Genomic DNA, 72,089 nt, shown 5'->3' on the forward strand with positions numbered 1-72,089 from the left:
AAATAAAGCAACAACAACAACAATCATATAGACGCAGTTTAAATTCCACGTTCAATTCAGAATAAGAAATATTAAACAAAAATGAATAAAACACAACCTCTTGCATGGTTTTGTGCTGTATAGCCTCTCCGATGTGTTTTCGGGTTGTACCTGTGGTACAAGTTGGGTGGGGGAAACATCTCTGAAATATTAAATTAGTCATGGATATAAAAACAGGAGAGATTGAAATTGTAAAACGGTGTTGGTTTTCGCCTCTTGTGGGAGCAGGTGACCCAGGAGGAGGGGCCGAGGTTTCGACAGAGCAGGGGGGGGGGGCTGGTGTAGGATGAAAAGGTGTGGGAGAGCTCGTGTCAAGGCGAAATCGCTTGAAAATCAGTTGCGCCCCCCGCGTTGCTAAAACAGCCAATTACTGCAGGGGCAGCTGGCGGGAACAGCGGGTCTCCTTTGTAAGCGTCCCCCAAACGGGGCTCTTATCTCAGGCGGGGCATTAGTGCGGCATTCGCGTGGAAATTGTGTCGCTAATGACTGCAATCGGTAAAAACGCATCTCTATGCGCCCCTACGGGGCACCAAATATGATGACACGGGACGTGAGCCTCGGGGGGGGGGGGGGGGGAGTTTTGTGGGAACGGCGGGCCTGAGTTGGACACGTGGTGACGAAGTTCTGTGGGGGTGGGCGGTAGTGGGGGGTCAGATGCTACGTGACGTAAACTAATGGCATTTATCACAACGTCGATATTTAATGGGTTGCCATTAAGACGTATGAGCAATGTCAAATGATTGAAAACAAATGATGGCGGTGTTGTTATTAATCCTGTAAGTTGAGTCCCTTACTTATTGCCCAATTAAAATTGATCAACTTTTTACGGCCACTACCGGGGTCGTGTGCTGTGATTGTTTTCCCAGTGTGAGCCATCCGACTGCGATGAGGTTGAATTTGCCATGTGAGGCTTATTTCGAATCAAAACGCATGAGCGTTCATCTGACTTGATTAGGCGCTTTCGTGACTGCAGGAATTACTCTTTGGTTTTTTTACTGTGCTTCTCCATCTCTCTTTGTCTCCCCTACATGCTAAGGCCTCGGCACAGAGACCCTGTCTCTCTGTGTCCCATACGTGTGTCTCTCTTTGTGTCTCTGTGTTAACTCCCTCCACTTAGGTGTCTATATATATGTCTGCGGTTCTGTGTTTCCTCTCTCTCTCTTAAATTTAGCTCTTCTGTGCCTGATGATGATTGCTTGCGTTGCAATCGAAACGTCGTATGCTATTATGTCATTTTAATTATTTGTTATTTCTACGTGACATTACCGGAAAAAAAACAAAGAGCATTCATCTGGTTTACTTTCTACAAACAAACACACATACACTTGTGTTATTTTGACGAGGAGGACACCCTTTTGGAAAGACGTATACATATTTATTCAGTCTATCAATGACACAAACTCCGGTCAATCAAATAAACGGCAATTATTCGACACTAAATCGTTAACAATACATCCGGTCGTTTTAGCATTTGCTAAGAGTTAACGAGTCGCGCGAGCTAGACAGAGACTCGTCATTGTGAAGAGTTTTAACTCACGTGGCCATGGCTCGTACGACACGAAGTCGCGGGATACATCCAGCCTGCGGGCCATACTTTTTTTGCAGCAATTATGTTTTGCATTCCGCTTGTTTAACCATGAAAGCCTCAGCGAGTCAAGACTCTTTTTCAAGAGAGTCCTGCCAAGAATCAGCAGTAGCGGCACAACGATTGATCGCTATAATCCCAAAGGAGTGATATTGCAGACAATTCTCCAAAATTTGGCCCATGTCGCTGGCACGCAAATAGTCTACTCTTGTGAATGACATCACGCGATCTTCAAAGTGCAAATGATGTGCACGGGATTTTATTAACGGCTAATGTGAAGCGAACGGCAAAAAAAAAGCATTATCAGTCATTCATGGAGAATGGTGACGCATTGAATAATGTCAAGTTCAATACAAGTAGGGCGCAGAGCAGGAATTTAATTCACTGTGTAGGCAGCTGGAGAACATCCTGTGACTTACAAAATGCATTTACCGTCATTTGGAGCCATCATCTGTAAAACGCGTAAACACTTGTATATCTTGTAAACATAGACCCCCTTTCTTTTTACAACTCTAGACATCTTGATTTAAAGCTTTCGTGACTGCAGGGATTCATATTCTTGGTTCTTTCAGTAAAGTCACGGAGAAGGGAAACAATAAAAGAATATATATTTTTTTTAACAATAAAACAATATCTTTTTTATTATATTCTTGGTACTTTCGGTAAAGTCACGTAGAAGGGAAACAATAATAAAATAATACAAAATAATAAAAATATATTATTTTATTGTTTCCCTTCTACGTGACTTTACTGAAAGAACCAATAATATGAACTGTAGACATAGTTAATCTGGATTTGAAGCTTTCGTGACTGCAGGAATCCACACTCTTTGGTTCTTTCGGTAAAGTCACGTAGGGAGAAAATAATAGATCACGACGTTTCGATCGCAACACAAGCAACCGTCATCAGGTGAGATTAACACAGCAAGGGAACTGCTGCTAATAGGATCGTTTAAAATGAAATCCAATAACTGTAGTGGTTTTGGTTTGTAAAATAAATGGTGCACCTGGGATTCATGTCTGCTTGTTTGTGGTATCAATCATGACAATTGTAAAATTGCATCGCTGGTAAACTAGAAAAATAAAATTACATAACGCCGACTATTACTTTATACAAACACAAGTTCCTGGCTGGTTGTGTGCCTGCCTAGAACTGACCTCGTTTTAAGATGGATCATTTAGTGAGGGTAAGTGCTGGCAGCATCAGAAATTAAAACTGGCCAAAGGGCATGAGATGCATGAGGGGAGGAGGGCCAAGCGGTTTGGGAATGCAGCAGATTCGCCAACCAAAACCCAGGCCTGCCACGAATTCCGACCACCAAGTCAAAGCAGCAATTGTTATTTATCATACCCTTAATCCTACCCAACACGATCTTTTTTACGAGCCCTTCCACTGACCTTAACCAACTCGCCAAGAAGAACCTATTAGTGTTCCTGCTGACCATTGCCTTAACCCCACATCCTGTGCTTCTCCAGGTCACACTTTCACTGTTTATTCGATGTCATATTTGTACTGCTCACAGGGGGCCTCGTCCATCCAATTCCAAACTGTCGTCCCTCCTCCTCGTCGTCCCCGAGCGCTTCCACCAAACCTTCGTTTTGCGCCTTCCCAGCCGCAGACTTAATCAATCTTTGACTTGCAATAAACACCATTAATCGTGATATAATTAATCATAATAATATCATCATGAATTATAATATCGTCAAGATGATTACAGCATCGTCCTCTCCCATCCCAGGTGACTTCTCCCCCCCCCTCCCCCCCTGGTTCTCTCATTGTCGGAATTGAACTCCCAACAATCTCACACTCCCCAGCCATCGCAATGATACAAATGCTTTTCAAACACCTTTTATATAAAGAAACTATATTCGCGCATGAGAGTCTGTCGCTGTTAACAAATGCCCGTAGGCAGGATAATGCAGGCAAAAGCGGGTGAGTATTGCGTGTTTTTTTATTATAATCATAGATACTAATTACATTAATAGCGTAGTTTATAATTTAAAGTGATTTGTCAAACCCCATGCCGTGCTGACCATACTTTCCTGAATTTGAACCGTGAACCTCTGCAACAAGCGGCGAACGTGCTACTGCTGGGCCGCGTCACCGCTGCGTGTTCACGGTGGCTATCGCGTGTGCAGGCGGTGCAACTGCACGGGGGCCCAGAGGCCAGAGGGGCCCAGGCGCCAGACCACGAACAGGAGGTGAACATTGGACAGTGGCTCCCATTTAATTCCTTGCACGAGGGGGCCATGCCTACCATGCGACGCCACTTTGTGTGTGCAACGTGCCTTTGTCGACTAAGCCTCCAATGAGTACCTGGTACGGTGTGTTAACGTCGCCACTAAGGAGATAAAGGAGGCCGGGCGTGGTGCTGGCCACCGACCCCCTTCGTGTGCCGTGCCGGCCTTCATAGCCGCTCGCTAACAGCACTTGCTCCTATAATATGTTAAGGCTACACGGGGGGTCTATGCCTTTGTGTGAGAGTGTGTGTGTGCGTGTGTGTGTGAGAGTGTCTTTGTATTTAGACGTGTGTGCGTGAGGGTGAGTGCTGCAATAATTGTTAGATGAAGTATAGACCACGAGCGCTGCGCATGGGAACGCATTTTCTTGAGTAAGTAGTAATTGGAGGCTTGATCCCAGGATATCAGACATGCTGACTTGGAATTCTCAGCTTCAATATCCTGTATTTAAAGTAGGTGTTAATGGACGTCAGTTGCGCCGAGAGACATGCTGAATTATCAATATCGAACACACTGATCATCTTTATCACCAACATTCTTATTATTATGTTATTTTCTAAAGTGAACCTTAGCTAGCTGAAGCGATCCACCTACTCCAAACCATTGGCTTGTTCCCTCTTTAAATTTTATATTTCGTTAGTGCAGTATTAATTATATTCTTTCGATATTATCGCATTACGTAATGGACCGCGCCTTAAACGTTCCTCGCGTGCGTTATTAATGGGAATGCTTAATGCATTCTGCAATCCGGCTGTGATGAATCAATGTAATGCATTTTTTTCGCCAGGATATAGCGGAGCCTACTGCACAACGGGCCGACGCTTGGTCAATACTAAGCATAAATGCGTAAAATGCCATTAACCAGCATCAGCAATCCACAGGCCATAAGGTCTGGAAACATATGCATATATGCGCACACTCGTCATTGGTGGTGGGCTGAGCAGCCCCGAAGCGTCAGGAGGAGGGGGGGTAGCTAACCTCCTCCCCCCTCTGACCCCCCCCCCCCCCCACCTCCCGATGAAGGTTCAGCCACCCTTTCTCAATTCTTATTGGCAAGTAAAAAATGTTGATACAATATTTACATTTTCTCTGTGCCCTCTGATATCACAGCGTGCTCGGTACACTGTCACATCACAGTGTTCTGCATTGTGACACCATTTCACGCTCTGTGCATGGTTATATCACATGCTCGCTGCACTGTGACATCTCAGCTTGTTTTGTGACATCACATTAGCCCGATAGCATCGGGGGATGGGGGGGGGCTGGAGATGGCTACCCCACCTCCCACTCCCCACTTAAGGCTCAGTCCCAATCTAAATGTTTACGTCAGAATAAAATAAATCTTGGTACGGCCTTTCCTCGTGTACACATAACTATATTTCTCAGATTTTTTTAATCACATAATCAAAATTCCTCTGTCCTCATGGTGCCTCTAACAACGAGACTGACAGTAGCGGTAGCAGAGAAGCCAGCAGTAGACGGATCATAATAGAGTGGCTGTGATTAGAACCTCTCTTAACATAATGAAAAAAAAATTAGCACCTTTTGAACGTAATCCTGCGATAATAACCCTGTCGCTTTTTGACAATGCGTGTCCTTCAGGTGACTCATGTGTACTACCCATCACAGGTACGCTTTATGACGCCTCCATACAATTGGACAATAATTATGAGGTATTCTGTATAATCTGCATAAATTTCCGGCGTCCTTCGCAGCTTTGCCGCCTGGGCAGTTGCCGTGAGGTCGCCCACACATAAAGCTTGGGCCTGAGACCAATGATCTGTAATGTTGACTGCTATGTTGAGAGTTAAACACGTGGGTGCGAATGAGGGATTTCAATCGCAAGTTCAGGAGGAAATTATTTTGATCAGAGGAATCCATAAAATGCTAAATACATGGATTGGGAAAAGTCTCCTCGGTCATAGCTTATTGAAGGAAGTTCTGGAAATAAGGACGTTGGGAAAGAGACCCCAGAGGCAGAGCAAGAGAGATTCCGTTTGACGCTTTAAAGGAAGCTGGAGGCAAAAGATGAATAGGAGAATAAAGTTCAAGATACGGTTTTTGATATTCGTTTCTAGCCTCCGCGCACTTATCTGAATGTCTCGACAGAGGAGCAATAGCAACACTGTACGGATTCTCTTCTGAAGCCCTCTCCGTGGCTATCAGACCACGACATTGGCATTTACCTCCTGAACCCACTGCCGCCAGGCGCAAGAATAGACCAGAATGTGCGATACATTTCAGGACGCGTGCGAATTTTGTGTTCACACACGGAGGGGGACAGAGCCAAGGAAGGGTCTGTCATTGGGGCTAGAGGACTAAAGAAGAGAACGGGCAGCGCTGCATCTGGTTTCACTCGCGTTAGTGTACGGACGCCGAGTTCATCCAAGCAACACCGCTGTTGGCAGCATCGCGGATTGCCTTCGTGCCCTTCAGAGCACGAGTGCCGCGCACAACTCGCAGTGGCACTGCTTCGTAATCCGGCGCCACACAACGAGGGGATTGCGCGTTATTAAAATTACACAAGAGCAATTACACAAAGCAGCGTGTAACGTAATCGCTAATTGCTAAAATAAACAGAGCGCCGCACGCGAGCGACTCGCGCTGCTGAAATGCGGGTTAACGTATCTCTCGGAAAGTCTCATAGTAGCGGGGGCATGAAATATTAATCGACGGGGCGGATTGAGTTGTCTAACGGAGTGATTGGGTTCGGCAGCGGCTGGTGAGTGCTCTCTTACACCAAGCAGTGGCCGGGGTGGAATTGATCGCATCGTTCACTCTCGTCCATTGCAAACGCACATATAAAGGGGCAGCCCCTGCAATTGCTCGCGCACACGGCGCTGCTGCATGGCAAGAAGGGCCGTCACGTGGAGGGAGCTCTTCAAAGTTATTTGGACCCAATCTTTCACGCTGTTGGGCCAACGTTGGGCCAACGTGGTTTACTGGGCATGCACAAACATGTTGTCACAGGGCTTTTTGGGTCACGTTGTGGACAGCCGAGGGCAGTGCGGTAAAATTAAAATGTTGTACTGCACAGTACTTCTGTAATCTGACGTCTTTGCTCCTCAGCTTCACCAACGTGCAGTGCCCAGCGTTGGTGAAGTATGGTGAAATAACATTCACGACCCTATAAACAGGCACGGAGAGGAGCTTATCCAGCGGTCGATTGAAAAAAGAGCGAAACAAGTTGTATATTAAAACTTGATTTGAAGCTTTCGTGACTGCAGGAATTACTCGTTGGTTCTTTAGGTAAAGTCACGTAGAAAGAAAATAAATTCAATAATAGAATACGACGTTTCGATTGCAACACAAGCAGTCGTCATCAGGTTTGAACTAAATTTGAGAGAGACAAAATGCAGACACGGAGACACACAGACACACAAGCAGACAGAGACAACACAGAGACACACAGACACACAACATGTCTCTGTGTGTCTCCGTGTCTGTGTTTTGTCTCTCTCTCTCAAATGTAGTTCTACCTGATGACGACTGCCTGTGTTGCAATCGAAACGTCGTATTCTATTATTTAATTTATTTTCATTCTACGTGATTTTACCGAAAGAACCAAAGTGTAAGTTGTATATTCTTTGGTTCTTTCGGTAAAGTCACGTAGAATGAGAATAAAATAAAACAATAAAATTCTCACGACGTTTCGGCCACAACACAAGTGGCCTTTCTTCGGGTGAAAGGAACAGACCTGTCGGGACGACAGAGCTACCATGAACGTTGTTAAGATTCGCAGCGTCTTTTAAGCTGGTTGAGAGAAGTGAGGCACCTTGACAAAGGGGTTTACATATCAAACAGGAGAATTTAGCATTGAAACTGATTTATTTTATTATTTTATTATTTTATTCTCATTCTACGTGACTTTACCGAAAGAACCAAAGAAGATGAATCCTCGCAGTCACGAAAGCTTTAAATCGAAAAAGTTGTACATTACACGTAATGCTCCACCACCACAGAGCCCATACCTATCTGTGTGTTATACACTGCATGTCGATGGTAGCTGTGTCGGTATTTGGGAGTATGTAAGAGGTGAGTAACCATCCTAGGATATCACTCAGATCCGGAAGAACGCTGGCGAACGGTGGGACAACGCGGGAGTGCAGAATTAAACACCTCGTTCGAGACCCAAACATCATCATCATCGGGCCCGCTCGCTTTGAAATGTCTCCTAATGGGCACTGGGAGTCGTGTAGCCAGCACTCGCATCGGAACATCTTAAAATCCTTAACTTGAAACGAAGACGAGCCACGTGCATGCCATTGTGGCCATGCCAACCCAAACTATACGGACCGTATCGTAAACCCTGAGCTACGCATATAGACTCATACACATGCACAGAGATGCATTGAAGGCGAGCCACATTCGCGCGATCGTGGCCATGCCAACCCAAACCAGACTGTAATCAACGGAGGCTGCCGAGTAAAATTCCACCATCTCCTGAAAGCAATCTCTCGCCGTGGCTAGCAGACCTTGGCATTTGGCATCGAGCTCCTGAAACATATCGCCACGAGCAAGAATATAATCGTGGCAGAGATTGTCGCTGTGTCCTCGGGAAACTGTGGCCAAATGAACGCGGATCTCCTCCCACGGGCAACGCAGTCGAGGGGGCCGTGTCGAGTCCGCCCTTCTCCCGGTCTCGGCTGCCCCCTGCCGGAGAAGACTTCCACCATCAGCCATCGACATCAGAGAGAGGCTTGGCTTGGCTTGCTGCTGCTGCCCCCGAGGCCGGCGTGATGACAACCTCTGACCCGGACGGGTTCACTTCACTTGGACACCCCCTCTACGGCTCGCCGCTCCTTTCCTAATGAGGATAAAAGGAGAGGGAGGAATAGCTTGCGTTTAATCAACCACCATCACCACCACCCACCATCACCACTCTCGATCGTTAACGCCGCGCGTCTCAGCCGCCCCTCTGGGGGTCCACCATGCGACACGAGAGCGCCTCGGTATGGTCGACGTCGGACGACGCGTCGTGCGCACCCCTGCCGCAGTTGCTCGCCCGTGCCACGTGGTGGACTGTTGATCAACTCCGTTGCGACCGTCAGCAGCGTCGTCAGCAGTTTGGTCGCGATCGTCGGCACGTCTCTTCTTTTTCTATCGTCACCAAAGAAGCCCCGGCGCAAACAAAGTGTCCCAAAGCAAAGAGAAGGGCGAGAGACCATGTGAGCCAGCCCAAGTGAGCGGACCGCCGATAATGATGAAGCCAACCAATGTTAACCCCACGTGGGGGGGGGGGGAGAGGGGGGTTCCACTCGTAGTGACGATGCCGACCGGAGGTCGCGCGGTTTTTCAATGAAGAATCGAGTCTCGTTTTTAATCGTCCCCGCGTTTTGCATTGTTTCGTTCTCGCCATTCGTCAAAGTCTCGCAGCGCGCGTTAATGTTAAATGTACACGTTTCCAAACTTCGCAGAAGTCGCCAGATCAGAAGACAGAACAACTCTGGGCTGCGTGTCGGTCGTCCGCGCGCAGAGGGCAGTGTCGCGAATGCCACTGTTGTGCTGAACTTCTCCTGCTCCTGACATCTTGACTCGAGCCTGACGCCTCGTCCTAGCCCACACAGGCGGCACCATCATTCCCGTGCCGTCCCACAATACGTGCACGCGGATTAGCTGCGGCGACGGTCGGTGATAAGCTGCGGCTAAAGTATGGCCCAAACCAATGCCAGCGATGAACGATACGGCGTGGCGAGACTTACATCCGGCAGTGGATTTGCAAACGGCTGAAATTTAATGAATGGGTGACTAAAATCGTGCATTTGCATTGCAAACTGTTGTTGATGTTGAGTCGTCCCCCCCCCCCCACAATAACCACGCAAACCCAATTGTTCTTACATTGCAAGTTAAGTGAAGAGGACTTGAGGCTCTAAATGGTGATGACTAGCATGCCAATCTTCCTTTGAAGCCGGTTGATTGACATTGGGCTGACAAGGGCAAAGCGCAGCAGTGTTAATTTCTCAACTCCATCCGGGTGTGACTGCGCTCGCATCATGTGTGACTTCACCACCAGCTGTGAAGCAAGCGCTTTGCGGTGGTAAAGTCCCCGGCGTGCCCGCGGTATTTTGGGAATTTAATTTATTTTAAAGGAAAGAACCTCACAGCAGGCGAGGACGGACGAACTCTCCGTGCCATTCAGTGGCCGATCTATCCCCCCCCACTCATCCCCCCCCGCCCCCCCCAAAAACATATCCCACCCTCCCCATTAAATTGGTCGTGCCGCGTGCGGGACGGCAGAAGACAGCTGTCAGCCCACCACCCCGTCACCCACCCACCCACCAACCCGTCACCCACCCACCAACCCGTCACCCACCCACCAACCCGTCACCCACCCACCAACCCGTCACCACCCCGTCACCCACCCACCCACCAACCCGTCACACACCAACCCACCAACCCGTCACCCACCCACCAACCCGTCACCCACCCACCACCCCGTCACCCACCCACCAACCCGTCACCCACCCACCAACCCGGGCCCACAGTGACGTTTCGATCCGGTGTGCCGCAGAGATCGAGCGAGCTCGAGACTGCGTGCCGTGGAGTGAAACCTGTTGAGAAGCACTGCGGGCGTGAGACCACAAAGGCAGACGACGAGTTGGGAGCGCGAATGCGGCACGGTGGTGAATTTCACGACTACCAGTGGGTGCAGACGTAATTGGTCACCGATTGCGATGGTACAATCCGCTTGCTAGAGAACTTAGGTCGGTGCCTTATGCAGTGGCAGCAGCAACAATTACGCTGCTAACACGAGCGGCAGCTTGTGAAACAGAGCAGAGTCCTGGATTGTGCAGCAGCAGTAAGCAATCTGCTTCGTGATTCAAACGTGAGTCAGTCATCCATGCAGAGCGCCGGTGTTGTTCGCACTACGACGCCACTCGGCGGCGATGCCGGTCTCTCCGCAGGCGCGAGTGCAAGGGACCAATGACAGCAGCATCCTCAGCAAGGTGTCCATGGCGACAGCCGGATACGTGCAGGACCAGCTCCTCGCACACTTCATCTGCGAAGCCCAGCGGCAGCGGCGGCGATCCCCTCTCATCAATAGGTGGGGGTCCCCATTCGCCCAGCCAGCCCCGCTCACCTTGCCAGCTCCGCTCACCTTGCCAGCCCCGCTCACCTTGCCAGTGCTGCTCACCTAAGAAGGGCCCTGCTGTCCGTACATTGCCTCTGCCTCCTGTGCCTTGCGTGTTGATGATGGCGTCATCACGTGTGTGTGCGCACGTGTGTGCACGTGTGTGGGAGTGCAACGGTTAGCGCGCTGCACTATGAACCCGGCGACTTGAGTTCGATTCGCGCTCACGTCCAACACCGGTGACGATTATCTGAATCGGTTCTGGGCCTCCACTAGGTCGACTCAGCCTCAAATGAGTACCTGGTGCGATGTGTGAATGAGCACCTGGTGCGGTGTGTGAATGTGCACCTGGTGCGATGTGTGAATGAGCACCTGGTGCGATGTGTGAATGAGCACCTGGTGCGATGTGTGAATGAGCGCCTGGTGCGATGTGTAAACATCGCCACTGGGGAGACATGCTCGGCCAGGCATGGTGCTGGCCACCCACCCCTTCGCGCTCTGTGCCGGCCTTCATAGGTGCTCGCTAACAGCGCTTTCCCCAACGGTCTCTTCAAGACTATACGGGGGATCTTTGTCCGTGTGTGTGCACGCAGGGGTTATTACATCAGAGCCAAAGCTGTGGATTACGTCCTGACTTGCTTCCTGGAGCGGACACGAGCGGAGCCGAGGACACAGGTGCTCGCTTCTTTGCGACGATTTGGTCGTGCATTGAAAACGTTTGGACACGGGCACCGTGTGCGGCTATGTTCATAGTTTCATAGTTTCATTTATTTTGGTATAGCCCTGTGAGCCATTCGGCTCTTGAATCGGGTGCAACCGCAACAAACAAAAAAACATGAACAAGAAAACATGACCTCTACACACTGTTTACAAGGCAAGTTTCATCTGGGCGCTTTCGGTTGCTTCTCTCGCAGTATACGTACGTGATTTGCAGCAGAGGGTAGTGCAGAAAAACAGTCCATTGTTGTACCGTGTTGCTCTACGCTTCCGCCGGCCCTTAGCAATCCGCAGTGACCGGCGTGGTGAAGTACGATAAAACGACCGCCACAATCCACGTGGCATGTGGTGGCTCCTCCGCCAGCATTGGACTGACAAAGGGCCTGTGTACGTGTACAAGTATACAGGGTGAACTATTTATAGGTACCCCACTAAAATCAATGGGGGGGGGGGGTTGAGGGTCAATTAGAGAAAAGAGAACATTTAATTTCAAAGCCTCTGCGCGTCTTCCATCGGCGTATTAATGCTTTCAACGACTCTCTGCCGTTGGGCATTAAGCCATTGCTCCCGCAACATTTAATTGCCTGTCACGAAAGAAGTGCGAGGGGCATCGTTTTAAATCGGTGGGGTATTTACAAATGGATCACCCTGCATCTCTGCAACACAACTTCGGTCTCGGGGGCCCGGCTCTGCGCTCGCCGTGACCTCTCCCCGGCCGGCGTCGGGGCGAGCAGATGGTGTCGCTGGGCGCCGGCTTCGACACTGCTTATTTCCGACTCAAGTCGGAGGCTCGGCTGGGCCGGGCCGTGGTGTTTGAGGTGGATTTCCCGGCCGTCGCGCGGAGGAAGGCGACGCTCATCCGCCAGAGCCCCGAGCTGCTCGCGCTGCTCTCCCCGGGCCGGGTGCGGTTTAATGAAGCCGAGTCCGGCGATGAAACTCCTAAGCCTGGCGACCCTTCTCTGCCAAAAGGTGACTTGGGGCCGCATCGGAGAAAAATCCACGCGATCATGAGAGAGTGCGTGCAAGCTCCAAATATACGGGCGTCAGGGTTCGGGATCGAACGCACGACCAACCTGCATCCTAGGGGAGGTAGATTCTATGAACGCAGCCTCCCACCACAGCAGTCCAACTTTCCCAAGTGCTTCCCACTACGTTCAAAACCATTATGTTATCATAATTCGTAAGTACATTGGAAATTTGTGCCGTTCTTAATTGGCTAACACTTGAGTCGGTGGTATTGGCTAATGGGTGGAGCAGTGGCACAGTGGTTAGCGTGCTGCTGTCGAAAAACCCGGCTACCTGATTTCTATTCCTAGCTACGTGCACCATCGGTGGCAAGTAATATCTGAAATGGTCCTACACTCTTCCCCCTTCAACGCCCTGTACTGGCCAGCAATGGTGAAATATGGTAAAACAACCCCAACGGCCAACATGCCATGGAGAGGCCTTCATTCAGCAGTGTATTGCCAAAGAGCTGTACATACCATGAGTGGTAATAGTCGTGACATGGCCAGTAGTGACAAGGAGACACATAGCAATTGAGCAATTATATGGATTCTTTGCCTCACGATACTCGCAATCAATCACATTTATGAGTAACAGTAATATACCGTTTATGCAAATAATTAGCAAATTATATGAAACTAGCGGGAAGTAGCTTGTGTTGCCCTGGCGAAAAAGACACACGCACACATCGACTTACACACAGACATCGACCCACACATACAAACACATCGACTTACACACACACACGTGGATTCACACACACACACATGGACTCACACACACACACATGGACTCACACACACACACATCGACTTACACACACACATCAACTCACACACATACATACAACAACAACCGACATTTGCCACTAAGTGGCGGTGACGTCACCGAGACGCTTGTGCCAGGCCATGTGCACCTTGAGGCCACGTGAAGTGTCGAACGCCCGCTGGCAGGAGGTCACGGGGCAGACCCAGGTGCCACAGGTCTACTGACTGAGATGACCGAGACGACTGGCTGATGCACCACCTGTGCCCCCTACTGTGCCAATTTGCTGTGCTTTAGCCACCCGGCGCTCTGCTCGTTGTTGTGAGCGTCGCTCCTCCGCCCTCTGTTATTGTTGGAGGGCGACTGCCTCCAACTGCCCAGTAGCGTCCTTCACGAGCCTCCTCCACAGAGGCTGATCTTGACACCACTGGTACCAGTCATCGGCAAGTCCACTCAGCTCCACATCCTCCTGTACCACGTCACTCCATCTCTTCTCTAGCCTGTGCCGCGCCCGTTTAGCCCCCTCGATCCGGCCGAACAAAAGCTGTTTGGGCATGCGGTGATTGGGCATGCGGGCTACATGGCCCAGCCAACGCAGCCTTGCCTGCCGGAGGTGCTCACCGATGGGACTTTGTCCAGATTTTTCGAGGATTTGTGAGCTCCTCACAATCCAGCCTGGTTAAGGCCAGGATTGATCGTAGGCAGGCCAGCCTAAATGTTTCTAACCAGCGAAGATGTTCCATTAGGGGGGTTCACGTTTCGCAAGCGTAGAGAAGGGACGGAATGACTGGCCGAGAAGACCCAAAGCTTCGTGCGGAGCGACAGACCAGGTTGCTTCCACACAGCGTTATGCAACTGATGAAAATATAATGCCGCTCGATTGATTCGGAGTGAGACCTCTGCTGTTAAACTGGAGCAAGTCATGAGCACACTGCCCAGGTATGGGAAACTCCACTCTCTCCACAACTGCCCCATCACCGATTGGGAGTTGTGGGGGTGGAGTGCCCGATGGTACAAAATACCCAGGCAGGTGCTTCGTTTTGGTGGAGCTGATGGTAAGCTCCCATCTCTTAGTGGCACACTCCAGTTTTAGCAGCAGCGCCTCTAACTCCTCCTCTGAGTGAGCTGCAATTACCAGGTCGTCGGCATACATACAGTAACGTGGTTGACCAATAGGGAGCCATCCCTTGACCGCACCCGGGCATTGATCAGCCTCCCATTGTATCTGTACCAGATGGAAATTCCTCTGGTACAGCCATCAAAGGCTTCATGGACTACGTGGTCGAAAAAGATGTTAAATAATGTGGGAGCCAGAGGACATCTCTGTCGCACCCCAAGGTGAACAGGGAATGACTCCGACTCCCGACCACGTAGTTTTACCCGGGCCCGCTCACCATCATGAAGGTCCTTAATGACCATGAGCAGAGGGTCAGGGACTCCGAAAGCACGAAGAGCAACCCAGAGCCCAGGCCTACTGATGGTATCATTGGCCTTGACCAGGTCAATAAAGCAGAAATGTAGGTCTTGTTGGAATTCGCTGCACCTCTGCTGTAGCAGACGGACAGAAAATATGGCATCTGTGCAGGACCGCCCTTTTCTGAAACCGCATTGAGGCTCTGCAAGCCTCTCCTCAGCGTGCCTAGCAAGGCGATGTTGAGTAATCCTTGCGAGGACCTTTCCTGGCACACTGAGGAGTGAGATGCCCCTGTAGTTGTTACAGTCTGTGCGGTCCCCCTTTTAAAGAGGGGGACCACCAGGGCATCCTTCCAATCTTGCAGAACCCATCCAGTGGTCCAGACTATTGTTATGATGTTATGTAGGGCAGTCTGTGCACAAACGCCACCCTCCCTCAGCATTTCGCTTGGAAGATCATCTCTGCCCGGTGCATTTCCTGGTCACAGACTCTGGATCGCCTTCAGTACTTCCTCAACAGATGGCACCTCAGCCAGCCACTCACAGGGGGTGACTTCCTCCTCCAATATTTGAGGCACCGCAGCCTCAGCAGGGTCATCCCCACTTTGTCCCACGTTTTCCTGGCTGAGGGATTTCCCCTCCCCCAGGACCTCACAGAAATGCAAGATGTCTTTGAAGAGGTGGGAATACCCACACTCTACCCCACCATGGGTGGTAAAATGGCCCTAGCTATAGCACTTTTGCCGCTTGTTGCAGAGGTTCACGGTTCGAATCCATCGCCCACCCTGATTAATACTGTGGGTGTATTAATACTGTGGGTGTATAAATACTGTGGGTGTATTAATACCATGGTGTATTAATACCATGGTGTATTAACCATGATAATACTACACACCGTCTACTTCACTGTGGACGTTAAAGATCGGGCTATGTCATTCGCAAGAGTAGGCCATTATGTGCGGGCGTCGGGGCCGAAATTTGAAAATTACACAATAAATAACTCGGGATGATACATAGCAATCATTGCCCCTTACTGGCCCAGGTCATTTTTTGAGATGACACTGTCCTCGTCTCTTGAGTTGACACCTGGTTAACAAAACAAACTTAAACCTTGCCAATCGACTAACTGTGCTGTGCCCATTTATACTGCTGGGTGGACTGAAACTTGCCCGTCGTTTCAACTGGCACACCGCAAGACGGAACCAGCGACCTCTGGATTCCAAGTCGAGTGTGCTCGGCCGTTACACCGCGGTGGTATCGAGGGTTTAATGTGTCCCCCCCCCGGGTCTGGCGAGGCCTGTGCGTGAGCAGCGCCGACTACTGTCTGCTTGGCGTGGACGTGACGCAGCTGCGAGAGCTGGAGGAGTCGCTGGTGGGCACCGGCTTCGACCCTGCCGCCCCCACTCTGCTGCTGTCCGAGTGTGTGCTCACCTACGTCGACGCAAACAGGTGCGGCCACAGATCCGGGATCGACGCTCACACACGCGCAGATCCAGAATCCGCGCTGTCACATGCAAATCCAGAATCTATGCTCGCGTACAGATCCAGAATCCATGTTCACATGCACACAGTTTGAGCCACCGTTAACTGATCTAGAATCCACGCTCAGGCAAGATCCAGAATCCAGGCTCACACACAGATCCAGAATCCACGCTCGTGCACAGATCCAGAATCCACGCTCGTGCACAGATCCAGAACCACACTCGTACACACAAGAGTGAGCAATCATTCACAGATAGTAAAATCCACACTCACACATGGATCCAAAATCCATACACACACACACACACTTACACAGAGCTAGAACCGCACTAACCAACTACTATCCAGGTAAAGCCTGTGGACAGCTTCTGAGATGTGACACGGTTGGGTGCATTCTGGGTGATATGGCCATAGGCTTGGTACATTTTGATAAAGAACTAAAACCACCAGCATTGGCTCTCCAACGCAAAGTGCGATTTTTGCGATCGTAGGCATCTCCGGCGCCTGCCGTCATTCCCGCCCACTGTGCGCAGAGCCTCGGCCCTCATCGGCTGGGCGGCAGAGCGGCTGGTGGCGGCCACGTTTGTCGCGTACGAGCAGGCCCACCCGGGCGACGGCTTCGGCTCCGTCATGATGAACCACTTCAGTCGACTCGGGTCGCCGCTGCGAGCGCTGCGCCGGTTCCCCACGCGCCACGCCCAGCACGCGCGATACCTGAGCCAGGTGCCTCCATCAGCTCTACGGCAACTCGCAAGGGACACAGGGTAGCCAGGGAGGGTGGCTGGGCCGGTGGTGGGGGGGAGGGGGGGGCGGTGGAGGTTGTCCAGATATCGTTTCTCAGTGGCAGCCCCGCCGTCTGTAACGCCCGTCCCACTGGACATTTTCAGCAGCGTTAAATCCGCATGGACTTTTTGTATGTTTGCACATACATTGAAAATCAATATATTGAACGAAGCACAAGTGATAGGGGAAAGGGGTACAGGTATTTTGTGGACAGCAAGCACGGGGTCAGGTGTCCATGAGGTAAGGGGTACGGTGGTTGGGTGCACGGCCGCACTCATGTAGGGGTAACCGTTTTGAACGTGGTATTTTTAGGCGAGGAGAGGAAGAAAATGCAAGTGCGGGTGAGAGACTATACTCAAACAGAACCGTTAAATATAATAACCTGCATGCGCTGAGTGAACTTGTCATTCTTATTGGACTCGTTCTGCATGGATTTTTAATAGGTGCTTAAAGGCACCAACCCCTCTCGCCTGGCTATCGAGTAACACTGAAATTGTCTCTGAGCCTCAGTCACCGTCATTTATACACGTGAAATATTGCACGTGTTGTGAATTGCATTGTTATTATTAATTACATGTGAATGGATGAGACATTTCTTTTGACGCTCAGTGGATAGAAGGGAGACATTTGCGCCGTTTTCCAGATGTGTTTGTTTGTCCGCAAAAGATCACGCCATTAGATTTTTTTGCCAAACCATGAATCTGGCTAAAGATTCGATGGATTTTGTCCACATTATTTTATAGGGCATGCAAAAGTGTCTTTAGTTGAGTTTCAGGTCCCTCCTAGCGTGTGTGTAATTTCAAGTTCAACACCGGTTAACTGGTCATAATTTGTCCACTTGATGCTCAAAAGCGGGCTTTACAGAGAGCAGTTAACAAGTGTTGACCTTAGCGCGGCATATACGTTGCCTTCCCTCGAGAGAAATCTCTGTTGAATCCATTAGTGTCCTTAATACTTCCGGAAATAGACGTAATGACTTCCAATGTTCCGTAATTGCTCTTAGCCGAGCTTTGGAGTATGCTTTATCGGAGAGGGATAATATTGTTAATACTGCCGAAGGGTGGTAAATTTGCACAGGCATCCCACAAAAAACGATGGTTCGTGCGTTGGCTGGACGACGCCGTCTCCTGCCGTCGTGTCTCCCCTGCGTAGGGCTGGGAGAGGTGCGAGAGCGTGGACATGAACGAGTTTTACCTGAACGTGCTGTCCGTGCAGGAGCGCGCGAGGGTGGAGCACCTGGAGCTGTTTGACGAGCACGAGGTACACCGCCGGTTCGTCGGTTGTCACCATCAATCGTCAAGCTCTCGAGGAGGTTCTGGAAGGAAGGGATGGTGGGCAAGGGGCAGAGGAAGAAAAAAATATTAATTTTGCTTGGCGGACTTGAAGGCAGTGGGAGGGAGAGCAGAAGGGGGGCATTGTGTAATAAAGAAGGAAGCTCACGATTGAAGAGGAAGGAGGAATTTTTTTTAGATTTTTATGTTTTTATATTTAAGTAGGAGCCCGGTACAGAGCACAAACCACGACATGAGGGGTGGGGAGGATACAGAATCTGCACGGGTATAAGTCCCGACGCTGCGCTCCTGAGTTTAGAGGAGGGGGGCGATTGGGGGCTCGCTGCTGCCGCACCGAGTGGGGACCGCGAGCGGGGTGCGTGTAATTTTACGTGGGGAGGGGAAGGTGAGGCAATAAGAACTTAAGTAAGGGAGTAGAGGGAGTTGCAGGGGAAGAAGGGGGGGAAGATGGAGGAAGTGTTAGTTACGGACCTGCTGCTTGGCAGAGGACTAATAAGACACCGGTGATTGCACTCTGATTGGCATGTGTAAAGATCAGTTGTTGGCAGGGTTATGCAAGTGATACGCTCATGGTCCGTTACGTCGAACGGAACAAACTCTGCAAGCGCGACAACAACATTTGAGAACCGATGCCAAGAAGAGTGAAACGTTTGACCAACGAAAAAAATAAGTTCTTGTATCAACTCACAACTCTGAAACCGTTTATGAAATTGAGGTGAATCATTAAGTCTCGAATTCACCCCAAAAAAGCCGGTCCTTTACCCCCCAGTAGTTTACGCAGCGATTTACCAAGCGATCGTTCCCTGCTATTTAGAAAAGTTTTATCCTCATCGCTCTGCCGGGGGTCTCGGCGCCCCGAGCCACCAAGCCCACGTGACCCCTGATTTCCTGTTTGGTGAAAAAAAAAAAACCTCTTTGTTTTTCAGGAGTGGCACTTGAAATGCTCCCATTATTTCATCCTGGTCGCCTCCAAAGGAAGGTTGAGCTCAGAGCCCGTTCTGCCCCCGCCGTCAGGTAGCTCCTTACACCCAGCCGGTGGACATGGGCCATGACCTGAGGTCGCCTTCCCAGCGCTTCGCTGAAACATGGTGAAATTGCTCTTGTCTGCGATCGTATTTATCCTTGACTGTGCAAGCCCTCTTTGTTAACCAACTTAAGCAGATGTTCATTTGTCTCACGGGTGAATTCATGAATAAATACATTCAGTACATAGATATATAATCACGATAACACGTTGCAGCACTATAATTGCTATACTTACAAAGCCATTGTTCCATACTATAATAGTAAAATAATTATTGGCATCCATACAAAATAAATAGTACATGTAGTCTGAGACCACAGAAGGGAGACATTGTGGCACAGCCAATTTTTATTGTCTGGTGTAAAGATAGGGAAGGGTGGCCCAGAAAAAAATCTAAACTTTTGGATAAGGCAAAACAAGCGTAAACTTGACAATAAAAAATATTTCTCTTGTTATCTTCTTGGAGTCGGGTGTAGACATAGCATGTGTCGTCTGCGATTATTGCTTCTCAAATGAGTCGGTTTTCTGGCCAACGTGTTTGTGTTCGCATGGAGTGCTGATTCACCGACTCGCAACATGCGCGGAATAGCGCATGAGTATTGAACCAGTGCAAGCACGGTTCCACCCACGACCTGGATAATACTCCCACGGCCGAATCGAGCATTAGCCACCGGCGGCAGTGCGGTACGGAGCCGGGGCCCTCCTCATGCGTGTGCACGGCGACCCCTGACCCCCGTCTCCCTCGCCGTCAGTTCTCCTCTTCTCCCTCGGCATCATCAGGCTTTGTCAGCAGTGAGGAGGAGCGCGAGCTGCCCGTGCTGTCACTGTCTCCGTGCGAGGCAGCCCTGGCCCTCCCGCCCAGCTACGGCCACCGCTCCTGCACGCTGGGGCCGCCCGCTGGCCGGGCCGCCCTGCTCACGCTAGGCGGGTTCGGGCCACGGCATGGGCGGCACGGGCGTCTCACCGGGGCCTGGCTTCTGGTGCCGCCCGGCGCGGTGGTGACCAAAGACTTTGGACCCAAGTGGGGTGAGCTGTGATTGTTGGTTATTGTCTTTAACGACCCTTTGTCAATCCGACTGCTGGATGAAGAGCAAAGGAAAGCCTCCCCCGTACCGCGTCGGTAATATGGGATGCTTGATCATGCCGTTTGGTGAAGAGGAGGCCCAGGTTCTGATGTCACTCACCACTGATGTTAGCTGTGACCAGGAATCAAACTCAGGTTGCCGGGTTAATATGTGAACCACTACACCGGCGCTCCACCCGATTGTCATTACATTTTACTCACTTTATCATCTGTCCAGGGTCAATACAAATTTGTACCACTCTGCGCGAAGTGAACAGTGGTCAACAGTGGTTTTCCTGCAAAAGGAACGTGGAATTTACACACGCGCCAGCATGCACGAGTGGGGTGTATTGTTATTCAAGAGATATGCAGAAAAATTGCCCTTCCATCAAAACATGCATTCTTCCTCTGCTGCCATGACTGCGGCATCAGCGCGCGTGCCTGACGGGGCATCATTGCTTGTGCTCAAGAATTCACGGCGTATTGTTTTTCCGTCCCAACGCCACCGCCACGTGCAGATGGACGCATGTACCCTTCGCTGACGGCCACTTCGGCCCACGAGGCCGTGCTGTTCGGGGGGCGGCGCTCACCCGCCAGGCCCTGCGCGGACGTGTGGCTGGCGCGCCTCGGGGGCGACGCGGGCAGCGCCGCGCCATCGCTCGCGCTCTCCGAGGTGCCATGCATCGGCGCGGCCCCCTCTCCACGCTGGAGGCACGCGGCATGCGTGGTGAGCTGCCGAGGTGAGGGAGCGAGGGATCCTCTTCGCTGCGACTCTTATTTTTCCAAGCCCCGGCTCCGGTGACTTTGTCTCTCTGCGGATTTTAAAGATGTACGTTCGGCCACTTTGTATGCATGTTGAACTTCTTTAGCACCGTATGTAGCCAACCGTTGCTAATTGCGGGTGCGGGGGAAGGACTACAGAATAAATGCAAAAAGCAGTTTTAAATAAATGAGTTTTCAATCTAGATGATTTAAAGGTGCATAGTCCAAGTAGCTTCCTAATATCGGAAGGAAGAGTGTTCCAGATTGCCGCAGAAGCACATCCAAAAGCACGCGATGCAGTGACCATCTTAATGGTGCTCGTACTTTGACACAGCTGTCAGCTCATCGTTTGTTGTTAACATCAAGGATAAGTAGTTCAGGTTGGGCTGTGAGTGCACGACTGTCTTGTCTGTCAGGGAGACGCTTCCTGTTTGTCTACGGAGGGAGGGACACCCAGCACCTGGTTCTCAGTGACTGGCACTTCCTGGATCTAGAGGCGTTCACCTGGACTCAGGTGAGCAAAGCCAGGGGGGAGGGGAACTCTTTACATCGCAGCCCGCAGGCCACTAAATGATTACACACATTGAAAAAAGTGCCACTCTTGACAATGTACAACAGGCATGGGTACAGCCCTTGCGTCATTCCAGTACTGGATGAGGGCCCTCCCTCTGCCCTGCGGGTCGCAGAGGTTGATTGGCCATACTTCACTACACTGGTCAATGCATGTCGGTGAAGACGAGGCACACAGACGTCGGAACATAGTGCGGCACAACAGATTTAGCGGCTCTGCTGGCAGTGTAGCCCCACATCAGCCTGCAGCCTTACACGTGGTCATCACTTCAAACACCGATCGGGCTCAAACCTGCGTAACTTTCAGAATCTGGCGAGATCGGGCGCATTCAGGTCCATTCAGTTATAGGCATCACTTAGGTCATCGCACAACGTGATGCCACAGAGGTGCAAGCTACCAGACACCACGGAGTGTTGAGAGTGATTGTGTGAGCAGTAGACTCTGTGTGTGCGTGCGCAATTATACAATTGTGGTCCGCGCGTGTGTGGTGTGTTTGTGTGTGCATGCATGTGGGGAGCGGTAGCGCAGTGGTTAACATGCACTACACTGCGAATCCAGCAACCCGCTTTTGAGTCCCGCTCATGCCCAACAGCAGTGACAAATTTCTGAGTCTGTCCTGGGCCTCCCCGAGGTTGACTCGGCCTTAAACGAGTACCTGTTACGGTGCGTGAACATCAGCACCGGGGTATCAAAGGCAGCGGAACGTGATGCTCGCCGACCACCCCCCTTCGTGTGCGCTGCCGGCCTTAGTAGGTGCTCGCCGTAAGCACTCGTCCCGACGGCCTTGTTAAAAGCTCTGTGGGGGGGTCTTTGCGTGTGTGCGCCAACGTGTGAAGCTGCCCGTGTCCGGGAGCCGGCCCGAGGGCCGACACTCGCACGCGGCGTGCGGCTTCGGAGAGGGGGCGGTGGTGGCGGGCGGGCTGGGCGCGGCGCTCGTTCCGTTGGGCTGCGTCCACCTCCTGTCTCCAGCGGCACAGCACGAGGGCTTCACGTGGCGGCAGCTGCCCCTGCGCCATCCGATCACGCCGCGGTGAGCGCCACAACGGCACCTGCGCGGGGTGGCGTGCGCGGCTGGCACGTGCTCCCTTTGCACGGTGCCTGGACCCCTCTGGCACCGTGGACTCCAGTGCAGTTCCACCTCCTGCACACTCGATGCCATTGCACGCACCTCACAATGTGACCGGTTCATCCACTCGTTGGATGGCTTTCACGCGGGCAAAAAAATTGTACACCTCGTTTAAAATGCTCTATAAACCCGCCGAGCTGATATCGATTTTCCTCGCCACATCCAACATCAGTGGCGATTAATATATGGTTCTGCCGCACGTCAACTTACACTGACCAGAGTGGTAAAGTATGGTTAAAACAAAAAACACCTCCTTGGCCAATGTTCCAATGGGAGGCCTATTTTCCAGCAGTGGATTGACAAAGGGCTGTAAATTATTATGATTATTGACCACATCATGCACTCCCACGACTGCTGCTGTTGCTCCTCCCCTGCATTCCACGGAAGGTTGTGTGGCGTTTTTAACAGCAAACGGCAACCATTTACAATTCAAGATGAGGGCTGTGTTTGTTGTTTCTCGTGTCCCGTATGTGATTTTTGCCTCGGGCGGTTTTGTTGCAGTTACTCGCACACGGCGCACGTGATAGAGGAGAGGCGGCTGGTGCTGGTGGGCGGCGTAGGCATCCACTCCGCATACCCACCAGCGCTGGCCATTGTAGACCTGCTCACCGGGAGCACACAGGAGTACAATGTTGACACGGTGAGTTAAAAATGTACGGAAGCAAAGTGCAAACATGAATAAGGACAATTTGCTTCACAAGTTGTGAGGGAAAAGTGCTGTTCATGAGCACCTCTAAGGCTGGCACAGAAGACAATAATGATAATAGTTTGAGGTGATGACATGGTGGCCTAGCAGTAGCACGTTTTCCACTTGTTACAGAGGTTTGCGGTTCGATATCCAGCGGCCGCCCTGGTTATTACCAGGTCACCATGGTGGCGAGATGTTAACTACCTCGCCTGTATACAGGAGGTTGTGGTGTGATCCTGATTCTGACGATGCCTGTATATTGATGTATCTTTGTTTAATTATTTTTTCCGCCACTCGGCCGCCCGGGGGTTGCCCCTGGCAACGCACGCGCGTCATCGGTGGAGGGGGGAGATTTATCTTTCGCCTTCATTATGCAAATAAACGCTGAGGTAAATTCTTCAAAGTTTCATGTCCCCCGCCCCACCCCAATGTGTGCACTTACTACTATAGAATCGTAGATATTAATATTATAGTGCTTACATAGTATAATTCTAGCGTGGGCGGAGGGATGGTGGGGGGGGGTAGCGGCCTAGCCCCCAGCCTGCCAAGGTGCCACCTCGGCCGGCTGGGCAATCTAGGCGAGGCCAGGGGCTCTGCATGGGCCTAGGCCTCACCACGACAATGTTAAGTACTTTTTTCTTGCTTCTTTTGCTAAACTCACGTACATAGAAACCTTTCATTTAAATAATCACCTTACAAAAATTACACTAATCATGTTTATGTGCAGACAACTAATATGAATATTTATTGCTTCTTTCGCTAAACTCACGTACATAGAAACTTATTATTTTAATAATCACCTTGCAAATATTACATTTTTTTTGCTTGTGTGCTCACAACTAATATTACTACATTTACTTAGTAAATAAAAATGTATTTATTATTTTTCCTAAGTCCTTATGTGCGTGTGAGTCCATGTATGTGTCTGCGACGATGTTAGCGTGTGTATGTCCGTGTGTGTTTGCATGAGTCCATATATGTGTGTGTACAAAAAAATTACTTTGCAAATAATAAATTAATCATGTTTGTGTGTTGACACCTGCATATTACATTAATAATGTTTGTGTGCAGACAACTAATATTTCAATTTTAAGTTGCAACATATTAAAATATTAACGTGTGCTTTTATGAAGCCGCACCAGTCTACTGGCAGTCTGTCATGTGGCCTTTTGCCTGCTTATTAATTAAAGTTAGTGGACTGGCAGTCTATTATCTACACTGTAAACATTGCTACTGGCCAGGGTGAGTGTATGCCAGTCGGTAATCTGTTGCCTGCTTCTTCACCTCGCTCAGTGTACTGCCAGTCTTTCATGGAGACTGTATCCTGCTTTTTAAGCTGCTGACCGTGTTGCCAGCTTATTATGTCGACTGCAGCAATGCTTAGGTCATTGAGTCAGCGTACTGCCAGTCTATAATGTAGACTGGTGCCTGCTTATTAACTTAAGTGTGCGTACTGCTGCTCTATAATGTAGACTTATTCTAGCTTATATCTTCAATGCATTTCTATTGTTTCGTTTGCTCACCTCACGCTCTTCACTGATATGTGGTACTGCGATGTTGATTTCTATGTTATACTGCTAAATACGTTGGACTTTCTTAGCTACAGCCGATTTTATTTGGTCTATCATTTTGTTACATTTGTGGGCAAATCAACCATTTTACATTTGGTGTACTGCACCGTTTCTTTCGACCCAAGCGGGGAGCACGCAGGGAGCTTCGATGCCCCAACTTTTGTTGAGGTTGCTGTTCTTACGGTGGGTGAGGAGCATGGTAAGAGAGACATTGTGCTTCGATACCAAGACAACACCATCAAACGATTTCCTGAGACAAACAGAGCATATGATGCCCTACAATACCACATTTTACTGTCGCAAGGCCAAGACGGGTACCACGTCCAGAGTCCTCAAATTATCAAAGCTACAGGACAAACACATCCTCACAAAACTGTCTCCTCTAAAGACTTCCATTCCTTCATGATCATGGACAGCGGAGGAAACCACATATTACGGTGCGCCAACCTCTTTCACCCGTATGTTGTCGATGAGTATGCCAAAATTGAGAGTGAGTGCATTCTTTCCATTCAACTGAATCAAAAACGCCTGCGTGTTGAACAGTATGCTCATCTCGTGGACTCTATCAATGCCAACGGAGATGTAAACGCTCACAATGTGGCCAGATTCGTTTTTTTGCCTTCATCCTTCACAGCTGGACCAAGATACATGCATGAGAAGACTCAGGATGCCATGACGTACATCAGACAATATGGCAGGCCCCATCTCTTTATCACCTTCACTTGCAATGTGAAATGGAAGGAGATTCAGATTGAGCTTTATCCAACCAAAAGCCAACAGACACACATGCAAGGGTCTTTAAACTCAAAGTTGATGACCTCATGATGCTTATTACGACTAACGAAGGCGGCGTCTTTGAAAAGGAACAAGCAGTAACTTGCCAAAAATGTCGTTTTCCTCATGTTCACATTTTTCTGTGGATGAAGGAAAAAAATCATGCAAGTGACATTGACACATTTATCAGTGGTGAGCTACCTGACCCCTATCAAGACCCTGCCCTTTTTTATGTGGTCTGCAAGCAAATGGTCCATGGCTGATGTGGCCAGTTCTATCCAAATTCACAATGTATACAAGACCGCAGGTGTACCAAGAAGTATTCACAGAACTTCTTGAAAGACACTCAGTCGGGCCATGATGGCCATCCTCTATATCGTCGCAGAAATACTGAGCATGGTAGATTTGAAACAACGCTCAGACCTGCCACTAACTCTCAAATGAAGGTTCACAACCGGTGGATCATTCCCTACTGCCCTCTTCTGTGAAAGATCTTCGAGGCACACTTTAAAGTGGAATTCTGCAATTCTGTGAAAGCCATCATATATGTTGCCAGTACATCAACAAAGGCTCTGAAATGGCTGTATTTGCCTTACAACACAGAGGGGCAAAGTGTGGATGAGGTAAAACATCTTGTCCAAGGAAGATACATCAGCAGCAATGAGATCATTTGGAGAATTATTGGCTTCCCCATCCATGAGCGTTCCCCCACAGTCATCCATTTGGCAGTTCACCTCGAAAATGGTCAACGCATCTACTTCACCGAAGGAAATGCCCAACAACAGGTCCTGCCACCACAAGATACCACCCTGATGGCGTTCTTTGTTTTGTGCCAAAGTGACCCATTTGCTGCCAACCTGCTCTACCATGAAGTTCCCTCCTACTATACATGGAGTGCTAAAAAAAATTGAAGTGACGTGCTGCTCACGGTGAATCTGATGCCTTATGAAGAGTCTACACAGTTCATCCCAACAATCAGGAGTGCTACTTTCTCCGAATGCTTTTCCTTGTTGTCAAACAGCCCAAATTTTTCCAACACCTCAAAACAGTGGAAGGAGTTGTCTGTCAAACATACAGGGAAGCTTGCAATCTTCGTGGAATTCTTGAGGATGATCACCATCTTGATTAAGCTGTAATGAGTGGCTCCGACACGATAAGTAACTTAAAGTGTTTCATTGATAAATCTTCGGTACAGCCACTTCTCTCTCTCGCCGCGGCTGTCGACCCGCTCTCGTGGCTGCGCTGCCCCGCGCCACATGGCGCTCACCCCGCTCGCTAACACACGGCTGAGTGGGTGGAGGTCGAGCCGCCACGTGGCAGGTGGAGATGGCGGGGCAGCAGCGACGGGGAGCTCCTCTTGATCTTCAAACACTGACCCCTAACGCTGCTGTACCCCCGGCTTATATTCGCTCCCCGGAGGCTAAGCCCCGCCTCTGACTACGCCCTTCGGGAACGTTCCAGAGGCTTCCCTGGTAGATCCACCCATTCACCTTTACCCCAGATATAATCCCTACTATCGATAAACCGTGGACTGTATGATAGGTAATGTAACCCCCACAATAATGCAGGAGATGGCGCTCTCTTATTACATCACCTCCCCCCGATGAAAAAAAATCTAGCCGTCCAAGCTAAGGAAGGATAAAGCGTAATACGGAGCGCCATCAGCAACTGAGCATAACAACAACAAGAATGGAATAAGAAGAATAAGGAATGCTCCAACAATCAATGCCAGACAACAACAATGCGGAATAGGAACAGACACGCAAGTTAAAACCCAAATGCTTCAAGAAACTGCGACATCTTGGAATGTGTCCACGTAGCCGGCCCATCTGCCTGAGGCGGGATCAACACTGGAACACCGGCAGGTGGAAGCAGTGGTCCAGTAGAGGGCGACACAGCCGGAACCATCGCAGGTGGGCATGGCGGGGTAGCGGCGTCCGCCGGTCCTGCCGTCTCACTCAAGGACGCTGTGGGCGGTAAAAAAACAAACTTCGGAGGATCACCTTGCACAGGGGCAGCAGGCCTGTTGGCCACGTCAGGCACCGGGAACCCGGGATTTGTAGATGACGATGGCCCAATGGGAGCAACAAACGGCTTCGATCGTGACGGGTGAACAAATCAAAGCCGACGGCCGTGACGAACGCGAACACACTGAGGAAGCAAAACCTCAATAATTTTCACCGGCCCCTGCCATGGTTTGTGGAGCTTGGAGGAGGTGCCCACAGGCACCTGCGGGCAATGAAGCCAAGCCTCATCGCCAACAGACCATGGCATGTCCTCTTTTGAACCGTATCAACCAAAACGCGGACATCAACACCCTGAATAGTGGCAGCGACCATCGAGGATCCCGCCGCCGCGGCAGCCACCCTACGAGCCAATTTCCTCCATTGTGTCTGCGAAGCCGGCTACCTCTTAGCAACGGTACCCGAGTACGAACCATCCCGCGGACCGTCTTGATGAGATGGACCCGTCCCGATGACGTGAGATGGGTGAGATGGCGAACGTGTCCGGGTGCCCGACATGTCCCAACTCGCCTGTGTGGAGGGACGTGAAGGCGGACGGTCGGCTGCAGGAGACGCGGTCAGTCCCCTTCACAACCGAGATTGCTCTTCTGCATACATTTTCAAGTTTGCAGCCCATCGAACCCCATGGAACTCTGGCAAAAATACAAAGAGGGCATGAGTGAGGACATCGTCCACAGAGCTCAGCGAGACAATCCAAACCTCGACGTCAACTTTTCTGATGTCATCTTCAAACAGACCCTCATCCCCCTTGAGGACAAACTGCACTCTATTGCTGGAAAAAAAACCTCACGTCTATGGGACTACCAACACCCTACAGGGACAACCTGCATGCCCTTGCTCAAGAGATCCTACGTTAAATATTCTATTATGGCTTACAGCTTCTTAAATGTATTGAGAAAAATGAACCAAAGCTGATGGATGCACAAAGAGAAGCCTACACGAAAATCTTGGAAGACATTGAGACTAAAAATGGAGTCATATTTTTTCCTTGATGCACCTGGCGGTACTGGGAAGACCTTTGTTCTCAACCTGCTCCTCGCTAAGGTTCGCCAGAGGGAGAAAATTTCTATAGCTGTGGCATCATCGAGGATTGCTGTGTAAGTCGATGTATGTGTGTGAGTCGATGTGTGTGTTTGAGTCCATATGTGTGTGTGTAGGTCCATGTGTGTGTGGGTCGATGTCTGTATGTGCCTTGCCAGGCACGCTGAGGAGAGGCTTGCGGAGCCCCAATGCAGTTTCAGGAAAGGGCGGTCCTGCACAGATGCCATATTTTCTGTCCGTCTGCTACAGCAGAGGTGTAGGGAATTCCAACAAGACCTACATCTCTGCTTTATTGACCTGGTCAAGGCCTATGATACCATCAGTAGGCCTGGGCTCTGGGTTGTTCTTCGTGCTTTTGGAGTACCTGACCCTCTGCTCACGATCATTAAGGACCTTCATGATGGTGAGCGGGCCCGGGTAAAACTACATGGCCAGGAGTCAAAGCCATTCCCTGTACACCTTGGGGTGCGACAGGGATGTCCTCTGGCTCCCACATTATTTAACATCTATTTTGACCACGTAGTTCGTGAAGCCTTCAATAGCTGTACCGGGGGAATCTCCATATGGTACAGATATAATGGGAGGCTGATCGATGCCCGGGTGCGGTCAAGGGATGGCTCCCTATTGCTCAACCACGTTATGTATGCTGATGATTTGGTAATAGCTGCTCATTCAGAGGAGGAGTTGGAGATGCTGCTGCTGAGACTGGAGCGTGCCACTAAAAGGTGGGGCCTTACCATCAGCCCCACCAAAACTAAGCACCTGCCTGGGTATTTTGTACCATCGGACACTCCACCCCCACAACTCCCAATCGGTGATGGGGCAGTTGTGGAGAGAGTGGAGAGTTTCCCATGCCTGGGCAGTGTGCTTATGACCGGCTCCAGTTTAACAGCAGAGGTCTCACTCCGAATCAGTCGAGCGGCAATATCTTTTCATCGGTTGCGTAACGCTGTGTGGAAGCTACCTGGTCTGTCGCTCCGCACTAAGCTTCAGGTCTTCTCGGCCACGGTCATTCCCTCCCTTCTCTACGCTTGCGAAACGTGGACCCCCCTAATGGAACATCTTCGCCGGTTAGAAACATTTAGGCTGGCCTGCCTACGATCCATCCTGGGTTTAACCAGACTGGATTGTGTGAGGAGCTAACAAATCCTTGTAAGATCTGGGCAAGGTCCCATCGGTGAGCTCCTCCGGCGGGGAAGGCTGCGATGGCTGGGTCATGTAGCCCGCATGCCCAGCGACCGCATGCCGAAACAGCTTTTGTTCAGCCGGATTGAGGGGGCTAAGCGGGCGCGGCACGGGCTAGAGAAGAGATGGAGTGATGTGGTACAGGAGGACGTGGAGCTGAGTGGACTTGCCGATGACTGGTACCAGCGGTGTCAAGATCGGCCTCTGTGGAGGAGGCTCGTGAAGGACGCTACTGGGCAGTTGGAGGTAGTTGCCCTCCAACAACAACGGAGGGCGGAGGAGCGACGCTCACAACAACGAGCGGAGCGCCGGGTGGCTAAAGCACAGCAGGTTGGCACAGTAGGGGGCACAGGTGGTGCATCAGCCAGTCATCTCAGTCGACTCGTGGCACCTGGGTCTGCCCCGTGACCTCCTGCCAGCGGGCGTTCGACACTTCACGTGGCCTCAGGGTGCACATAGCCTGGCACAAGCGTCGTGGTGATGTCACCGCCACTTAGTGGCGAATGGCGGTTGTTGTTGTATGTGTGTAAGCCTCAAGGTGCACATGGCCTGGCACAAGCGTCGTGGTGAGCGTCGTGGTAACGTCACCGCCACTTAGTGTCAAATGGCGGTTGTTGTAAGTCGATGTGTGTGTGTGTGTCTTTTTCGCCTGGGCAACGCCGGGTACTTCCCGCTATATTTTAATAAATAGTTGAATTCCTTTGGGTGCATTCACCGCGAAGATACACAGCCCCTGCTTTCACAGTAGACATTAAAGATCCCCGTGACGTCACTCGCAATGTGAGACTCATTGCATGGGCCAAATTTGAAATATTCTCCGCAAATTACTCGAAATGGGATTTCACATGGCAGTCATCCCGTCCCGCTGCCAACATTTATCAGGACCCTCCTGAAAAAGAGTAATGAGACTCGGTGAGGCTTTTCTGTGCGAACAAGCTTTCGTGACTGCAGGGATTCATATTCTTGGTTCTTTCGGGAAAGTCACGTAAAAAGAGCCAATAATATAATTAAATAATAATTCAAACATTTGGTTGTGTCGTCATTCTTTCAGGACAAGGCAAACACAAAGGCGTTGCGTTTCACGGTCGGGCAGAGTCTGACAGAGGGTGATGTTACCAGCTGGGGGTGGGGGGTGAGGGGTGGTGGGCCCAAGTGCCAGGCTACAAAGAGAAGGGAAATCACTGAGGGTGACCCATTTCCTTCCTCGCGCCAGGACCCATGCCTAACACGTTACGCCTCTGCAGATGCCGCTGGTCTCTCTATGGCACACGCATAGAGAGGCCAGCAAGATAACAGTGAATAAGAATGAATCCTTCTGCCCTCTTTATTTACATCCTCTGAAGAAGGACCAGTGCCTAAAACATCACCTTTTACGTATTTTTCCTTTAAAGGCCACAGTGTTATTGATGAACGTGTTGAGTTTTTTTGTTATTTGTGCTTTTTGCCATCACTGGCAATGCAGCATCGCCAAATAACATGTAGGTTTTTCATCAAACTAACCTGTCTTAAAATGTTTGTAATTTTCATGTTCATGTTTTCATATCTTACCTATAAAAGGCATTCTAGGTCTGTCTGTCCATCTGTCCGTCTGTCTGTGTGTCTGTGTGCACGCAACTTGCGAAGGATTTGGCTCGCTAACCGTGGGGTTTACGTTTTTTAAACGATGCCGGGTACCACGCCGTAAACCCTGTGGCGAGCCAGCGCTATTCCGTTTACCCATCCGTCAACTTTAATGTAGTTAACTTAACAATGTAGTTATATTCCCCATTATTTAATTATTTCCTCGCGCAGATAAAGCTGCCCGAGGGTTGCCCCGGGCAACACACACGCGTCATCGGTGGAGGGGGGGGGGATTTCTCATACGCGTTCAAAATGCAAAAAAAATACACCCCCCCCCCCCCCCCCAATGTGTGCATAGGGTCGGTAGATCCTAATATTATAGCGCTTAGATAGCATTATTGTAGCACGGGCGGGGGGATGGTGGGTAGATAGCGGCCCAGCCTCATCCTGCCAAGGTGCCACCTCGGCCGGCTGGGCAATCTAGGTAAGGCCGGGGGCTCTGCACAGGACTAGGCCTCACCACGCCACTCTGTCAGGTGAGTACTTTGTGCTATAGAGTCGATATACTGTATACTGCTATAGAGTCAGCATGTACTACTGTGATGATAGTGATGATAGCAGGTACCACCACAGTCAGTATGCACTGCTGTAATCATAGCAGCCACCACAACAGTTAGTGTGCACTGCTGTAGTGAAAGCAGGTACCACCACAGTATGCACTGCTGTAATCATAGCGGGTACCACCACAGTCAGTATGCACTGCTGTAATCATAGTAGGTACTACTACAGTCGATATGCACTGCTGTAGTGAAAGCAGATCCCATCACAGTTGGTATGCACTGCTGTAGTTAAAGCAGGTATCACCACAGTCAGTATGCACTCCTGTAGTGATAGTAGGTGCCACCACAGTCGATATGCACTGCTGTAGTGAAAGCAGATCCCATCACAGTTGGTATGCACTGCTGTAGTTAAAGCAGGTATCACCACAGTCAGTATGCACTGCTGTAATCATAGCAGGTACTACTACAGTCGATATGCACTGCTGTAGTGAAAGCAGATCCCATCACAGTTGGTATGCACTGCTGTAGTTAAAGCAGGTATCACCACAGTCAGTATGCACTCCTGTAGTGATAGTAGGTGCCACCACAGTCGGTAGGCACTGCTGTAGTGAAACCAGGTACCACCACAGTCGGTATGCACTGCTGTAGTGATAGCAGGCACCACCACAGTCGGTATGCACTGCTGTAGTGATAGCAGGTACCACCAAAGTCGGTATGCACTGCTGCAGTGATAGCAGGAACCACCACAGTCGGTATGCACTGCTGTAGTGATAGCAGGAACCACCACAATCGGTATGCATTGGCCCATCTGCAAAACATGACTTAGTACTTGGTGGCAAAACCCTTGTTGGCAATCCCAGAGGTCAGACGTTTCTTGTAGTTGGCCACCAGGTTTGCACACATCTCAGGAGGGATTTTGTCCCACTCCACTTTGCAGATCTTCTCCAAGTCATTGAGGTTTCGAGGCTGACATTTGGCAACTCGAACCTTCAATTCCCTCCACAGATTTTCTATGGGATTAAGGTCTGGAGACTGGCTAGGCCACTCCAGGACCTTAATGTGCTTCTTTTTGAGCCACTCCTTTGTTGCCTTGGCCCTGTGTTTTGGGTCATTGTCATGCTGGAATACCCATCCACGACCCATTTTCAATGCCCTGGCTGAAGGAAGGAGGTTCTCACCCAAGATTTGACGGTACATGGCCCCGTCCATCGTCGCTTTGATGCGGTGAAGTTGTCCTGTCCCCTTAGCAGAAAAACACCCCCAAAGCATAATGTTTCCACCTCCATGTTTGACGGTGGGGATGGTGTTCTTGGGGTCATAGGCAGCATTCCTCCTCCTCCAAACACGGCGAGTTGAGTTGATGCCAAAGAGCTCCATTTTGGTCTCATCTAACCACAACACTTGCACCCAGTTGTCCTCTGAATCATTCAGATGTTCATTGGCAAACTTCAGACGGGCATGTATATGTGCTTTCTTGAGCAGGGGGACCTTGCGGGCGCTGCACGATTTCAGTCCTTCACGGCATAGTGTGTTACCAATTGTTTTCTTGGTGATTTTGATCCCAGCTGCCTTGAGATCATTGACAAGATCCTCCAGTTTAGTTCTGGGCTGATTCCTCACCGTTCTCATGATCATTGCAACGCCACGAGGTGAGATCTTGCATGGAGCCCCAGGCCGAGGGAGATTGACAGTTATTTTGTTTTTCTTCCATTTGCGAATAATCGCACCAACTGTTGTTACCTTCTCACCAAGCTGCTTGGCAATGGTCTTGTAGCCCATTCCAGCCTTGTGTAGGTCTACAATCTTGTCCCTGACATCCTTGGAGAGCTCTTTGGTCTTGGCCATGGTGGAGAGTTTGGAATCTGATTGATTGATTGCTTCTGTGGACAGGTGTCTTTTATACAGGTAACAAGCTGAGATTAGGAGCACTCCCTTTAAGAGTGTGTTCCTAAACTCAGCTCGTTACCTGTATAAAAGACACCTGAGAGCCAGAAATCCTTCTGATTGAGAGGGGGTCAAATACTTATTTCCCTCATTAAAATGCAAATCAATTTATAACATTTTTGACGTGTGTTTTTCTGGATTTTGTTGTTGTTATTCTGTCTCTCACTGTTCAAATAAACCTACCATTAAAATTATAGACTGATCATATCTTTGTCAGTGGGCAAAAGTACAAAATCAGCAGGGGATCAAATACTTGTTTCCCTCACTGTACGTCGAATCAGCTTCAAATGAGAAACTGCTGTGATGTGTAGTAAACATCGCCAGCAGGGACTAACAAAACAAATAAAATGTGTTGCACTAGTTGTATTCTCCTAAACACGTAAAATTGATACGCAAATACTTTTTACATACATTACACTTTCTTGTATTTTTTATGTATGTATGTGTTAAGTTTCGCCCGGGCAATGCCGGGTACTTCCTGCTAGTAATAATAAATAGTTAGAGCATTAACCCTGTGGGGAGAATGATGCAGTGCCAATTTGAAATGTCTATTGCTGGCTCAGAGCTATCATCAAAGATACGCGTCATTCCATTTCTCGTTCAAGAGGAGAGGCACTTCGATTTGAGACTTTGGGCACAAAATCAGCATCAATTATCCTTGATCTATCCACCGCTGGATTTTAACACCAAAACCTTGGTGTTAAAATGTGATTAACTCTTTTGGCAGGGTGTACAACAGGTGTGTGGGTGTTGCACCGCTATAGCATGGCACGAGGTCAAATCTAGGGATCTCAATGGTAGTTCTGTGATATCTGTTTCTGCAGGGCGTTCTTTCACATGGTGATGAAATCACCGTTTAAAATAAAATTGGCTAAAAATAACTTTTTTTATGACAAACACTAAGCTTCTTCCGTTTCTTTTCGGGGGCGGCACCCGTTAAAATGCCATCCCTGCCACTGCAGTGCGGCGTGGAGGGCCCCGTGCTGCTGCACGGACACAGCGCTGTGGAGCGGTGGGATAGCGGTGGCGGCTGTGGTGGTGGTGGTGACGGAAAGGACCATGAGAGGCACATCTTCATTGTGGGAGGCGGCGGGAACTGCTTCTCCTTCGGCACGCACCTCAACCCGCGCCCGCTGATACTCCGCCTGCCGCCGAACCCCCAAGACGACACTCAGGATGCAGAGATAGCCTGATCACCTTTAATCTTTAACCCAGTAAACATGGATCATTGGGCCAGCGTTGGATCAACGTCGGGCCAACATTGGTCCAGTGGGTCCAACCTCATTGGAGGTCAACACGGTTGGCTATGTACGGTGCGAAAGAAGGTCAACATATACACATGCCAATGTTGACCCAACGTTGGGTACCTGCTTGAGCCCGGGAGTGTTGCTACAAGATATGTGACTGAAGGATGAACACGTCTTAGTGCTAACACATAGAGTAGAGCTTTCATTGATATTCATTGTAAATTTTGACCCCTTGTATGTGTGGTGGATATTCTCCAGGTACTCAGGCTTTTTCCCAATGAAGCTATACACCCGTAGTAGGTATTTCCCAAAATACTCATGCTGGACACTTCTGAGAAGACTCGGTGAGGTTTTCCAGAATAAATAAAGAGCAATAAATAAATGTGTGATCTTCACAATTGTCTGTGTAAGTCGATGTGTGTGTGAGTCGATGTGTATGTGTGTGTAAGTCCATGTGTGTGTGTCTGAGTCGATGTATGTGTGTGAGTCCATGTGTGCGTGTAAGTCGCTGTGTGTGTAAGTCGATACGTGTGTGTGTGTAGGTCGATGTGTGTGTGAGTCGATGTCTGTGTGTTTAAGTCCATATATGTGTGTGTGTAAGTTGATGTGTGTGTGTGTGTGTGTCACTGGTGTGCTGCACCACGAACCCGGCGACCCGAGTTCGATTTCAACTCACGGCCTACACCGGTGACGATTATCTGAACTGGTCCTGAGCCTCCCCTATGTCGAATCAGCTTCAAATGAAAAACTGCTGCAATGTACACAGCTGGTACAAACAAAACAAAACAAAAATTCGATTTAAAGCTTTCGTGACTGCAAGGATTCATCTTCTTTGGAGCCAGCACCAGCCCAGGCCGATATAACGGGGGCCCCGTGAGGGGCTCGGGGTTCTTCGTGTTGCTGGTGATGAAGATCCACGTCGGGTAAAAGAAGCCTCTAGTCACGCAGTCCGGGACCCAGCTTGTGGTCCGGACCGGGATAGCGGGACCGTCTCTAGTTCTGCCGTAGCGTGGTTAGATGGGCATTCAACACCCGAGTGTACTTGATGTAATAAATAGTGTTGCTCCCAAGACAACTTCTGCGACTCAGTTGGACTCACTACATACGTATTTAGAACTTCTTTCGAAACCGAACGTGAGCCAACTGTGCTGAACGTATGTACGTAACTGCAAATATATTTTTTTAGTTTTCCAAACAGCCACTGGGTGGCACTGGTAGCAAAACAATCTTGAGTGTTCCACCGAGATGGATTGGATTTACTTTCGAGTAAATTAAATCACCCCAAATGTTTCCCCCCCCACCCCCAATATCAGGTCTTGTGCTGGCTTGAATAACAAACTAAAGGAAATGTCGCCTCAAACGTGTTGGATCCTACCGGGCCACTCTGGTTAACAGTTTACAGAGGCAGTGCTGGGTCTAGCGGTGCTGTAAACCCTCTGCTCTGGTATATGTTGTTAGTCACGAGCCACCATCTCCGGTATCGCCTGCGGATGATTTCACGAAACCCGACACACCTAACAGCTGTATGTTCCCTGCCGTTGTGAATGATAAACTCAGGGGAGGCAACGTCCACTTCAGGTGCTTTGTGCGACTGGACTCTCGAGGGGCACTGTCAATACCATACATAAACAGTGGCAGGCCGTGAATTTTACACCTAGGCCTTCAGTGCTATCCTCCCGCAATTAAACCGCCTTCGAATAACCTCACCATGACACTATGGCTATAGGCTATTGTCATTCGACATAACCACCCCATATTCACAGTGACAGTAACCTTTATCGAGTGGAATAAAGTGATTTTAACACGAGGCCCGACACCTATGAGAATTACAATACACTAATTGCAAAGGCATGAATACATGGTGACTGAAACCATCAAGGATGTACCATTATTACGCAGTATGACAGGATACTGCATCACAAATACACATTGCATAGCCCAAATCAATGTCATTACCAAAGATCACTGTTATAATTCAGTGGGCTCACATGACATTGACTTCTCCAAGACGGAGGTTCTTTGCAAACCAACCGGCTACCATGAGAGATTCGTTCATGAGGCCATTCACATATACAAGCACAGAGACAATTTCAATCGAGAAGATGGATTCTGGCTTAGTAACCATTGGAAAGATGTTTTAAACCATTTCCGTTCTTAATTAATTGTATTTTACGATTACCTTCAGACCGCAGCTCTTTCGCTGGCATTGACTCTAATACCTCTCACACCACGGTTAATGGTATGGTTTACAACATGGAGTATAATAGCGCCTCGCAGCTGTCTCTCTCCCCCTCCTCTGTTCCGCCCATGGATGAACTCGTCCGTCTGAACGGGGCCCGTAGCTATCCGTGTTGCTAAAGTTGAGAGTAAGAATCCACCCATTTTTCGCCATATAGCATTGTGATATATAACGACTTATTGTTGGTAGCTTAGCTGATTGGAGAATATAGAGTTTATTGATAATATTGAGGTAATTTATATTTTAGTATTTTTATTGGTTCACTATATAGTATTCATTATATATTGTATTGTATACCCAGTTACTGTGAATAGCTCAGATGTGTAGGCCTTAACTTCAACAAAGCCATTTCTGTGACCAGTCACAAGCTAATCACTCAGTTATTTCAATGCTAAATTCGCCTAGTTATTTCAATGCTAAATTCTCCAGTTTGATTTGTACTAGTTGCCTCGGTGAATGTATATGCTCTGACTTTAACATAGCTATTTCTGTGACCAGTTACAAGCTAATCACTCAGCTATTTCAATGCTAAATTCTATGCTAATTCCTTTGTCAAGGAGTGCCTCTGCAGATGTGTATACTTTAACTTAGCTATTTCAATGCTAAATTCTATGCTAATTCCTTTGTCAAGGGGTGCCTTTGCGGATGTGTATGCTTTAACTTTAACATAGCCTTTTCTGTGACCAGTCACAAGCTAATCACTCAGCCATTTCAATGCTAAATTATATGCTAATTCCTTTGTCAATGCGCTTTGTTTCTTCTCACATAGCTTAAAGGTCGTGATCTCAGCGTGGCTTTCTCACTCCAGCGCTGTCCTCCAGACAGTCTCGTCCCCTTCACCTGATGAAGGCCGCTTGTGTTGTGGCCAAAACGTCGTGAGAATATTATTGTGTTATTTTATTTTATCAATTTATTATTTTATTCTCATTCTACGTGACTTTACCGAAAGAACCAAAGAACAAGCAATAATAATAAATAGCTAGTAACGGGCCCGGCTTTTCTTGAAAGGTCCTTCTCAAAAAAGGCTTTGCCAGTAAAGCCGCCACCAAATCCATTTCTTCTCCTTCAGCCATTGTGCGTTAAAAAAACAACAGGGCTAAGTAAAAGTCTAAACAAAAAAATCTAAAGCACTACGTCTAAAAATATAAACATCACGAAAGAAAGTTTAAATAAATCTTAGATGATGCTACGTTACGCGCTAACTAGTTTTACTTCAGTTCGCTAACTGGCACTCCGATCACGCCACACGAAAAATGCTGACGTAGGCAGCGAGGCCAGCTAGAAGGCTCTGGCGTGTCAAAGAACACGCCCAACATGGCAAACTCGAAATCTGATTGGTTAAAGAATATGACAATCAACAACATCGTCCCCATTTGCTTCAACAGCAGAGGGGATTCACTCGACATTCTGAAGGCCTCAAGGTAGATTTTTCACCCGGAAAGGTGGAGACAGCACAGGTGGAAAATCTGATTGGATAAAAGCTCTATTTTATGAGCTGCACTGGAAGCAGGGTCACTGAGGGAGAGAGTAGCAATTAAATGACGTTAATAAACTGATGGGAACAAACTTTGTAAAATACATATAGCATTAATGAAAATATATATTAAATTATAAAAACATAATTTTCTGATTCTGACAATCTCTAGGCAAGCAGAGAAGGCCTTGCTGGCCCTGACGGCCCGCCTCTGTACATACAGGTCACCTCTCATCTGACAATGTCTCCTTCACATATCCGCCTCGCCACATAAGAAGAAAAACATAATACAAGTTCTTCTTACAGATATCCATTGACAGCACTGTCTTCTGGCAGTGCATACTTTCAGTAGTGATTCAAGACAGGTTTGAACACGCAGTGTCTCATCAGCAATCAGACTTGCTCGGATCAATGCTGATGAACTGCCAATCTTACAAGCAAGAAACCTCCCCTTACGGTATGGAGCCGTCCCTGACTAAATAACTAGTAAGCTGAACACTAGCCTTAAGCATACCAGCTAATGAATCTAAACACTACCCCCAATCAACTAGCCAATCAAACACTGCGCATGACCTTAATCAGATACCATAGGTAGGGCTGCTAACTTCTTCACTGACCAAACCCTGGACAAATGTCTCAGTCAGCCTGAGTCTATAAAGACTTGGTTCAGTTTACCGTAAACATTTTCAAGACAATATTACCAGATGTCGGTACAAATCAATTTCTGCCACCCAAACACGGAATCAATTCTCCCTGGCTGTCAGGGTCTAGTCAAACAGGTGGCAAGCCCTAAACAGCATTCTCAACATGAAGACGTCTGCCCAATTGTATAATTCCCAGTGCTGTGTGGGGCCCTATCAGCATTTCCCAGTGGGTTTGTTTTTCATGATCATGTTCTCATGATGTTATTTTTGGGGGTTGTACAGGGCGTCAAAGACACTATTGATCTGATATCACGCCAGCACAGTTTGTCTCCACGCGGCTTTGTTTAACGTCATGTGCTCTCTTCACCATGTGCTACTGCAGCGCAGTTACGTCCTGGTCTGCTTGTGTGGGGAGCATTGTGCTCTACGTTTCACGTTTACTGCATTCGTGATTTCTGTCATGTGCGTGGTTACAGCCCTTTCGGTCAACTGCACTGCTGGGTCGTACGGGCTATTTTGACCACATCTCACTTAGCTGGGCAGTGCCGGGTTGGCAAAAGTGGGAGCATCAAGTACGATTCAACAGTCGATTTTGGCGCACTGCCCTCTGCTATCCACAACGCATCCCTGTAAGCCCTATGACAACCTGTTTTTGGAACGGTGGTCACCCATCCAAGCGCCACAACCTTTTAATAATTCCAGCTTAGCTTTTGAAATCTGATGATATCAGGCACATTCCAGGTGATTTGGACTTTGGCACCTATACATTTATTCTGAACAGGACCTCTGTGTGTGCAAAACTTCGTTCCGGTTAACTATATTACGATCCCTCATTCAGTGGCTAAGTGGTAATTTTGCAGTCATAATCTCTTGCTGCACTAGCTCTCCCGCTATATTTATCCTTCCTCAGCAGTTCTCCTGCTGTATTTTTTCACCTGAAGACGATTGCTTGTGTTGCGATCGAAACGTGGTGATTTTTTTTTCTATTTACGTGACTTTACCGAAAGACCCCAAGAGTAGTCATTACTATGTTTAATGCGTCCTGAAATTAATGGATTAAACTGAACAGCAAATACTTACCACCAGTATGAGATACTGCCACATGTGAATAACAGTGTTCAATTAATCATATCACATTCATAAAGTGAAAAAAAATGCGCCAGACCATTATATTGTGATGGCCAAATAAGTGTTTATTTTGATAGCGACGCCCACTATAAATACAATATTGTAGTATGTTGGCTTGCACTCAAGGGGGATTGTCATTTGTGTACAAATTTTTTTTACAACCGGTGAAATCTTTCAAGGGCATACAACAATCGTATTGTTCCTCTTTTGTTTGACCTTGTAATTTAAGTATTCTGGGCATGATGAGCAGGTAGGTATGTCTCCAGCGGGCCTGGTTACATTTCAAAAGCTGAAAACGACCCCCTCTGGTCTGTACGAACACATTCTGACCTCAATTACAAATAACACATTTCAATAAAAGTATAAGCACTTATATACGTAGATGGGACCTTTTTGCCAGTATATATTAAAAAAGGCTTTACCCTTGCTAGCATTAATACAGAAGGTGTTAAGATGTTCAAACACCAAATAGACACCTATTACAAATCATTAAGCCTGCATTGACCACACATACACGTGGTAAAACAAGCAAACTCATATACTTTGATATTGTGTGTACTGTCCTTGAAAAAACTTGCTATAGACTTACACTTGACAAGCCACTTCGTTGAGCTATCATTTGTAATAGCCAGGTCATTTCTGAAAAAAGAGCTTTGTAGCTCAGTGGGCCTTATCTGGTTAAAAGAAAAGAGTTTAGTATCATTCAACATTTCTATCTGTTTAATTATGAACCCGGCGACCCAAGTTTGATTTCTCTCCTTGGTTAACATCAGTGCCGAGCGAGATATGAACTGGTTATGGGTCCCCGCTTTACCAAGCCGTGCTAACCAGCATGGTGAATTACTGTCAAACAACTAATCATGACGGACTTGGCATAGGGAGGCCTTTATCCAACAGTGGATTTGCAAAGGTCTTAAAATTAATTAATTAACACATGTATATACTTGTACACAAAAGCAGGTAACTGTTGAGCACCACAGAACAATACATGAACCCAACTGTTCTGACATTTAAAAAAAATTTCAGTATGAATTATGATACCACAGTCTCTTTGTAAACAAATGGTGGAATGCCGTTTTTAATGTTTACAACGCAGATTAGGACAAACGAGCACATGAGCCTACACGACAATTTCAGAAAACCGTGTGGGACGATTTCATAAACCGCATACCTTTAAATGAGCCAAGAATACGTTTCTTCGGAGGCACGGTCGGCATGTGTGCCTAAAGTAAGCGTCGCCGCAGGGTGGACTGTCACTGCACACAACGGCATTTTGCGAAATCGTGTTATGAGCGCTGTGTGGTCACGGTGGGGTCAACTCTCTCCCTTTGCCTGGGAGCGGAGGGGGGGTGGGTGACCTTGTGAACTCTGCAGGAGCCGTGTGCTGGCATGCAGGGCTACCAACGCTAAGTCTGCCAGCCTGGTCCATTGCTAAATTAAACCAGAGCAGACTTTCCCACACGCCCCGTTCACAGCCATTAATCAGTTACACAACCTCTGATGTGTTTTCTACTTTTACCAAACATATCGGAGAGCTCTGGTCTAACACCGTTTGAGACGAGGCTCAAAAGAAAGCTGTCTCTGGTGTGGACCAATCAGTTTCAAAGACAATGCATATATTATCAGAGTATTTTTTGTTTGCATTTTGACCACAAGTACTGTGGTTAATGCAGACATGATTCCTTGTAAAAGGTTTCAGTTTGGTGTTTTAACAACTTAACACGACTGCTTTGTTGCCAGATAAAAGGGGAAAAACGTATTCTTGTATATAACCTGATTTTTTTCTTTTTATTATTAATTCTTTGTTTCGCCAGGACTGTGGAACGAAGTATCACAACACATTGTCTACGTCTCTCACTGGAAGTTGGCTCACGACACATTGTATCATGTCTCCGTAACAAAAATCACTGTTTCAGTGATCTTAAAACAAACGAGTGCACCGAACACTGCCATCGAAACAAAAACCGTCAAACTGGAGAGAGAGTGAAAGAAACTGCGGCAAAAACCGGCCCCAAATCCAGAATAACGCTGCCGTCTGAAACGTGGCCAGAGAGCACGACGAAGCAAAGTCACAGGCAGATATGGGAGGGAAGGGGAGGGAGGGGGGAGGGAAGGGGAGGGAGGGGGGAGGGAAGGGGAGGGAGGGGGGAGGGAAGGGGAGGGAGGGGGGAGGGAAGGGGAGGGAGGGGGGAGGGAAGGGGAGGGAGGGGGGAGGGAAGGGGAGGGAGGGGGGTTGAAATCACGTTAATTGAATTCACGACACTTAACGGAATTAAAGGGCGATTTCAATACCATTAAGCTTTTTTCATCCGCTGGCCTGCCGATCATTTTGGCCGCGTATCACGTGCATTTGTTACGTGCCCCTTGCACGATGCGGGGCATGCCAAGTTTAGAGAGAGCGTGGGCGTGTGGGTTAATGCAGCGATCGCAGTTTTGAAGTTTGTGTCGTGATGCATTTTCCTTGCGTGCATGCCATCAAGAACGCTACGAGCACTGATTGCAAGGACACGAAGGGAATGAGCGTAGTGGTACATCTTCACATTTAATGCGTTGTTTTTAATGGTAAATGGATAGCCATATAGTGTTAGCGATCGTGTATTTATTTATTTTCTTTTTGGAGGAAAATGTGCCAATTGTTGTGATTCTCAGGGATCGGTGAAAAATCGATTTTCAGAGCTGAACGGAAAAGCCTGTGTGGCTCAAATACCCAAACTAATGCCGGCATATAATAATAGTTTTTTTTACCCTTTTATCTGGCAACAAAACTGATACATTTTTTACAAGGGATCGTGTTTGCATTAACCACAATACCTGCGGTCAAAATGCAAACAAAAAACAACTGTGATAATTTTGATTTAAAGCTTTCGTGACTACAGGGATTCATATTATTGGTTCTTTCGGTAAAGTCACGTAGAAGGGAAACAATAAAATAATAAAAATATAAAAAAATAAAATTCTCACGACGTTTCGACTGCAACACAAGCAATCATCATCAGGTGTGAAAACCACAGCAATAAAAAAATTCTTGCTGTTTTATATTTTTATTGTTTCCCTTCTACGTGACTTTACTGAAAGAACCAAGAATATGAACTCTGATAATGTATGCATTGTCCTTGAAATTGGTTGGTCCACACCCGAGACAGCTTTTTTTAGAGCCCAGTCTCAACAGAGTTGTTTTTTGTTTGCATTTTGACCGCAGGTATTGTGGTTAGTGCAAACATGATCCCTTGTAAAACAAAAAGGTATCAGTTTTGCTGCCAGATAAAAAGGGTAAAAAACTATTAATATATTTTGCTACTGGCAAAGGAGGGCTCGTGATGTAAATGCTTAGCCCGAGCTCTCAATACTCTGATGGTGCGTTGTCTTTGAGTTGTGCACCTTTTGGCGTCATCTGGTCCAACACCATGTGAGACTGGGCTCTAAGAAAAGCTGTGTCGGGTGTGGACCAATCAATTTCAGGGACAATGCATACATTATTAGAGTGTTTTTTTGTTTGCATTTTGACCGCAGGTATTGTGGTTAATGCAAACATGACTCCTTGTAAAAAAAAGGTATCAGTTTTGTTGCCAGATAAAAGGGTAAAAAAAACTATTATTATATTTTGCTACCGGCAAAGGAGGTCTCATGATGTAATGCCGGCATCTTTACCAGCACTGGCTGGCATACATTGCCAAGCAAAAGTGTTTCAGCCATTGGTCCTGATATAAATCGAGCTCAGCATCTTGAATAATGAGCACACGTGCGTTGAGTGTGCAAGTATAAGACTGCCTTCATCACATTCAAATTCGATTATTATTTCAACTTTCTTCTCTGACCTTTCTGATTTCCTAATTTCCAAACTCCAGATGAACTAAGATTCTACTTCAATACTTCTAACGCCACCCGTAAAAAAAAAAATCACCCAATACTCCAATCCCTCCATGGCTACCAATCCTATTTTGGATCAAATTCAAGGTCGAACTCTCGATCTTCAAGATCCTGTATGGACTCTCACCCTGCATACCTCTCGTATGTATATACAGTATATTGAACTTCTTTCGCACCGTACGTAGCCAACCGTGCAAATCGGAGGTGTGGGGAAGAAAACTCTCCCCTATTATCTCACTCTGCTTCTCTCCATGCACTCTCCGCTCAAGCCACCAAGGCTTCAATGGAATCCTCCAGTCAACATTTGCTCAGTGGGAGGTCGTTTGTCTATCTCTGCTGCCCCATTGTCTAGAAAACCTCTAGACAAGGTGACCGTAAAATTAATAAAAACTGAATAACATTTTTAAATAAACTCACTGGAAACAGTATTGGTTGTAAAGGGGGCATCGGTTATTTTTTGCCGATAATCGCATTAACAGAAGCATTAATTCTAGATTTGAAGTTTTCGTGACTGCAATGATCCATACTCTTTGGTTCTTTCGGTAAAGTCAAGTAGGTAAAAAATAAAGTTTATTTTTTTGGTTCTTTCGGTTAAGTCAAGTAGGTAAGAAACAAACTTTATTTTTTGCCTATTTGACTTTATTTTATTTTTTACCTACTTGACATTACCGAAAGAACCAAAGAGAACAGAAGCATTGTCGAAACACATGGACACAGGGCCATAGCCTACATATATACGAGCACAGTATGAATGACTTTGGTGGTAAAGTAATGTTGTTCTCTGCTTCTGCTGGACTGCCTCCAAGGTCATGCACATGTCTGCTGTCATACACATCTGGTCTCCACAGCTCCATCTCAACACGTCAAATTCTCTCCAGATTCACCCCATCCGAGTACCAAGTCTCCTTCACTATGCAGCGCTGTAATGCCAATGGGCTGCCACCTGGTTTATATAAAACGAAGTGGGCTGAATTATGTGTCCCATATGAACCCACGGATGCACACGATCTGAACAGCGACAAGACAAACGTGGCACTCGCATTTTGTTCTCGCTCATTGCGAAACATAAATTGAGCCCTGATTTATGAAGCCGCGCGCCGACAATGATGAGCCAGCGTTGAATTGATGCAGGGGAGATGCCTCCGGTCTCGACATCCATCACGCGCCTGTTCGGTGTACGCAATGCCCTCTGGCGTGAGCTCTGCGTGACATTTCGAATGAACGTGGCCATCAAAATGAGCTAAGGGACGCGGCGGTGCGCGGTCCACTGCGTCGCTGAGCCAACATTTCAGTTTCCCCGCCCCCCATTAAAATCGTCCGCCTCCTTCATCGAGTGGTCCCTCTGAGTCGCTTTCAGCACCCGGGGCGTCGGAACAGAGCTAGGGCAAAATGCATGCCCGCCCAATTCTATTTCCAAGAAGGCAAAGGAGGCTGGACTTGGTAGGATTGGGTATGTTGAGTAGAGACAAAGAAAGATGCATTTAGAAGGTATCTGGAGATGGCACCGGTGCAGGCCAGAAGGAGTAGAGGGAGACTGAGGCTGAGATGGAAGGACGAGGTGGAGCGAGATATGAGGACGGTGGATATGACTAGGGTAGAGGTGCAGAGTAGAAGTACACGTAGAAATAAAATCCATGCTGCCGACCCCATGCGATCATGGGGCTTGCCTTAGCAGTAGATCAACCTGTTGGATAATTTATAATAGTCACGTGAATAAATGTCACAGAGGAAATCCTATTATATATGCTGACATTCAAGAAGAATGATACTGGATGTATTATATTTTATATCTTATTCTTTTTGATGCAACGATAATGTGCATTGGATCCAGAATGCCGCATTGGCCGTTACTTGCAGGGATTAACCTGTAGGCACAAACAAAATTAGTAACATTGAACGGTGGTTAGAGCCCATGAGATCAATTTTATTTTGTTGCAAAAAACATTTTCATCAGCTTAATCATTTGTTTTAACATTTTGTATTTGTGTATTTGATATCCACTCAAGGGGTGGAACGCTGGTGTAGTGGTTTTGCGCTTTTCACCCTCCCACCTGAGTTCGATTCCAGACCACAGCTAACATCAGTGGCAAGTGATGCTGAACTAATCCTGGACGCTGCCTTCACCACCCCGCGCTGAGCAATGAAGTATGGTAAGAAAAAAAGACTAAGACTGGCACGACATAGGGAGAAGTTTCATCCAGTACTGTATTTAATAATGGCTGTAAATTAATATTACACTCTATACAGGGCACATGAAAGGTGTGGATGATAATTCATCGCTCTGTGAAAGCCACTGTTGTAATCTACTTCTATGCATATTCTTAGCTCTTTCGGTAAAGTCACGTTAAAGAGAAACAAAAAAAATAATAAAATATATATAAAACAATACAAATTCTCACGTTTCGACCATAACACAAACGGTCATCATCAGGTGTGAAAAGCAACGGCAAGAAACATTTGAAAGAAACATTTGAAATAAGTCTTCTTTCAAATGTTTCTTGCCGTTGCTTTTCACACCTGATGATGACCGTTTGTGTTATGGTCGAAACGTCGTGAGAATTTTTATTGTTTTATATATATTTTTTTATAATGTTATTGTTTCCCTTTAACGTGACTTTACCGAAAGAGCTAAGAATATGAATTACTGCAGTCACGAAAGCTTTAAATCAAAATTTACTTCTATGCATTTACGCCCACGCTTCGACTTTCGCCAACACGCACTGACCAGCGTGCTGAAGTATGCTTAAATGCCCGCCACAGAAACGTTATTAATGGGAGGTCAACAGCGTGGGCAGCTTGTTGGCTATGTGTAAGACAGCGCGCGCGTGCATGTGCGCGCCTCCGCTGACGCCTGGCAGTGGCAGTGTTGACCGTGACTGCCTCGGAAAGGGCAGCTATCAACAATGAAATGTATGTGGAACTTCTTTGGCACTGTACGTAGCCAACCGTGCCAATCGGAGGTGCTCTGTGCTGAAATCGCGGGAGTCCCAAATTCAACCAGAGGAGCCTCAATCAGCAATCATTTCCCTGAACACGAGAACGCGGTCCTGGGTTACTCTGTGCAACGTTCAGCATCACGCAACACAACACAACACGTGCTTACAATAGTTTGGCCAGCGAAGCATCTCAATAAGCCTCAAGAGACGTTTTTTTCAGCAGGTTCCTGCAAAATTTCCACAATAGGGGAAAACGATCGCTATGTGATCATTTCTCTCTTCAAATTTGAGCTGTGACGCTGGCGCACAGAGGCCTACTATACTCCAAATAACATCACGTGACTCTTTGAAGTCCACTGTGAAGCAGACATCGCGAACACTTATTGTAAACACGCCTGCAGTGTTAACCAGGGTGGCTTTCTGGAATCGAGCCGCAAACCTCTCACGATGTCATCAAGATGTCATCCAAATATCGGACGTGTGGACGGTGAGAGGGAGGAAATCTACAAGGCAGAGAAGAGTTTGAAAATAATAACAATAATAATGTACAGCCCTTTGTCAATCTACTGCTTTTTTAATCTCACGTTGTATCCGGCCGTGATCGTTTGTTTCACAGTTCGTCACCACGCTGGTCAGATGTATTGTAGGCCATACAGTATCATTAATTGGAAGAGTGTTGGCGCCCCGCTTTGCACATTTGGATGATGAACTCGGTACCCTTTGTTCAATTCTTCATCACGGAGGGGATGTCACTCGAACAACCTCGAAGGTGGTTCAAGTAATTCCCGGGCACTTTCCCTTGTACCACCCTCGTCCGTGACCCATCAACCCTTGCCGGAGGCGAGAGCGATGCTCCAAAAGGAGAAATGCCCAGATGAGGAAGATTCATTGCAGGGCTGGGGGGGGTCAAGCGGCGCTGCGCTCTCAGCAACTGGCAGTCACAAAACACTCGGGGACCACTGAGCCGGCGCTTCAGGTTGATGAATCAATGTGCACGGCGGTCGTGTAACAGCTGAACACGATGACCCAACCAGCTGCATGTTGAGCTGTCATTCATCTAAATTAAACCGGCGCTTTACATGCGCCAGTGGAAAATGTTCTTTCGCGACAACCTTCCCTTTTTTGTGTCTTCAAAACGGCACCAGATGGCTCGACTTTGCGAAGCTTGTGTCAGCGATGCTGGGATTAAGTCCACTGCTTGCTGTTTGCCAGCAAAGCGCACGTGCGGCTACGCCTGGGTGATGCTGATGATGATGATGGCGGCGATGATGATGATGGTGATGATGATGATGGTGATTATGGTGATGGTGCTGACGTGTGTGCTGCCGACGAGAGCAGGGACAAGCTTATGTTCCTCGTGTTTTGTGAATTACATCTTAGGACACGCGCGAGGAAGTTATGCACAACATCCAACTAATTTAAATCGTTGCATGACGGAGGAATGGGAGAGCCAGAAGAGAGAAAGCGAGGCAGTCAGCAGAAGTTGGGGGGGGGGGGGGGGTGGGGGGTTAGAGATGGTGGATGTGGATTCTACAGCACACATGGGAACCCAGGATATGGTGAAATCTAACTTTTAATGAAAAAAGTACCCTGATACTGGAGTGCATGTTTCAGGCAGAGGGCACCGCTCCTGCTACCGTGCTCCACTCTCGCGCATGGGCTCGAAAGTCTCCCCCACGCGAGCCTTGGGCCGTGCTCACCTCTGTTGGCGGTCCTGGGCCAGTGGTGGAAATTCCACATTCATATGGTGGGGATGAGGCTCTCTACGGGACATCCACTATTGACGTCACGCACATAGTGATAATCGCAGAGTGATTCTCATTCTGTTCTACACTTCTGTTCTCAAGGTTCTCTTTCAGGAGGGTCCTGCCTTGGAATGTTTAGCTGCTGCATTTCCTTATTAATTCGCCTCTTGCGTGTGGAAGGAAAATGGATTACCCAGAGAAAACGTGCCCTTAGGAGGGGATGTCACTCCAGGGTCCATACAGACGGGCTCATGGACCCACTGGCCATTACCTCGCAGCCAAGAAGGTCTGGGAGTTTTCGCCATTCTCTACATGATCCATCAAACCTGACGCTCCAAGGTGTTGACTTGCAGGTGTGCACCCGCCCACTCGACTATAAAGAAAATTATCTCTAATTTATTTGAAATGTAATTCCTCGTGTTGAAATAAGATATGTCTTTGACTGATTACTATAAACAAAGACAAATATCCCTCATATAGCCTTTAGACTGTTGAGGCAAGTGCTGTTAGCTAGCACCTATGAAGGCCGGCACGGCACACGATGGCGTGGGTGGCGAAGACCACGTCCGGCCGCCTTTGTCTCCCCAGTGGTGATGTTTACACACCACACAAGGTACTCATTTGAGGCTGAACCGACCTAGGGGAGGCTCGGGATCAGTTCAGATAATCGTCACTGATATTGGCCGTGAGCGGGAATCGAACTCGGGTCACCAGCTTGGTAGTGCAGCGTGCTAACCGCTCCACTACTGTTCTACATATACACATGTGATGGCATCGGTGGAGGCCACTGCATGAGGCATAAGCCGGCCTGCGTGAGGCACGATACGCGCCGCTCACACCGGCCACGTGCAGCGCCAGCCTCTGTCCGTTAGGGGGCGAGAGCGCCAGGGACGCCGCAGGGGTTTACCGGGGACCATCGCACCGCAGGTGAACCCGGAGGCCTGGTGACCGGAGGTACCGGCCAAAGGGCCCCAAGGAAGGGGCTGGGCGGACCACGGGCCCAGGACCAGGTCACTCTCGACGGCTCGAAAAGGGAGGCGTGGCCATGGGCGAAGGAAGCCCCGGGACTGGGAATATAAGCCGGACCCCTGAACGTGTCCGGCAGCTGTTGCAAGACTGAAGACGGAAGCCGTCACCCGGAGAAGACCTGCCCGACTACAGGACCCGGACCTGAGCCAGGGTCCGGTCCGAGATAGCCACCCTGTGTGAGCTCGGGTTAGCTAGCCCGGAGGAGATAGCTCCCTAGGGCAGCTGGTGAAGGGGCAGTTATACCCCTTCGTGTTTTAGGGCTTATTGTAATAAACGTGTTGCCTCCAAGAAGTCTCTGCCTCCCTCGTGTGTACCACTACACACATATATATGAACACAAGCATATATTTGCACGCATTATTATTATATGTAGGAAGGTACAGAGGTACTCTAGTTCCTGATTCAAATCTCATGGATTGAGATTGTTACCGATGTGGAAAGCATTATAATTTAATGAACACTAATTTAAAATACGGGGAGAATGGTAATGTTGTGGATGACACACTGAAATATGAACCCCGCACTCAAAATTATATTCCCGGTCACAGCTAACATCACTGGCGAGTAATATGTGAACGGGGTCTGGGCAGTCCAAACCTTCACCAATGTGCAATGACCAGCATGATGAAGTATGGGCAAACAACCTCTACGACCGACACGACGGGAGGACTTCAATTCCAGCAGCATGTTGACAAAGGGCTATGAATGCACTTTTTGAATTAAAATCCACCTCTCTTACTCGAATCCAACACTAAATCAAGGTCAACGTAAAATCCGTTCCAATATCTTAAAGGGCATCCTTCAATACCTATGAATGATAGGCGATACAAAACTAACGTAACTCTCCCTATGAATATCAACACAATTGCGCGCGTGACATGCATTAAACCTATCGGGGCCAAATCCATTTGCAAACGGGAACGCCAAGGCCTGCCTTCGAAATTTTCAGTCCACCCATTGTTATAATCGTAAGTGGCACCGTTGCCATGAGTGACGCGCCACTGAATTGACGCTCACCCCACAAAGTCGTTAATTTTTATGGGAGTCCTCGCCTGCCGCGCATTGATTCCCATCGCTTTGAGGATCGCAATGGGTCCTATTTCTCAGTGCATCTTCTGTCTTTTTTAAGCGACCTAACAGAGGATTTTTTTTTGGGTTGGATCACGTAAATATAAATGCGTCGTTCAGCCTGCCACCACCCGACACAGCCAATTAGTAAGATTTGTCATGTCGAAAAAAAGCCAATTTGTTACTCGTTCGGAGAGTAAACCAAACAACATTTACAATTAGAGTACAGCACCGGTTAGTGCTGTACTAGTGCAGTGACTAACTCGGAGACAGTAATACTTGGAGGCACTTCTTTGATTTAACGAACACCATTGGGATAATACACACCCTACGTGGGTACACACTATTACTCTTGCTAGCCTATACAAAACGCTAACCGTCTAACACAGCCAACAACTAACTAGCAACGCAAATAGGCGTGAGGACAGCAGCAACGATGGCAACGAGACGACAGCGACGATGGCGACGAGATGGTAACGACGACTATTTTGAACAGCACGACGGGGATCCCCATTCCAGCAACAGCCACGAGGTCCCTCACATGGGCCCTTCTTATACTCTCAGCATGGCTTCGCTCCGTCCCGGCCACGCCCCCTCTCTGGAACCTACTAGCGGGTTCCCGAGGCTTCCCGATGGGCCACCCCCTCTGTGACCTTTACCCCCTAGATGTCCCCCTCTCGTGTCTGTCGTGGCCTGCTGACGTGGGTACTGCCATACACCGCAGTTACCCTTTCTCGCCAGCAGCCAGCCCTATGCCACTACACGAGTAACTAATTGGTATGTATTGTTCACGTGACAAACCTTACTAATTGGCTGTGTCAGGTGGTGGCAGTTTTAGCGACATTCATATTTACGCGATCTAACCCAAAAAAAACCCCTCTATTATGGATAATATCGGTCGCGAAGGACTACGTGTTAAAGTGGCTTTTCCTTTTCTATGACGCACATTATTGTTTGATGCCAGTCTTCCTTGACAACATTGTTTTGTTTTCAGAATGTATTTTTCTTCTTCCTCTTGTTCCGCTTAAAGCGTCACTGGACCCAGCGCTGGCATGGACAAACACCCCGTGGCAACCCCGCCGCTCTTTTCAAACGTCTTTGTCAAACACCACGAAACCAGATTCATGTCGAAACTCGCACGTCAGCGGTAACCCGGTACCTCCTTCACATTTCCTGTTGGACAGCTATTCTTTGTCAGTGTATGGCTCCAGAGACGCTTGTCTGAGTCGATGTCAGTGAAAGATCCCCTGTATGTGGGGAGCGGTAATGTAGCGGTTAGCTCGCTGCGCTATGATCGCGGCGATCCAAGTTTGGTTTCCACTCACGGTCAACACCAGTGTCAATTATCAGAACCGGTCCTGGGCTTCAGCCTCTAATAAGTACCTGGTGCAATGTGTAATCATCACAATTAGGAAGACAAAGGCGGCCGGGCGTGGTGCTGGTCACCCACCCCCTCGTGTGCCGTGCCGGCCTTCATAGGTGCTCGCTAACAGCACTTGCCCCAACAGTCTGTTACAGGCTATACTGGGGGATATTTGTCTTTGTATAACCTTTGTATAACCTTAACAGACCGCAAGTGCTGTTAGCCAGGCTGAGTCGACTTTATGGAGGCCCAGAAACGGTTCAGATATTCGTCATCGTTGTTGACCGTAAACGGGAATACAACTCGGGTGACCGGTTACGTAGCGAAGTGCGCTCACCACTTACCCTACCGCTCCCCAAGGCGGTGGTAAACACGCACAACTGTAGGGTCACAAACACACACACAGACAATTGTAGGGTCACAAACACACATAAACGCATTTGCGTGCCAGCACGTGAAACTACTTTTGGCAGAGCCGCCCCCAGTCTTTGTAACTTGTACCTCTCCGGGCCCTTTTTTTTGTATCGCTGTAAATCGGTGGCGACAGCGGGTCGAGCCACTTCGCCAACGGCCGTTCCGAGTGTTTGCATAACTCACTTCTCTCCTCCCTCCCTCCTCCTTCTGTGTGTGTTTACACCTGCACGGTCCTCAAGTCACCCTCACACGCGATCCCGTGCCACGAAAAGGGCACGGCTCGGGTACGACGAGTACGCGATGCAGCTGGTGTTGTGGAAGCGGAACATTTTAGGGGGGTAAGTGATAGGGCTGACAGATATTGCGATTGCGATTTGATTTGCGATTAAAAATGTTTAAGTCAAGTTTCAGTTCAATATTCACTGTGTGATAGATTTAAAACATGTGATGGAGCATTACCACGTGATACCGTCAAAATAGGAACCGCTCTATATATTCTAATGCAAGGATGAGAACTTTAAAAATATGAATTGCTTCCAACATGTATTTATTAAAATGTTTTAATTGAAATAGAACAATAAGACATAGCACAATTGTTAATATTCATATTCTTAGCTCTTTCGGAAAGATTTGATAAACCATTTCAGGTCTTAATTGATTGTTCAGGCTTACAGTGGCTTTCAGACAGCATACATTAATTTTTCGTCTCCCCCCTCCTCTGTTCAGAACATAGATGGACTAGTCCTTCTAAATAAACTGTCAAATCGCTGCGCGTGGCGCTGACGGTTTTTTTATAAATAAATACACCGTTTAAAAGTAAATACATTTATGCAAACCGACACACCTGATGACGACCGTTTGTGTTATGGTCGAAACGTCGTGAGAATTTTTATTGTTTTATATATATTTTATTGTTTCCCTTCAACGTGACTTTACCGAAAGAGCTAAGAATATTAATTACTGCAGTCACGAAAGCTTTAAATCAACAATTGTTAAGTTAAATCAATGAAGTTATAATATTAAAATAATAAAACAATTCCAATAAGAAAGCCATAGTACTTTTCAAAATGCACCCTTTGCGATCTGCTAATCGCACTGTTTCAAATTGCGATTTGAAATCGATTAATCGTTCAGCCCTAGTAAGTGGTGGGTGGGCGGGGGGGACATAATCAGAACATTATGCTATGAGTCTTAATCTAGCAGTGGATTGACAAAGGGCTGTACGTACATACGTGCATACATGCCCAATCCAATGGAAATTATGTGAAAAGGGCAAATAAATTACCAACGTCTGAATTCAATGTTAGAGTGGGAACCACATACGTAACGCGTCGACTTTGCATTCTGAATGCCAATTAGTTGGCACGGCCGCTGTTTAACCACGGTAATTACCAATGCAACGCCAATGCAAAGCATTTGTAAGGACAGTAGGGGCCTAGTGGCCGTAAATAATGATTGCAGCGATGAGGACAGGCAGGGTCAAGTGAGGTAATTGGGTGAGGAGTCAACGCGGGGGTAGAGATGGAACCCCCGGGGTGTTATAGTGAGGCAAAGGAGAAAGTTCGGGAAAAGGGGCGAGGCAGAGCCAAGGGGAAATAAAAGGCAGCGCAGAGCAGGGCTCGGGGCTGCTGTGGGGATTAGGGGGTCCGGACCGTCGTCATTGTCATCAGGGTGGATCGCCCTCATCGTCTTGGAAGGCTGGGAAAGAAATTATACATTTTTACCGTATATACTACATCGACGGCTCCTTTATAGTCAGTCAGCTACATAGTGAACGTCGCATAGTCACCCAGTTGGATAAAGTCAACCTGCGTCCACCTGATAACATGGCATCGAGTCAGGTGGACTGTAATCTAACCTATAAAAGGCATTTTTGTCTGTCTGTCCCTCTATCTGTCTGTCTGCGTACGCTCGCTTGCGGGGGATTTGGCTCTCTGACCGTGGGGTTCACGTCGAAAAGATATTTGCCGGGCGGCACGCCCCGGGCCCCACGGTGGTAATAGGCTATTTTGTTTTCCCATCCCTAAACTTTAAAGTGGTTAAAATCGCGTTTTGGTGCGATTCGTCTTTATTTATTTATTTACTTTTGCCGCCCGGCTCGCTGCTGCGCATGCGCGAAACACCTGACACGAGTTGCCCCTGGCAACGCACAGACGCCAGAGGGTGGGGGGTGGGGATTTCTCATTCGCGTTTAAAATGCAAAAAATGTACACGCAACGCTGAGATAAATTCATCAAGGTCTCACGTCCTCTTCTTTCCCCCTCCACCCCAATGTGTGCACTTACTATTATAGGGTCGGTAGATATTAAAATTATAGCGATTAAATAGTGTTTTTGTAGCGCGGGGGGTTGGGCGGTAGCAGCCCAGCCCCCAGCCTCGGCCGGCCAGGCAATCTAGGCAAGGCCGGGGGCTCTGCACGGGACTAGGCCTCACCACGCCACTCTGTCAGGTCAGGACTTTGTGCTATAGAGTCGATATATACTGCTATAGAGTCGGCATGTACTACTGTAGTGATAGCAGGTACCACCACAGTCAGTACGCACTGCTGTTAGATTTTTTAAGAGTAGTTTTGAAATATTTTTAAGACTCGGGCAAAGCCGGGTACTTCCCGCTAGTATGTAATAATAATATATACAACTTAAGCATCAGTCTCTGAATGCTACATTCTACATTTACACGGTTAATGATGATTGTAATGCGAGCGTGGGCCGGGAGGGAGGGAGCGGCGCGTTTATTCCACGTGCTTTGTTGTAATTTCCTTTTCTAATTTTAAATGTTGGAGGAAACCACCATGTGGTTTTGCAGGTGACCAATGTTTTGTTTTTGGAAAGGAACGGAGGAGTGTTTGATGTTTTCGATCAACTCCCGAGCCTCGCCGATTAGGTCAGGAGTGGTTCAGATTGCTACGATACATACAGATACGGGTACGTACATTCATGAAGCTTAAAAAAGCAAAGGCAAAGATCTCCCGTATAGCCTTAAGAGGCTGTTGTGGCAAGTGTTGTCAGAGAGAGCCAATGAAAACAGACCCAAATAGCACGGTTGGCGTTCGTACGTTGCGAAATAAGTTAAACATGTACATACAAAGCCGGCACGGCACACGAGTGGGTGGTTGGCCACCGCCACGCCCGGCCGCCTTTGTATCTCTAGTGACGATGTTTATACATTGTACCGGGAACACATTTGAGACTGAGCCGACCTAGGGGAGGCCCAGAACCGATTCAAATATTCGTCACTGCCATTGATCGTGAGCAGGAATCGAACTCGGCGACGCCGGAGTCTTAGCGCAGCGCACACTAACCGCTACACCACCGCTCACGATCACCCCCCCACCCCCCCCCCCCCCCCAAGACGCAGGCGCGCGCGCACCGCAGTGCATCTCGAGAGCTGCTGCTGTGCACGAGCACGTGGTGACGTCACAGCGGCGGCGGCGCGTCACCCGTGACTGGCCATCGCCTCTTGGCACAAAGCCCCGGTAGGGCGGCCCTGGCTCGCACGCTCCGTGCAGCTGCTCCAAGAGACAAGAATGGCGCTGGGGGAGGGGTGGGGGTGGGGGAGTCATCAAAGGGGAGGTTGGAGTAGAAAGGGAGCAGTCCTGAGAATTGTCGCAGAGGTTGCAAGCTCGCGTAAATGCCCCGGGGGTGGTGGAGTGGAGGTTGTGATGATTTGCGATGGGCAGTGCTAGTCTCGGGGCAATGTTAGTCCATATGCAATGTAAGCCTTCGTCTTCTTCAATCTCTTGGTCTTCGCTACTTATTGGGGCTCACCTGCTCTTGCTGCCTCGATGCATCACCGCCTCCCAAGTTCAGTTCTGCGCCAGTTTTTTTTTTCTTCTCTCCTGATCTGTCTCCGCTCCTCCTCGCTCCCCTTTTTGTCTGGGCTTGCTCAATGGTAGCCTGTCACCACTCATCCTTCTTACCGGTCCATCCTCGGTTGTTTCTTAGAGTCTACTTTAGCATTTGACATTTATTCTCAGCGGATCTTCATTGCTTGCTCCATGGTCTTTGACGGGGAGTCTTCAGAGCCCACCTCTAAATTTTGTCCCTGGCCTCTGGAGCCAGATTCTGGATTTCTCCGAATAGTCGCGACCTGATTGCCGCCGTGAATGACCGACTTTGGGGGAAATCGTTGCAGTGAAACTGCAGACGTTCATATGCAAGTTTCAATACAATTCAGTTTTTTTTAATTTAAAAGCAAGTGAGAGCCCGTGAGACGTATTGTATTATGTAGCAAATATTATTTGCACCAACCTCAAACAGTATTGTATTAGTATTCATTTTGTGTAGACTAGTTGGGAAATATTTTGAACATTTTGGATGTGTGTATTTTATATCAACTCAAGGGGTGGAGTGGTGGTGCAGTAGTTAGCGGATTACGCTCTGAACACGTCGATGTGAGTTATATCCCCAACCATGTAGAACACCAGTGGCGAGTAATATTTTAACCGGTCCCGGGTCTCCCCTATTTTACCAACCCACACTGACCAGCGTGGTGAAGTATGGTGAAACAACCTCCATGAAAAACGTGGTGTGGGGATACCTTCATCCGGCAGTGCATTGCATACAGACCCAATCCAATGTAAATTATGTCACTGGGTCTTTAACATCTATTTTGCAGCATGAGTCATCTTTGTTTATTCCTTACATAAATTACCCCGCGGATGTAGTAACAGAACAGTGAGCTTCATGTAAACGGTGCCAGTAGCACTAAACCACCCGGCTAGGCAGCCACCTAAACCACCGCTGTGCATTATACAAATGGCAATGCATGGGCGGTTACCGTATATAATGATTGACGTAAATGTATTCTCTCGCCCCGTGGGAAAGGTGTGCAAAATTGGAGGACAACAACATGCACAAGAGGGAAAATTACTGGCATAAGCGATACATTTTCACCCGCAGGTTGGTGACCAAGGGCACACACATATATAGAGAGAGAGAGCCAGGTGGGGGAAGACCGTGAGAGCGGCGATTGGACGATGGGCGCCAAAACCGTGCACCGGCTAAGGGACCTCGGAGCAGTGCGGGAGCAACGGCGAGGTGTGGAGGTACGGATGCTGTTGGCCGTGATGACCTACTGACCCTGTCACTGGAAAGGCAGTGGCCTACAAGCAGAGGGCAGGAACCCTTTCCTCACCGAGGGCCGAATCGGACCTTCATAGCACCTTGAGCAGGCATCCACACATCAACAGCACCTCGGCCAATGGAAGAGGCCCGTGCAGAGGCAAAGGTGACTGAGCCCGCGTAACTTGTTAGGTCGGAGGGAGCACGCACGAGAGCACGTGCGCCGTGGAAGACGGAGCGATGGAATTGGCTTGCGTGCAGGAGCTAAATGGTGTTGTTGCATCGATGAGACCGTGACAGATGGCGACAGGCTTGGGGAGGAATTCATCAAGCTGTGGACGGATCATAACTGATGATGATGATGGTGATCACTCCACTGTATGATACATATAAAGCGAACACATCTGCACGGCAATCAATAGCAATTTTCAACCATGGAATCGACGAAATGTGGAAGAAAAAAAAATCACTACTACACAAGAAAACGCATGAGCACTTGAATGCGGCTCGGGGCTATTAATCGTGACGTTAGTCTACCCAATACAAATTAATTAAGCCGACACCTGCCGCTGACGTGCGTGCTCTCGCGCTTGCCCCGAGAGCACTTGCGGAGTCATCGCTCGCGTCTTGCGAGTCCGTGCGAGCGCCACGTGAGCCATCGCTGCTACCCTGGCGGGCTTCGCTCAGCGCGTGGCCACTTTGGTTGCTCCGTCAGTTACACCGCGTCCACCCACTGCCCGAGCGACTCATGCACACCTCTTCGTCGTCTCACGCTGAGTAGACCTAGGGGAGGCCAAGGACCGGTTCAAATAATTTGCCACTGCTATTGAGCAGGAAGCGAATTTGGGCCGTCGCAGGGTTCTAAGTGCGGTGCACTAACCAGGACATTAGCACTTCCCTTAATCCCCGGCGAAGACGAAGATCCCCCCCTAGAGCACCGTTATGGCACACGAGGAGGTGGATTGCCAGCACTACGCCCGATCGCCTTTGTTTCCCCAATGACGATGTTTACACATTGCACCAGGCACCAATTTGAGGCTGAGTCGACCTAGTGGAGGCCCATGACTGGTTCAGATAACCGTCATCGTTGTTGACCGTGAGCGAGAATCGAACTTGGGTTGCCGAGTTCCTAGTGCGGCGTACTAACTGCTACGCGACCGCTCCCCACATAATTCCGAACAAAGATAAAGATCCCCCTTATAGCCTTAACAGACTGTTGGGGCAAGTGCTAACGCGCGCACACACACGCATGAACTGCGTGCTTCGGCTCATTTGCGTGCAGTTTGTTGATGCTGCAATTGTGGTTGACGATGCCTATTGAAGCAATTCGGTGCATTGTGAAGAGGCATCATCGGCCATGAGCCATCCACTGATCAGGGACACTTTGACGTTGGGTGAAAGGTTCTCTTTTGGGCTGAGTGGCCCAGGAGGTCAGAGCTGTTGATCTGGCACCGCCAAAACCCTGGGTTCAAATCGAGGCAGTCGCCCGTGATTTAAGTCTTGTGAGTTGACGGTCTCAGCGTGGTCACCAGTGACCGCACACCAAAGAAAACCCATCATATAAAAATTGGTTATGTTCTTAATATGGCTACATTCCACCTCTGAGAATTACAAATATGTGTTGAGAATTACTCTGTGTAACAGGGAGGATGGAAAAGTGCTGCCCTAGACAGTGTTGACCAGAAGTCACTTGAAGGGATCTCGCGAGTAGTTTTGTGATATCTGCTTCCGTGGGTCATTCTCTAACATGAAGGGTTGCGTTGCGCTGCAATAAACGGCTTCAAATCTTTATCTAGTGAGATGATACCGATAGCACAATGTGAATAAAATGTAAACAGTTACATTTTCATATGACTCACAAGGATATCAAAACGATATTTTGGCCGCTCAGCAGGCGAATTTAATCAGATTTTTTTTCAAAGGATCTCGCAGCCCCCGCGACAGCACAGCCACAAATTTTACGAGCTCAGCCATCGGCCCCCTTCGTTGCAGGCGCCGAGCACTATACTGACCGTGGGCACTCAGCTCATCCCTGTGATTCACAGCGTGTCCGCCACATACGCGCGCGCACGCACTCACGGGCGTTCCGCGCACCCCATCACTCCCCATCCCATCCCGCCCGCGCGTGCACCAGCGAGGGCGAGCTGCAATTTCCCGTTGGCTGCTCCGATGCTCATTCCTGCCCCGCACACGTACGGCCGATGCGCACAAGCAATCCTTCACTGCAAAACCGCTGCTCGGCAAGGCACGCTCCTGGGAGCGCTTAACAGATCTGTGAGCAGAATCTGGGCCACTGCTTGGCTGCGAGCCAGGACCAGTCAAGCTGTTAGGGCCAAGGTGGTGTTGCCCCCCAAGGTACGGTCAGGAGCCCAGTAAAACTCAGATCGCCACCGCAAACACTACATGTGAGTGGCTTTTGCAAGCAGAACCTAAGGGTTCACATTATTCGTCGTGTGTGATTTTTCTTTTTAGGGATTAGTTTCAGATTTCAAGATTAAGTATATCGGAATTTAAAGAAAATGTTTGGATTCTTTATTTTTTCGGACCAATTTACATTAAATGATAATGAAACGTGTTCACGTACTAACAAAAGTGATGTCACCCAATACCACGTTGGCAAGAATAACGCGGGCATAACGTCACGTCAGTGACCTCTCTGCAGGTGACATCAACTTTTTTCGCACCGTACGTAGCCAACCGTGCTCGTCAGAGGTGCGTGGGAAGGACAACAAACTCAACACAAAAAGCAGTTGTAAAAGAAAATTAGTTTTCAATCTAGATTGAAAAGTGCATATCTCCAGTGGCCTTCTAATATCGGAAGAGCCATCCAGAAGGGCAGACAGAAGCCCATCTGAACGCACGCGATGCAGAAGATCGTCTTCGTTCAAGGGCTTCGCCAAAAGCCGTTGCAAGGATGACCGGAGTTTGCGTGATGGTTTGTGTTCCAGCAAGCTATTGTGGTTCACTTGGAGCAAGGATTTTGTGTGCAATGAGTGCGACTTCATGTCGTAATACGGTATATATTGATCGACCCTGGTGTTGATTATATCGGGCTGTTAGTGAAAATATTTTTTCAGGAGAGGAATTTTAATGTTTTAACTGGCTTCAAGTATCTTAGTCCAAAGCATTGCCGTGAGTGGATGTCCAATGTACTTTATAGTTATGTTCCAGAAAGATTACGTTTGCCACAAATATAGCTAAGTCTTGGCTTATAACTTCGGACCAGAGGTTGACCGGCTTCACTCATGGGGCGGGATCATGCTTAGAGTTTTCAGTTGTTTTAAGCCACGTGCTAACGTTTCAAGATACCGTAAAAAAGTAAATCACCTCCCATTGAAGCCTAAAGAAAGTAGACAAAACTCAATACAGGTTAATAGTGCATAACATGTCTTAATAGGTGACATACATAGAGCATATACATCTGACATGTCCAGGTGACGACTATTTAACATGATAACAAAAAGAATGTCCAACCTTTTGTTAAGCCACTGCTAGAGCAAACCCCAACGACCCGCACGACCACAGGTAGACCTTCAACTCAGCAGTGGAATGACAAATGGACTGAGCACGTACGCGAAGCCTTTGAATTGCAACATGTTGCAGATGAGGGGAGAGGTTTTTCACAAACGCTGGAGTGGTGAAGGTTGTTCGTTAAAATTCTCAACGCAAACTCAGTAACACTGCAGTCGTCTCTGAAGAAATGTGAAGAATCCTCTCGAGTATTCCCCGAGTTGTCGAGCAGCTTCAAAAGTTATCGTCAGAATGTTAAAATTGCATCTCGAGCTGGTAGGGCAGTCCATTTGTTAAAGTCACATCTACAGCTAGTACAGTTGTTGTGTTAAAGTCACACCTACAGCTAGTACAGTTCGTGTGTTAAAGTCACACCTACAGCTAGTACAGTTGGTGTGTTAAAGTCACATCTACAGCTAGTGCAGTTGGTGTGTTAAAGTCACATCTACAGCTAGTACAGTTGGTGAGTTAAAGTCACATCTACAGCTAGTGCAGTTGGTGTGTTAAAGTCACACCTACAGCTAGTACAGTTGCTGTGTTAAAGTCACATCTACAGCTAGTGCAGTTGGTGTGTTAAAGTCACACCTACAGCTAGTAAAGTTCGTGTGTTAAAATCACATCTACAGCTAGTACAGTTGGTGAGTTAAAGTCACACCTACAGCTAGTACAGTTGTTGTGTTAAAGTCACACCTACAGCTAGTACAGTTGGTGTGTTAAAGTCACACCTACAGCTAGTACAGTTGGTGTGTTAAAGTCACACCTACAGATAGTACAGTTGGTGTGTTAAAGTCACATCTACAGCTAGTGCAGTTGGTGTGTTAAAGTCACACCTGCAGCTAGTACAGTTGTTGTGTTAAAGTCACATCTACAGCTAGTACAGTTGGTGTGTTATTGTCACACCTACAGCTAGTACAGTTGGTGTGTTAAAGTCACATCTACAGCTAGTACAGTTGCTGTGTTAAAGTCACATCTACAGCTAGTACAGTTGGTGTGTTAAAGTCACACCTACAGCTAGTACAGTTGGTGTGTTAAAGTCACATCTACAGCCAGTACAGTTGCTGTGTTAAAGTCACATCTACAGCTAGTACAGTTGCTGTGTTAAAGTCACATCTACAGCTAGTACAGTTGGTGAGTTAAAGTCACATCTACAGCTAGTGCAGTTGGTGTGTTAAAGTCACACCTACAGCTAGTACAGTTGGTGTGTTGAAGTCACATCTACAGCTAGTGCAGTTGGTGTGTTAAAGTCACACCTACAGCTAGTACAGTTCGTGTGTTAAAGTCACATCTACAGCTAGTACAGTTGGTGTGTTAAAGTCACACCTACAGCTAGTACAGTTGGTGTGTTAAAGTCACATCTACAGCTAGTACAGTTGCTGTGTTAAAGTCACATCTACAGCTAGTACAGTTGGTGTGTTAAAGTCACACCTACAGCTAGTACAGTTGGTGTGTTAAAGTCACATCTACAGCTAGTACAGTTGCTGTGTTAAAGTCACATCTACAGCTAGTACAGTTGGTGAGTTAAAGTCACACCTACAGCTAGTACAGTTGGTGAGTTTAAAGTCACATCTACAGCTGGTACAGTTGGTGTGTTAAAGTCACATCTACAGCTAGTACAGTTGGTGAGTTAAAGTCACACCTACAGCTAGTACAGTTGGTGTGTTAAAGTCACACCTACAGCTAGTACAGTTGGTGTGTTAAAGTCACATCTACAGCTAGTACAGTTGGTGTGTTAAAGTCACATCTACAGCTAGTACAGTTGGTGTGTTAAAGTCACACCTACAGCTAGTACAGTTGGTGAGTTTAAAGTCACACCTACAGCTAGTACAGTTGGTGTGTTAAAGTCACACCTACAGCTAGTACAGTTGGTGTGTTAAAGTCACATCTACAGCTAGTACAGTTGCTGTGTTAAAGTCACATCTACAGCTAGTACAGTTGCTGTGTTAAAGTCACATCTACAGCTAGTACAGTTGTTGTGTTAAAGTCACATCTACAGCTAGTACAGTTGGTGTGTTAAAGTCACACCTGCAGCTAGTACAGTTGCTGTGTTAAAGTCACATCTACAGCTGGTACAGTTGGTGTGGTGGACAAGTTACTTGTGCCAATGCCGCTTGAGTCTGTGCAGTGCGCTGCCAGCGGTTGCGGCTTTGCGATACCGTGAGTAGTAATTTCGAGCTTTGAGGTTCAAAACATTGTGAGCGTAGCAATCCGCTCTTCAGTCTTGCTCGCAGTAAAAGAAAAACGCCTCCATCCAACATGAGAGTTTGCTTTGCAATTTGGATCGGTCAACTGAGGCTCTCTAAACACTTGCGGTATTAAACACATAATAAACCAGCGTAAAAAAAGGACGTGGAATTTCCACACAGTCATCTCGACCACTAATCCCGTTATGCGATTGCAGTGTGAAAAGCCTCGGAGGGGAAATGTAAAGGAGGGGGGGGGGGTGTGAATCATTTTGTGCCGTGACCTTCAAACAGTCCTACCTTCAGAATGAGTTTCTGCCAAAGAAAATATTACCGTTTGCTATTTTAAATTCTGACCAGTTGATAGGTGCGCCGCTCCTTTATCCCAGCAGTATGTAATGTATGTAGGTTGAACTTCTTTCGCACCGTGCCTAGCCAACCGTGCTCATCGGAGGTGTGGGGGAAGGACAACAAACTAAATGGTAATTCTACACAGCTCAACATCGGAGCCAATGTCTTTGGAATGGCGACTTGACACACTTCGCTTGAGATGGAACTTTATACTGGTAGGAACGAAGTTGTAAACTGAGTGTACCAGCCTGCAATAGATTAATGTGTCCGTCTGTCCGTCCCCTTTCAATACTTTAACGAAGTGAAAAATTCCAATGTTCCTACCAGCCCACCCTGCAGGGACCTGTTTGAAGACACGTTCACTTGACATCAGGCGAAGATCCCACTGCAACAGCCCCGAGTCTCCCGTGCATCTCCCTTTTATACCAACACGAGGCCGCGCCCCCCTTCTCAATCATTCTCGCTGACTCTGGACACTCCCCCTACCGGCAAAACCCTACCGTCCTCTTTCATCACCTGATCACGCTCTCTTCTCGAACATTCCCGTAGCCACCAGTCCCTTCACACTCACAACTGATACCCCTGTCATTACTTCCCGTGTGCCACTAGTGCATTCATACTATAAGCTGACCTCCCTGTCATTACGTCCCATGGCCACTCATCCCCTCATACCGCATGCAGGCTCTATTGTCATTACATCCGTATTCATGAACACGATGCAGAGAAAAGAGTAAGAAAAGTTATTTGGGGGGGGGGGGGGGGGGAAACACCACCAAGCATAAATTGATGACAGTTGCTTTAACCTGCGTACAAACCATCATGCATGTTCCTGATCTCCTCAGATCTAGAAGAGGTAAGCTGGGCTGAGCCTGGTTAGCGCTTGGATGGGAGACTTACCTTGGCTATACCCAGGCCTTGTAGAGCTTGGGCTTCAAAGTGACCAGAGGATAGTAGTATAGCAACGGAGTGAAGCGATCTTTGGTGAGTTTTGAGTGATGACCCCTCGGATGCATGAATTTTCTCCAGGTACTGTGCTACGGTTTCCTCCCGTAAGCCACACGCTCAGTTAAGGAATTGGCCGAACATGCCAATGCCGGGGTCTTGAGACTCTGACCTGTTTTATCTATATCCTTGTTGCCCACATTGCTGTGCAACAGCCCATCTTCAGTGTTTACATTGTTGTCTTTGAGTCCCCGTAGCTGAAAGTTAAATCTGGAAACATAAACGGCATTGGTTTAATAGGCCTGACCCTGATTATGAGACCCGGAAGGCTAAAACCAGTCCAAAGTTTCCCTGCTGAAACAAACTTTGTCATTGTTCATAAGGCCCATTGGTTGATGGTTTTTTAAATATATAATTAATACTCAGTAAAGCTTCCTGGAAAAATGATAATTTACAGTCCTTTGTCAATGCACTGCTGGATGGAGGCGTCGTTATACTGTTGCGAGTATGGGAATTGTTTGGCCACATCTCAGTATGCTTATCAATGCTGGTTGGTGAAGGGATGTCCCAGGACCGATTTAGATATCACTTTCCACAGATGATACAATGGCCAAGAATCGAAATGAGGCGACCATGTTCATTGTGCAGTCTGCTAACCACTGTGCCACCACTCTATCCCTCTTAATAAATAAACAACATGAATATTAGTATTATTATACAGTAGAAAGAAAATTAATTAAAAAATAATAGAATACGACATTTCGATTGCAACACAAGCAACCGTCATCAGGTAAGAATGAATGAGAAAACAAACCAAGTAAACTTAGAAATATAATGCAATACAACACAGAGAGTCGGCTAACACAACAGTCAACACCCTACCTGGTTGATTACGTTCTTCCAAAGATTGTTAAATTTGAGAGAGAGACAAAACACAGACATGGAGACACATAGACATACACACAAGTAAACTTCTCGGTTGAAGTTGTGTCTGTGTTTCTATATCTGGATGGCTTCATGAACAAATCTTTGATGATAGCCAGTGGGTTTGCAGAGTACCTTCATTGTGGAAAAATCAATTTCGTGTGAGCCCACAGCATTAAAACAATGATCAGCAACGGCAGAGGTATTGGTCCTACCGTGCTTCAGACCTGCCTTGTGTTCGCGAACACGGTCCGAGACATGTCGTTTCGTTTCCCCAATGTAACTGCTGCCACAGCCACAACTTAGTTTGTAGACACCAGGATATTGCATGTCAGGAATCACATCCTTTACAGATGTGCTCAAATCACGGATTTTGTGTACTGTGTTGAAACGAACCTGGATATTGTGTTTGTTTAAGATTTTAGAATATTTTTGGTAACCCCTGCTATGTATGGCAAGGTGATGGTTTTGGTTGGGTCCTCAGATAGTTGTCTCCCCATAGCTGGGGAGACAGCTTTGTGGATTGTACAGTCAGAGTATCCGTTCATCCTGAGGGCTTGGTGTACGTGCCCCAGGTGGTGCTGGTCAGAGATGCAATGGACCCTATGGTGTAGTGTTTTGATGAGGGAATTCTTCTGGGCTGGATGGTGGTGGGAGTCAGGCTTTAAATAGGCATACGTGTGGGTGGCTTTCCTGTGGACAGAATGTCCCAACGAGCCATCAGGTCTCTTCTTGATCAAAACATCTAAGAATGTAATCAACCAGGGAGGGTGTTGACTGTTGTGTTAGCCAACTCTCTGTGTTGTATTGTATTATATTTCTAAGTTTACTAGGTTAGTTTGCTCATTCATTCTTACCTGATGACGGTTGCTTGTGTTGCAATCGAAACGTCGTATTTTATTATTATTTCATTTATTTTCTTTCTACGTGACATTACCGAAAGAACCAAAGAGTAATTCCTGCAGTCACGAAAGCTTCGATTCTAGTATTATACAGTAATTAATGAGTGCTGTTCAGAAAAAAGAACACTCGCCGTTGTTTGGATGACCTAGCCACTGCCCACCGCTAAGGGGAGGCATTATTTTACTATCTATGAACTTTGGCTGTGGCCGACTACATCAATAGGATTGAGCGAAGAGCGGCCGTTGTTTGTTCAACCACAGCCCCCTGAACGAGCTGGCAAATGATGGATCCTGCGCCTGAGACTGAGTCACACTCGCATTGCACAAGCATTCACCCGGCCGTGCGTCACTCTAAATCCCATATCTGAAAAAGTAAATATCTTAAGGAGACGGTCCTTGCCTTTAACATGTAGCAGTTTGCCAGCGATAATTAAAGAAAACCTTTTTAGTAGTTTAAGAGAGAGCGATCTGCTGTGAAAAAGGACCATTGCACAAATCGACGCCTATACTATGTTTCCTCTTAATTAGTGTTAATGATTCATATGTTAAGTTTTTTTATTTATTCACTCATTCACGTTTTTTTTTTATCACACACGGATAGCGGTGGTGGTGCATGCCGAAAATCTGGTTTACTGGCGAGGGTTTGTGACTCACGTGAATGTTTTGCGAAACTGTCTTCCAATGGGTTTTGAGGACCATTGAGGTAGACGGTCCAGTAAGTGTGGACTAATCTCCATCTGGTCAATCAGTATGGGATCGCGTATGCCCAATCGCACGTATGAGGGTTTCCTCCCGCGTGTATACTCATCATTAATCGGCTGAAAGTATCTAAATTAATATCCACCGGCGTGTATCATGATTTGTGAGATGCCATCTGTATGAATGGCGCTGCTATATATGAAATACTGATAATTATTTTCATTAAAGTGCGATGTCCGGGCCAGGTTTTGGCCGTTATTCAACTAACGTTGTGAGCGACGCGGCGCGCGTAAACTACAAACACGTTGCTGGCCGCAGCTGAACAAAGTTCTGCCGCCTGCTTTGCTCGGTTTCACGGTGCAGCGTTAATTTTTAACGCCACGCTTCTGGGCGGCTCCTGGAATTCTAATGAAAATGTCGGACACTCTAAATATGTCGTGTGATTAATTAGCGTGGTCGCGAAGTGGCTTTTCGCTCGGGCCATCGTGTGGCGACCCATTAGGACTGTGATTTGGATCGGATTAATAATGTCCACCTTTCTTGACAAAGCAGAAAAGCGTCAATGAGTGTGGCGTGGGACGTACTGGCTCTTTCATCCATGCTGGGGTGAAGGCGGCGGTGGATTTAGTTTCGCGTACGAATCAAACCATTGACTCATTCCGGAGATAAGCCGTATTTTTTTTCTCCAAACAATAGATAATTATCATTTCAAGGATGATGTTGAACTTTTGGCTGCGAGTTTGGCTTCATTTGTGTAACTGTCCCTTATGGGTATATCTCTGCAGTTGCGGTGGCCTATGCAGATTAAATGCGGTGTTGTTTTTGCGACGCTAACAGACGGAGTGGCCCAACTTCCTGCGATTGAGGCAGACACGCACTCTCCGCTTTCGCCACTCGCAACTGACGCTGCTCACAGCGCTGTTATCTTCCCCGCCACGAGACACCGCACCCAACAATCCGGTGACCACAACACAGCCGCTAAGTTCATACCAGGGTTCAGAGCTCACAACGACACGGCATCGATCACGCTGTTTTGGTTGTTGTATACGATCCACTTTCACTAGACCCTGTAGCGTGGCTTTGTTCAAATGGGCGGGCGGAGGAGGGGGGCACACGATGTCAATGTTAATTAAACACGCTTTAAAGAAATGTTAAACTCGACAGCGGAACGAGAAACAATATAATCTGCTTTTTTTGTCTATCGTGAATTCTGCCCGAGCTCATTCCCTGTGCATACGAGGAACGTTGAAGACACACTGAAGGGGGTCTGAGAGCCTTGTAGTGGTTGGTGGGTGAGGAGGATGCAGCCCCACATCCCACCGCCAACACGACGGAGCTGCTGTCACTGCATTCAAAGTGGTTAAATGTTGTAAGCATTGAATTCTCCCTCATCAATTGAGCGCCGGATGGTCCTCATCACGAAGTCTTGCGGCAGTTTGCCCATATTTCACGTTCCCATGTTGTTGGGCCGGAGTGTTTTCATTAAAGGATGCACACTGTTGTGATTTCCCACGACGTGATACTTGTTTTATCGACCCTCGATGGATGATGGGCCAAGTCAACTCCCAGCCAGGCACCCTCCGGGGTCTGTCTGCATTAAGAAAGAAAAACGTAACGACATCAATCACATTATTCTTGGTTCTTTCGGTAAAGTCACGTGGAAGGGAAATAATAAAATAATAAAAATATAAAACAATAAAATTATCACGACGTTTCGACTGCAACACAAGCAATCATCATCAGGTGTGAAAACCACAGCATATATTTTTAGTATTTTATTGTTTCCCTTCTACGTGACTTTACCGAAAGAACCAACAATATGAATCCCTGCAGTCACGAAAGCTTTAAATCAAAAAGACATCAATCACGCGGGAAAAAAAAGTCCCCGTAACATTCGTGTCCCTCCACACGCAGAGAGACTAAGCAGTTTTGTGTGTGTGAGACAGGTTAAGGGAATCCTGCCTGAGGCCAAATAACACCCTCAAAATATCTTGAGCTGGTACCTCTCATCCACGTCTGCAGTCACTGCAAGAGGCCCTTGCAGTGACTGCAGCGAGGTGACTTGAGAGCGCTACACTTCGAATCAGCGTTGTTGTTGTTGCCAGGTCGAAACTACCCCCACCCCTCGAGTACCTGATAAGTGTGGCCAAGATGCCTGCAGTGAGTGACACGCACATCTTTTGCGGGCCCCATGAGACGAAGTGATGGGCGCGGCCTGCGTGCCCATCACGTTCGTTTTCCCAGCCCCCTGGGGCCGCTCGTGACTGCTCGAGGCCAGCTTAGGGCTCTCTAGGCGGGGGTGGTGGTGGTGGCGGGGGGGTTAAGCAAGAAAAAACAACCGCCTTGGACTTCCCCCTCCTACGAGCGATTTCCAGTCACCTCGCAACGCACAACGTGGCGATCCAAACTCGCCCACACACGAGTTGTACACTTCTCAGCAACAACAACCACAACAACAACAACAACAGAGCCCCTCAATGTTGATGAGACCAAGATGCGCGCCGAGTCATGGGGGAGGGCTCCCACTCACACGCACGCACTCACTCACTCGGGTTGCCAACTCCTAAGGTACCAGAAACTGAGACAGCGGGTTGGAGAATATCTCTGACAACGGCAAGGCGGGAGAACTGCATGCGAATGCATCGTCCCGAGCGGCCCATTGTTTACGGCAACGGACAAAAGGCAATCAGGACTTTTAGTGTACCGGGAAGACTGAATAGAGTTCTTGGAATGGTGGCTCACAAAGAGAGTACGGCTGGGGCATCAAAACAAGGCAGGTGGCAACCCCAACTCAAGAGGTTTACAATAAAATAAAAATTAATCCGCGTAATTCCTCCACCCCCCCCCCCCCCCCCGTTGCTATTTGAAGGTTCCACGTACACTCTTCGTTCGTGTGGATCTCCGCAGCTGCATGCTATCACATTCCCCATGTAGTGACAGCTTAAGAAGCCGCCAATAGCGGAGCTCCACGCCCCCCACCACCACCCACCACCCTCCTTTGACCCGAGCCATAATTCTAATTGAGGATCGATTCACAGAAATCCCGACTCGGCTGCAGCCGTGAGATGTGTGCCACGACATCTTCTTCCAGAAGTCAACTTGACGCTGTGGTTTCACGTCTCTTCTTGGGTTATTGTTGTTGCGTGCATTGCAAACTGAGAGACAAAATTGTTAATGCCCTCAACAAAATACGGTGTACATCCTCTTTGGTTCTTTCGGGAAAGTCACGTAGAATGAGAATAAAATAATAAAATAACACAGGTCCCGACAGGTCTGTACCTTTCACCTGAAGACGGCCGCTTGCGTTGTGGCTGAAACGTCGTGAGAATTTTATTGTGTTATTTTATTATTTTATTCTCATTCTACGTGACTTTACCGAAAGAACCAAAGAAGATGAATCCTTGCAGTCACGAAAGCTTTAAATCGAAAAAGGTGTACATCTGTTATATTAAAGAAAGTATTGCACTTCTTTCGCACCGTACGTAGCCAGCCGTGCCGATTGGAGGTTAGGGGTCGTCCATAAATGACGTCACGCTCCTGGGGGGGGGGGGGGGGTCAGACATTTGTGACGATGTGTGACGAGGGGGGGGGGGTTAGAAATGTGACGTCACATCAAAATGCGCAACTTTAAATACATATAGACAACACGCTCAACTTAATGAAATATACTTTTTAATAAATGTTTTCTCCTACAACATCAGAGTGCAGCGCCACATTAAATACGCACTACAATGACAATAGTTTAAAGCGATCTGAAGCATATATTTTTTTTGGGGGGGGGGGCAGAGCTTTGTGATGTCATATTTGAGGGGGGGGGTCTGACTTTTTGTGACGCCGTGTGACGAAGGGGGGAGGTAAAAAAAATCTTCCAAAATCGCGTGACGTCATTTATGGACGGCCCCTTAGCACGGTTCGTGCGGTCGTGGATGCGTTCCGAGAAAAGGGCACACAGAGCGAAACCGCACGAGAGAGCTGCCTGCCGAGTGCCGCACACAAAGACAAGAAAGATCCCCCGTGATGTTTACACATCGCACCAAGTAATCATTTGAGGCTGAGTCGACCTCGGGGAGGCACAGGA

General features: G+C 48.0%; 1 protein-coding gene and 1 long non-coding RNA gene across 7 annotated transcripts in view; one reads left to right on the forward strand and one right to left on the reverse strand.

Annotated features, from left to right (window-relative positions):
- Nucleotides 1-8,627: 8,627 nt before the first annotated feature.
- Nucleotides 8,628-35,931, forward strand: LCMT2 (leucine carboxyl methyltransferase 2). Of its 5 annotated transcripts, none has more exons than XM_076069308.1 (14): nt 8,628-9,032; nt 10,770-10,909; nt 11,530-11,611; nt 12,388-12,622; nt 16,132-16,285; nt 16,852-17,041; nt 18,317-18,361; nt 19,320-19,407; nt 20,198-20,443; nt 20,999-21,220; nt 21,659-21,756; nt 22,650-22,843; nt 23,441-23,579; nt 35,249-35,931. In XM_076069308.1, the coding sequence occupies exons 1-14, from the start codon at nt 8,796-8,798 to the stop codon at nt 35,477-35,479; spliced, it is 2,301 nt and encodes a 766-aa protein (XP_075925423.1). In that variant the 5' UTR covers nt 8,628-8,795; the 3' UTR covers nt 35,480-35,931. The 5 variants fall into 5 exon arrangements, with proteins under 5 accessions (XP_075925423.1, XP_032820724.1, XP_032820734.1 ...); XM_032964833.2 differs by having other exon boundaries at nt 8,630-9,032; nt 18,254-18,361; XM_032964843.2 differs by having other exon boundaries at nt 8,631-8,816; nt 18,254-18,361.
- A 30,446-nt stretch (nt 35,932-66,377) lies between these two features.
- The window catches only part of LOC142928884 (uncharacterized), a 6,327-nt gene continuing 615 nt past the window's right edge, over nt 66,378-72,089 (reverse strand). The window contains exons 2-4 of one of the 2 annotated variants that reach the window (XR_012945187.1): nt 72,046-72,089; nt 71,489-71,548; nt 66,378-69,602 (exon numbers count right to left, since the gene is read on the reverse strand). The exon at nt 72,046-72,089 is cut by the window's right edge and continues 76 nt beyond it. This is a non-coding gene — a long non-coding RNA (uncharacterized LOC142928884). Of the gene's footprint in view, nt 69,603-69,778; nt 71,549-72,045 lie in introns of those variants that run through there. The other variant, XR_012945186.1, reaches the window with a different exon arrangement.

Source organism: Petromyzon marinus, chromosome 2 (assembly GCF_048934315.1).
Source record: "Petromyzon marinus isolate PM22_M1 ecotype Great Lakes invasive population chromosome 2, UKy_Petmar_22M1.pri1.0, whole genome shotgun sequence".
NCBI lineage: Eukaryota > Metazoa > Chordata > Hyperoartia > Petromyzontiformes > Petromyzontidae > Petromyzon > Petromyzon marinus.

What these genes read in the sequence shown, in the direction of transcription:
- LCMT2 (XM_032964833.2), top strand. Translation starts at nt 8,796, where the DNA reads ATGCGACACGAGAGCGCCTCGGTATGGTCGACGTCGGACGACGCGTCG. An exon ending in AGAGAAGGGCGAGAGACCAT is followed by an intron (nt 9,033 to 10,769) that starts GTGAGCCAGCCC and finishes GTCTCTCCGCAG; the next exon opens with GCGCGAGTGCAAGGGACCAA. An exon ending in AGCTGTTTGACGAGCACGAG is followed by an intron (nt 18,362 to 19,319) that starts GTACACCGCCGG and finishes TTTGTTTTTCAG; the next exon opens with GAGTGGCACTTGAAATGCTC.